The sequence below is a fragment of the Sphaeramia orbicularis genome, chromosome 7, assembly GCF_902148855.1.
Source record: "Sphaeramia orbicularis chromosome 7, fSphaOr1.1, whole genome shotgun sequence".
In the NCBI taxonomy this organism is placed as follows: Eukaryota; Metazoa; Chordata; class Actinopteri; order Kurtiformes; family Apogonidae; genus Sphaeramia; species Sphaeramia orbicularis.
In genome coordinates this window covers 34960241-35030792 of record NC_043963.1, presented here as the reverse complement: position 1 = coordinate 35030792, position 70552 = coordinate 34960241, and the positions used below count along the sequence as shown (strand labels likewise).

General features: G+C 40.2%; 4 protein-coding genes across 10 annotated transcripts; 2 read left to right on the top strand and 2 right to left on the bottom strand.

Annotated features, from left to right (window-relative positions):
• Positions 1-33310: 33310 nt before the first annotated feature.
• cbx5 (chromobox homolog 5 (HP1 alpha homolog, Drosophila)) lies at positions 33311-38873 on the bottom strand. 2 transcript variants are annotated; one of them, XM_030138087.1, is made up of 5 exons: positions 38728-38873; positions 38017-38197; positions 37145-37367; positions 36815-36915; positions 33311-35068 (listed from the first exon to the last, which is right to left on the bottom strand). In XM_030138087.1, the coding sequence occupies exons 2-5, from the start codon at positions 38145-38147 to the stop codon at positions 34927-34929; spliced, it is 597 nt and encodes a 198-aa protein (XP_029993947.1). In that variant the 5' UTR covers positions 38148-38197; positions 38728-38873; the 3' UTR covers positions 33311-34926. The 2 variants fall into 2 exon arrangements, with proteins under 2 accessions (XP_029993947.1, XP_029993948.1); XM_030138088.1 differs by having other exon boundaries at positions 38017-38223; positions 38728-38863.
• Positions 38874-39348: 475 nt separating this feature from the next.
• On the top strand, positions 39349-43184 carry hnrnpa1b (heterogeneous nuclear ribonucleoprotein A1b). Of its 4 annotated transcripts, XR_003935782.1 has the most exons (12): positions 39349-39483; positions 40029-40145; positions 40250-40396; positions 40489-40699; positions 40788-40883; positions 40967-41041; positions 41125-41178; positions 41275-41406; positions 41485-41610; positions 41693-41762; positions 42904-42957; positions 43029-43106. XR_003935782.1 is itself a non-coding variant. In XM_030138085.1 (11 exons), the coding sequence occupies exons 1-10, from the start codon at positions 39472-39474 to the stop codon at positions 41749-41751; spliced, it is 1029 nt and encodes a 342-aa protein (XP_029993945.1). In that variant the 5' UTR covers positions 39349-39471; the 3' UTR covers positions 41752-41762; positions 42904-43184. The 4 variants fall into 4 exon arrangements, 3 of the variants coding, with proteins under 3 accessions (XP_029993945.1, XP_029993946.1, XP_029993944.1); XM_030138085.1 differs by having other exon boundaries at positions 42904-43184; XM_030138086.1 differs by lacking the exons at positions 42904-42957; positions 43029-43106 and adding an exon at positions 41919-42220 and having other exon boundaries at positions 39350-39483; positions 40991-41041.
• Positions 42216-47777, bottom strand: nfe2 (nuclear factor, erythroid 2). 3 transcript variants are annotated; one of them, XM_030138081.1, is made up of 4 exons: positions 47580-47777; positions 45773-45851; positions 45510-45647; positions 42216-44622 (listed from the first exon to the last, which is right to left on the bottom strand). In XM_030138081.1, the coding sequence occupies exons 2-4, from the start codon at positions 45818-45820 to the stop codon at positions 43333-43335; spliced, it is 1476 nt and encodes a 491-aa protein (XP_029993941.1). In that variant the 5' UTR covers positions 45821-45851; positions 47580-47777; the 3' UTR covers positions 42216-43332. The 3 variants fall into 3 exon arrangements, with proteins under 3 accessions (XP_029993941.1, XP_029993940.1, XP_029993943.1); XM_030138080.1 differs by lacking the exon at positions 47580-47777 and adding an exon at positions 45942-46087; XM_030138083.1 differs by lacking the exon at positions 47580-47777 and adding an exon at positions 45971-46001.
• A 6515-nt stretch (positions 47778-54292) lies between these two features.
• copz1 (COPI coat complex subunit zeta 1) lies at positions 54293-59800 on the top strand. Its single transcript, XM_030139652.1, has 9 exons — positions 54293-54405; positions 54866-54934; positions 55572-55653; positions 55736-55827; positions 56539-56594; positions 56716-56793; positions 58423-58474; positions 58562-58600; positions 59220-59800. Exons 1-9 carry the CDS (start codon positions 54310-54312, stop codon positions 59265-59267), a joined length of 612 nt encoding a protein of 203 aa, XP_029995512.1. The 5' UTR covers positions 54293-54309; the 3' UTR covers positions 59268-59800.
• The last annotated feature ends 10752 nt before the right edge of the window (positions 59801-70552 follow it).

Here is a 70552-nt window from a genome sequence, read left to right as displayed (position 1 = left end):
CGTGCCTCACAGTAAGAAGGGTCGATGGGTGTGGAACCTTTCTGTGTGGAGTGTCTGCGTGGGTTCTCTCCGGGTACTCCGGCCTCCTCCCACCATCCAAAGACACACACTGATAGGTTAATCAGTTAATCTAAATTGCCCATTGGTGTGAATGTGAGAGTGATTGGTTGTTTTCTGGTTGTTTGACCTTAGTGAGGATAAAGCGGGTTCAGAAAATGAATGAATGAACCTGAAACCTCAAATCCAGGTGTAAAACCAGTGTGTGACCTACAGTGGAATGAGGTCAGCACAGAGACCTTTGGGAGATGGGTCCAAGTGGTGTTATGGCCAAATCCATGTAATGTCAATAATCAATCAATTAAATTTTATTTATACAGCATCACATCATAACAAAAGTTATCTGATGACTCTTTGCATTTAGAGCTGACATAACAACGACCCACAACACTTAAGACAATTTAAGTCTAGATCCTAACTTGTTGTTGCTCATGATCCACGGTGTCCACAGTTTGAGCAGAAACAATCGGCTTGTCCAAGTCATTTTTGCGTTGACTACGGTGGAGAGCGAAATTTTGTAAGATTGAAGGATGTGTGGACAGAGAAAGAAAGTATTTGTTTACAAAAAAAAACATGCTAGTGTGGACAGGACTTAAGTCTGAGTTTCTCCAAAATCCAGCTTCTATCATTTTTATATTTCTTCTCCAAAATATTGTAGGTTTGTTCTCGGTCCATGCCCCACCCCTCTAACCAAGTTTCATGAAATTTGGTGGAGAAGTTTTGCAAAATTCTGCAGACAGGCAAAAAATTGGAAGGTCACCTACCCTCCTTGGTGAAGATAAAAGTAAATTATGGACAAAAAGCACATGTCATAATTTGTGGTTTAATAATAATGAGAGGTGGACTATTGGCCTTGGTGGAGATCTGCACTCTCTGAATGTCATTCGAATTATCATGAAATTCATTTAGAGGGCTGTTTTTATTGTCCACATTGACTAATCATCATAAGGAAAACAAACATACAGATGTCTTTGCTCCTCACTGACCGTGGGCAGATGATGTAATGAACCTTTCAGCCAACCTGAGGACGGCTTGACAATGACAGGGAGAAAGGGTGAGAAGGAAAGGGAGGGAGACTGAGATGGTAAAGGGAGGATGGAGAGGTGGTGGGGGGGGTGAAGCGGCCATCAGGACTGGCCTTGCTGCTATAAAAACACATTTTTTCATCAGCCATTTTATGCAAAGGGGGAAGACCAGGTGCTCAATCAAACCTCACGCCTACTGTTTTATTTTTCATCTTCACCCCTCCCAGAGCTTCTCTCCACAAACCTTCTGCGTGCCTTCCCTCTACCCTCGCGCTATTCTTCTCCTCCTCTTCCTTCTCTTCATGTCATTCGTCTTCCCACCTGCCTCACCGCTGCCTGCTCTCCAACTGATATGAGAGAGTGACCCACAGGCCCTCAGGGGTCAAGTGATACAAGGTCATTGGCAGGTCATCTCTGCTGACTGGCTGACCTCTAAAAGGACTTCTGGAAGGAGCCAATCAGGTCTTACTCCTTCCCCCTAAGGCGGATCCCCCCTCCCCAACTCATCAGCAGCCTGTGTCACATGACCAGGGCGAGGCGTCAGAGGGAGGATGATTAATGATGCTTTTAGTACCTGTTTAGAATGAAGCTGTCCACACCGCACTGTAATTACCCACTCCCAGGCGGCAGCTGCCCAACATAATTGCTTTTTGTTTGTTGACCTGGTTTATTGCTGAGAAAGATGGCTTTGGCTTTGGGTAAGATGGTGTTACGTTCAGTCTACAGAGGTGAGGATGTATGTTTGATAAAAAATTTGCGTGACAGCGAGTGTTTGTAAACTACAAGGTGAGAAGACAGAAGACTTGTGCTCTGTGAACAAAAATAGAGAAGATACTGTACATAACAGGCACGAAGTTACTTAACTGTACTCAACTTTATTTATAGCACCATTCATACAAACATGCAGCCCACATGACATCACCTAATAGAATGGAAACATGCAGAAATGGATATGAAACAGACAACAGTAATTAAAATTCTGCAAGACTAAAACAATACAATGGTAGAAATAGACAAGTTTCAGCAAAGGTAAGGTTACTGTTAGGTGATGCATCTGCACAGCTCCATACTAAATCAAAAGATATTCAGTTATGGTATGTTGCCAAAAAAGTCCCTGTCTGGAAATACTGACACATCCAACCCTCCCACAAAAGGTCAAAGACAGCCACACCTGTATGCACATACCACTGAAATACACAATTCTTCAACATGCGCTGTTAAGGAGGGGTGTGTTTTGTCATGCATAATTTATATCAACATCTCTAAAGCATGAGAGCCGTGTTGCTCTGAAAATTCACAACTAAGTTCAGAAGGTCAATAGAATATTGTACCTAGAGATCCCCCTCCCCCTTCCCCTCCCCTCTCTGGCTACATGCCTAAGGCAAATATGAAAATTTCAGTACCTGCGGCGCAGTGCCACGAGGACAGTGACAATGAAACCCAGATAAACAGCCCCTCGTTTGACCTATGGAGAGCATAAATTTACCGCCCATAAATCCTTGAGTGTTTCAGCTCTGTTTGGCGCATTTGCTGTGCCTCTCTACCCAGACTGAGAGAGGCAAGTGTCGGGTATCAGTGCTGCTGTATGAGCAGCTTTCATCTTGCTCCTGGTTCTCACATAACTCAGTCCTGCAGCCTTTATCACCGCCTCATAAATAACTAGGCTATCGCCTGATAATGTCCGCTTAATGCTTAGTCAATAAAGCCCACAGTAAGAGGGGCCTTTTTTAGCCTCTCTCCTGTACATAAATATAAACAGTGCAGTAGATTGATGTGATGGGCAGGCTCTTTCTACACTGGGACAAAAAGAGGCAGCGTGTGGGCCCAGGAGCTGAAGGTGGGCTGTGGGGCTGCAGGTGTTTAGAGGAGATAGCGGGCTGTAATGAGGGGGCTGCAAGAGAAGGGCTGAGTGGATAGCCTTGACTGATCACCTGTGAAAGGCACATACACACTTATACACACAAATGATAGCACACAGACACTAAGGCGCACAGGCACATGCGCACATAGGCACACTCATTCACACACCCACACACACACTAATGCCATCATTAGTTAACCCATTGATGTCGATGGCTGGTGCACAAAAGCTCATCCTCCCTATTTGAAGGGCATTAGAGCATTATGATAAAGAGACTTCCAAATGGGCTGATTTTGTATCTTGTTAGCATCTTCCTTAATCTATTGACACATTTGCAAAACTGACCATACGTTGCTACCACAGAATTACATCCAAGGTTGTAGGTTTCATTGTCTTGCACATTGCAGGGACAGTTATCGACCATTCGCACAAGTCATCAGACCATCCAATTCCAGTGCGGCGCCAGGGGCAGCTGTAGTCAGTGTGATGGCTGGAATGGGATCAGACTGAGCCCTGGGGAGACAGAGGAGACTGACAGGGATGTTGCTGAGTTGAACGAGGGGGCTGATTGTGATCCATGAGTTAGTCAGCCCAGCGGCACCTGGGCTTGGAGCAGCAGCTGGGAGAGATGGGCAGGGTGACACGCAGTGGGTTCAAAATGAGAGGGATGATCCAATCAGCTTATATCCACATCATTTGCAAGCCATAGTTGGTGATTTTGTTTTTATTTGGCATATTTTGCCAGGCTACGTTTAGACAGTTCATCAAACATCAACTACATTTCTCATTTTAATTTTTGCTAAAAAAAAAAAGTTCCTGCAATCAGTTTTAGTTAGATTTGTTCTGGGGATCATCTGGGAACATGAGAGCTTCTCTAGCACTGGGCAACTATAATACAGCTACTGATAGTGACCTTTATGTCTGCTCACATTAGCTTAACTTACCAAAACCACACTGCTTGACCACATTAATTTCAGCAATGATTGTGAAGAATAAGTTGTATTGTAATATGAGAAGTCATGCATACCACGTGTTTACCTCAAGGAACCACCTTACTAAATGTTCACATTATCACTCTCTATATTCATGATTTTCTCCACATAATTTAAAATGTTACGATGCTTCATAATGTGAGGTAAGATTATAACAAATATTGAAAAGGTTAAATGAAACCATACCAATACAACATGCACAATATATTATGGTATTAAGTAGCCAGTGTCAATTATTGCCAACAGGTTAGAAGTTTTTTTTTTATAAAACAAGGCACATGATCCACAAAACCTTCGCATATGAAAGTAAAACATATGCAACACATGTCAAACACTTTGTGAGACTTTCTGGAACAATGGATTGATCTATCAGTGTAACCCTGTTGCCCTGCTCATTATAAACACTAACAAACATCTTTACTTGCAGTGCAGGAAATGTTAAACAGCGTGTTACATTTTAGCTATTTATTTATGTATGCAAAAGAGCAGAAGGATAACTTTAATTGATGTTTAAAATTTTTGACATTGAAATTCACAAGTAAGCTAAGCATCAAAAACAGCAACATCACTATGTCACAATCCAGAAAATATGACCTCACAATTAATGCACAGCATATAAGGATGTGTAACACAAATGACTCAACACCCAACCCTGAAGTAACTTTTTTCTCAGTATTGAAATGCTAGTTGCTCTTAGTGTAGCCCCCCTCTTAATATGCCACAGAGTTAGCAGCAGCAGCACAACAGCTATTTTTCAAAAGAATGCAGAGAGATGGGATTATTACAGATGAGTTTGTCTGACTCTGGATAAGTAATACAATAAACGTATTTGATAAAATACTGGGTGTACTTAAACGCATTAACCAGTATGTCTACAAAGGCATCACTGTCATCTGCCGCTTACACTGGACATCATTTATCAGTATTTGCTTTGCTGAACAAGACTAAAGACTGTAAGAAGAAAGACTGACCGTATAGGAAAATGTTTGTAGGTTCTCTCTTTATTCAGGTTGATGTGGGTTATGTAACAGTTTAGGAAGTGTGGTACTTGATTAAAACCTGATTTGAATCCCTCATAGGAGAAAGACCCAGTGTTGAGGTTGAGTAGGGGCCAGATTTAGGAGGAAGGTGAGCTCAGGGGTGCCCACAAACTACTGAAGGCACCGCTCTGAACACTGCGGCAAATGAATCTCCTGGGTAATGGAGACAGAACTATTGCAAAATTAGGAGAGACATTAACTGGGGTATCAATAAATAAACCTCTAATTAGGAAAAAAGAAGCGGAGCGGAGCAGGAGCAGCAGCACTGGGGGAGAATATCAATGGCACGCTCACATCTGTATGCAGGCACAGCTCTCTGGTGAGGGGCTGGGCCTCACGGGGGCTTCACCAATGGCATCGGCTCACCCATCCATTCTTGACCCGCCCTGGTGGAGAGTGTGCCCACTCTTTGACTGTGCAGTGAACCCAGATCATTGCACCCCCCCAGTCTCCCAGTGCAACTCCCAGTTTCTTCTCTTCTCTTCTCTTCTCTTCTCTTCTCTTCTCTTCTCTTCTCTTCTCTTCTCTTCTCTTCTCTTCTCTTCTCTTCTCTTCTCTTCTCTTCTCTTCTCTTCTCTTCTCTTCTCTTCTCTTCTCTTCTCTTCTCTTCTCCTCTCCTCTCCTCTCCTCTCCTCTCCTCTCCTCTCCTCTTCTCCCTTCTCCCTCTCTTAACCAGCTTATCTGAGTGCCCTGAGTGTGCTGCTGTGCTCTGTGACTTCGCCATGATTGATTGTGGTGGGGGTCCTCCACTCCCTTGGTGAGAGAGAAAATGGAGGAGGGAAAACAGAAGACAGGGAGAGAATGGAATGGGCAAAGCAGAGAAGCCTGGAGAGAGAGAGAGAGAGTGTATGATGGGTAAAATGAAACAGAGGCGGCATTTGTCTCTGCTCACATGCATGTGTCTCCATCTATTGGTGTACATACAATACCCTAAAATATGCTCATACTTGCAAACTGTGCATGTTTCTTTGAGTGTGCACATGCAGGTAAGCAGCCAGTTCTAATGTGTCAGGATTAGTTGGCTGTCTGACCAGCAGGGGGATGCGGTGGTACAACCTAGGTGTTGGTAGAGGCTGAGGGTGGAGGGTGGAGGATGGAGGGATGCGTGGCGCTGACCGCTCCCTGTCTCTCCCCCTCTGTTCCCTGGAGGGTAATAAAGACTGATGACACTGATGCTGTGCCATCCGGCTCCACAGTCTCCACTGCACAACCATTTGCGCCATCATTTATCCCGCTCCCCCCTCCCCGCTCTAATTCTGCTTTAATAACCGCCAGCTCCATTCATCAGTGTATTGACGGGCATGACAGGCGGTGCGGCACACACTAACTCCCTGCCCTTTACTCGCTCACAGCCGGGGTCAGCGTGAGGTCACACAGTCAATAATCACAACACACCTCACTGTCACCTTGGAGCGACTGCATGCCCTGCATATCTATCCTCACGCATGCTCCAGCTCCTCATTGACTTTACTGCTTAGTACCCAGCACTGTGCACATTTGTTATGGTCTCCAAGCTTTGGGCAGAGTTAGAGCAGCACCACAGGAAACATGCACAGAGGAAGTGTCAATGTTGCTCCACTGGTGATCCAAATATGTGTGGGCTCAGAGGACTCCGCTCCATTAACTGAGCTGGAATATTTAAGTCATGCAATGTCAAAACAATTTACTGCGTGACCCCAAAGTACGTATTCTTTTAACACAGCAAGAGTAAGTCTGTCAAATGCAACACCGTATTTACAATTTGCTCCCACCACTTGGGTTTTGAAGGGGAACGTTTTGGAGAGGGGGGGGCTACGGTCATTTGTTACAGGTGCAGCCTCTCTCTCTCTCTCTCTCTCTCTCTCTCTCTTGCTCTCTCTCTCTCTCTCCTTGGGCATTCACCTCTTCATATGCAAAACATGTCCTGCTGTCCTCCGACTCCAGCACAGTTTGCTGCCATGACACATTTTTTCTTCATTTCAGCTTGACAGTGACATTTATGTTCATTTGCTCTGTGCAATTGTGAGGCATCTGGAGAGGCTGTTTCCCTTTTTTTCCCTCCCCTCACCTCTTTTCCTTTTTTCTTTTCTGACAAAAATATTAATGCAGATTTACATGCCACAGTAACTAAGCCCTTGATGAACAGTTGGATTTTTGGGGAAAAACACCTCTGCAATTACACATGGTCTAAAGCCTGTGTAATGCAATGGAGTCTATAGTGTTTTCACATAGATTACACTGACTTAGGAAATAGCCAGGATCAGTGGCACTGGGAGCCTGCACCAGTTCATGAATCTTGTGATGCTGCTGAGTGTAGTGATGCTGGGAGTTGTGGTGCACTGGGGAGCTGAAAATACTGCACACTGCGCAGGGGCAGGTGGCACCCACCCTTCCTCTTCCCCGGTCACATGCTATAACCTCAAGTGCTCATACAATCCATAGTCCCCTTCCTGACCCCTTCACGCAGACGTACAAACACACCACAGGGACAAACACGGGCCTTGTGTGGCACATGCATATAAAAAAGAAGCGATGAATTGCATACAGTATGTCAGTACACACATACACACACAGCAAGCGCACCTCCCAACCCCCACCTAGCCCTCCTTCACCTATCCTGGCCAAGCAGCAGCCAGGGGTGTGGGTGCTGAGGGCGCTAATCCACGGTGCAGGTCCCATCGGCAAGGATCATTGAGCTAATTAATAACGTGGCACAGAGAGGGATGGCAGTCATTAAGGAGCCACTGCTGTGTGTGCTAAGATGCTAAGGGCTTCTTCTGCATGGGAGTGTGTGTGTGTGTGTGCGTGTGTGTGTGTGTGTGTGTGTGTGTGTATGTGTGTGTGTGTGTGTGTGTGTGTGTGTGTGTGTGTGTGTGTGTGTGTGTGTGTGTGTGTGTGTGTGTGTGGGGCAGACTCAAAGGCGGGTGGGAGTATGGACTCACTCTGGCATGCAACCCTATGAGTCATAATTCACAGAGGCCAAGCAAACAAGAAAGCACACCTTTATGTTGCCAGGTACACGTGCACTTAGTCAAATACAGCATTATTACCCACACATACACAGAGTTCACACATTGTACACAAATAAAAGTTTAAATAGTCTGTGGGTCAGCCAGAGTGCAGCCAAACAGGATTTCCCTTGCTTTTGTATCAATGGAGACAACTCTGCGTTACTCCAGTTAGACTATATTGTAACTCAGAGACAACTGGAGTAGCACAGTGCTCCACTGGGCTCAGTATAAAAGATTCTACTACACCAGAAGAGCCTATCATTTTCAGTCTGGAGCCATATGTTAGGAGGCACCGTATACATCGCCAATATTTACTATAGGCTAGGGGACCAGAAGGCTAAGAGCACTTAGTTGTGTGAGGCAGCCCAATAGCTCAGCCTGGGCTAATGAAAGGAAACAACAGGAGCAATTAGCAGTGTAAACAAACAGCTCGCTGAGGCCCCAGTCTCCAACCTCCCCCCTGACAGCAAAGGGACTGGCAGCCTGGAGAAGGAGGTAATTGGGGGAGCTGGGAGCCGAGACAAAATCAATGGCAATGCATGCACATACACAGCACGATTACTCACCACCCTGTGTCGCAGCCCCGGGGACTCAAACACGACGAGGTATTGTAGCAGGTTTGACCCCGCCGAGCTTACACTCATGGCAGAAAAAAGGCTCTTGACGGAATATCAGTTATGTTTATGTTTACTATAAGTTCTTCTCACACACTCATATAAGTAGAGTAACTGACATTCCAACCCATCAACAATTAGACACAGGAACACAACACACACAGGCACTTACACTGGCAGCAACACTATGTACGAGCCTCACACTTTGAGGGTTGTCCATACAGGGGCCTAACGACCTTCCTCTCAGTCTAATTGATCCCATCTTGGTGCCATTTATGTGTCTGCCTGTACACTAATGTCTCCTACTCACTCACTCATTGGGAAGCATCAGCATCTATGGTGCGACCATGTGGCTGCAGCCTGCAGACAGTGGCGAAGAAGCCCTGTCCGTATATGTCTCCTCCCTCTCCCTGAGTGGAGCCGCAGGGCAGAGGGGCATCACTAATGCAGGAGGCTGCTGGGACATCCACTCTGCAGGGCACATTCTGCTGCAGGCATGGGGCCTCTGCTGTTTGAGTGCTGGCCAGTGGACAACACTCAGCAAGACAGACATGCCAGCAGAGTTTTACAGAAGTGCATTATGCAGTGATGGAAAGCGACTAAGAGCATTTACTCAAGTGCAATTTTGACATACTTGTACCTCACTTGAGTGTTTGCATTTTGCAGCTTTATTTTGTAACCTTGATTTTTTTTTTTTTTTTTTTTTTTTCGGTCCAGTCTCTGTGGGCTGCGGGTGGTTTATCCTGCATTAGTCTTCTTTATTAAACACCAACATGGCAGGACAGTATACAGCAACTTTACTCTGTCCTTTTGACAGCATATGTTATTCAGAGGCTGTTGCAATCACATTTGTCATGTCATGAACAAAGGAAGGAACCAAAGTTAAACTCAGGTGAAGGGCTGCAGTTATATTACTAAAATGTTACACATACAATTTATATGGAAAATAATAGGATATGAAAACATGTGTAATGTATATGGAGAATTATAGCATCTTAAAATTCTCCAAAGTCTTAAAATAACATTACATGCCTTAATAAGAAACAGAAATGAGTGTTTTAAGTTTAGTCATAGCAATATAAAAAAGATGTACTGTTTTGTCCATTAGTTATGTATTTCAAACATGCAGAAAGAAGGAAAACACAAGAATTCAGTTATCAATCATTCTATAAAGACAATATAACACAAATAGAAAGATAGACATACAGTCTCTTTACATATTTGGGACCCACTAGAAAACAAAAAAATAAAATTAATTATTGATTAATTAAAAATCAATAATAAGAATAAGAATAAGAAAAAGAGAAATACAGTGGGGAAAAGTAAATACTTATTTAGGTCCAATCAAAAGCATCTTCTGTTTCATATTTTTAACAACTTTTCAACTATGAATCCTATCAATACATTTAAATAATATCAGGTAAAATGCAGTTTCTCAAGTTTACAGCATCATCAGCTTTCTTCGGTGTTCTCTGTTTTGATAAAAAATAACCTTTGAATTTACTCTGCGCTGTTATGAACATGTACATGATCAGTAAATTAAACATAGGAAAATACATGACTTTTGCTATAAAATGATATTATGATAATATTATAATAAACAGTGATAAATCACTTCGGAAAGGTTAAATGTAGAGAGAAATTCATTTGGAATTATTTCTAGGTCTTTAAAGGTTAAACTGCTTCATATTTGGACATCTTTGAACCCCACACTCTAGTCTTTCCATTGATCCACACACGTATACAAAAGCATTTCCTTGTTGAACATACTTTACTTTATAATTTTCCTTTCTTTATTAAACTTTTGTTGTTGTTTTTTTAATATTACCCAGTAACTGAACATTCTTTTATGTGAACATAATTTAGGCTTTTGAATATTTTATCTTGTCTGTGACTTCAAAATTTGTTACTATAAAAATAAATACTGTGTGTGATTCTAATACCCAGCGTTGTGAAGTAATCATATTGCAGTTATTGAACATAAAGTGTTTCTGCAGTTATGACCCCAAATCTTTGCACAGTAGTTTACATTTGGTAAAACCAATGAAGGTAACACTTTTTCTCCATTTCATATATTTGATAGCTTTGCTTATTTATTACTTTATACACAGTGGATAATATAACAAGCTTTTTAAATACAACATTGTTAAAGATTAAAACCTTTTTGTTTATGATTTCTTACACATTTCAAATATTTGATTCTCTACCAAACAATGAATTTTACCTCTAAATTGTTCATTTAGTTTAGTTTTTTTTTTTTTTTTTTTTTTTTTAATTATCCAATATGTCACCAAAAATCAAACAGTCGAGGAATATGTCCAACAGATGAAAACAGATTTGTGTATCAGAATTTTGTTTTTTTTTTTCTTCGTCCCTCTCCCATTATTCATGTGATGGGTGCTCAGATTTATCTGGTGCTCATGTTTAGAAAACTGAATATAAAGTAGCCGAAACAGCTCCACCTCCAGCCGCTACAGTAACACGCTGCTTACAGCTCATGCTTCAGTGTTAAGAATCTCATGATTTAATATATGATAATAAATCAGACATCTACTGCTACTACTTGTGCGCTTTTACTTAAGTCTGATTTTTCATGCAGGACTTTTACTTGTAATAGAATACTTTCAGCCAAGTAAGGAATCTGAGTATTTCTTAGACCTCTGATATTATGGGATGTTTTTCATACAGGTTTGGCCTGAACTGGGACATGTTGGCTCTTGTCCTGGGTAAGATGACATGTAAGGACGCACCTGCAATGAAAGAAATCTTTACATGTTTTACGTAAGTGTATGTATAGATGCATCACAATATAATGAAACCCTGTGTTTGAATTTCTGTGAAAATATTAAAATTCTATGTAGTATTTACTAAGATTTGAGGAATGCAAAGTGCAGTGGACCGTCTTTCACATATGGATCATGCATAACATATAAGCAGGAGTTGTAGGGGGTTAATAATATCACACTGAGTGTTCAGTAGGCAGAGAAAGTTCAACTATTAATTCTTTAAAACCTGACATGTCATCGCTGAGACACCCTGCACATATGCAGTTTGGATGGCTGTAACTCTTTCACTGTTTGTGTAACTGGAAAAATTCCAATGGTTTCTGAAGCCTGAGACATTGCGCTTTATAGGTTTTATTGGGTCATTACAGTAATTTCACTCACGTCTGTACTAGAAGCTGGGGAACAAGCCTTTTTAGCAGTATTATAACATGCAGTAAATTGTAAATAATTGCAAAATTTTGAAAGATCTGGAGAAAAAAAGTGCTCTTGAAACATGGGCAAATGGACTAACTCGCAGCATATTTTCTAACCTTTTTATTGTCAAAATAAGAAAAAAAAAGAAGTCCAGGTGGACCATTTTAGGCTGAGGGCTTAAAGGGTTAATAAGCATGTGTTGAAGAAGACGCTCCATAATATGCAAATTTAGTGAAGTACCTCAAAAATGTCCTCAAGCACTGTATGCAATGAATTTTTTTTCCATTGAAGAAGCTCACAGCAGAACACCTGGACCTAAGCTTTTTGTCAGTAAGCAGTGGACAAATAGAACACTGAATTAAAACAAGGGACACTGAACTGTTATACTTTTTCATCTATTTTCATTGTAACTGGAATGAGTAGCATCTGTTATTATCACTATTTCTCCTTTATATCAGCTATGCTAACATCTGGGGTACTGGTGTATTCTATTTTGCAACATTTGGTTCTATTTTCATCTCTCAGTAGCATCAGGAAATGCCAAAATGGTGACTCAGGCTGAATGAGTGGAGACTGTATTTCAACAGGGTTTCCACATGGATGTGAATTTTGAGCTCATAGTGTCGCTTAATCTGTATCTAAGAGACTTATTTCATCATTTATGATTCAAAATTGGGGGGGGGACACTACATTCATCACCTACTTCAGCTACGTTTCTGATTTACTGGTAAAATGGATGGATATGGCCTCTATTAGTCCTCATTATTACTGTAAATTCTGCAATACCGCCAGGTCGGCTCGGTAGGGATTATGGACCATTATGAGCAAAGTGGAGACAGAGATGTCTTCCCTATCAGATGCAAAGCAGGCAAAGTGGAGGGGCAGGGAAGAGGAATGCGACATGGCTCCATATAATGTTAATACAGGAGACAGAGCTCTGACTGGGGTGCAGCACAGTCCCGTTAAGCTACACTTATCAGCATTCTCCATAAGAGCATCCCTCGCTTTGTAGAGCCAAATGTCTGGGCACTGGACGCTGCACGCACACACACTCTCACATACACTGCCTGCCCTCCAAATACCAGTGCATTACTGCCCTGGCGCTCATTGACAGAGCCGCCACTCAACACGAAGATGGATGCAGCTCCTGGGACATTTCCAAATCTCCTTCATTGACTCATTTGTTTTGCTGATCTAACTACCTTTGAACACAATGCTGAAGTGAGTGAGAGCGTGTGCTCGTACAGTCAGGGCATCTTCTTCCTCTTCCTCTTGCTTATCCTTTTTTTCTGTTTGTCTTTTTCTGTGTATTTTTGTGAGGGGGGAAAAGTGACCACAGCTCCCTTTTACTCCACTGGCATTGGTAAAACACTCTCACGGGGCTGTTAACAGTCGGTACAGAATTAGAAAGCAAGCAACCAATCTTTTTTCCCTGTAACTTTAAACTACAAGTGATGCTCTCCCTCATGAGATGCTGTGCAAATAAGTCCTGTTGCTCATTTATGCACATTTCCCTCCAAGTTCCTTGATTAAAAACATGTAAATGACTGGTTTAAGATCCCAGCTTCCCTGAGCATTATATTAACCCAAACAAGCCTGTGAAATTTGCATTTTCATTCAACTCAAGGAGGCTCAGAGATCTTGGAGCCACCATTCTCCATTCCACCTCACACTTCCAATAACATCTTCATCTCCTATTGGAGTGTGTCACTACCATGGTCTGCACACACTTCGGCAGACAGCCATGCATTCATCACACACTCCCAGCCATGTCGATAGTTGCCAGACTGAGCAGGCTCATAATGAATTTGAGGAGTTGCACACCTATAGCAAAGTCATTTACTTTATCAGTCTGATAAAAGGAAGTGATAAGATAGTGGCTCGGCACTGTAAGACTATCAGCCTTACTCGCTATTCATCTCACCAAGATCTACAAATGGCAAAGCTCATCCCTCAAGGCAGTCGCACTGAGCCCTTATCTATAGAATTTAAAAAGGGGTTAATATCTCATCAGAATGTGTGCTTATGAAAACCATCATTTCCATATCATTATCAACCTGAATATCTGACTGCCATACTAAGAGCTTCTCTGGCTCTCTGTGTCTATTCTGCCTCTGGTTTAGGAACTGCTGGGAGAATACAGGTGCAAATATGATTTGGGCCTATTCCTCTTATGAAGTTGACCTCCTGTAATTGACACAGACACTCTGGCAATTTGATTAGCTCTTCCTGCTGCTTGAGGGCATCTGACCATGGCAACCTCACTGCCTGTTTCATGTACATAGCTCCACCTATTGGGGAAGGTGGAGAACAGCACATAGATGTGGCTGAAGTGAGTGAAGTGAGACTCACATAATGTTTGGCTTTATAACAGTGGGCCACATCTAAGGATATTTAACAAGCCAAGTGACCACACAGAGGACTCAAACACATTAATAACACCAGATAAGCTGTGCAGGAGGAAGGCCCCACCTGGAAACTAATTCAGTGTTTTACATTTTTTGATGTTGTTGATACACTGTTTAATAAGAAATAATTTTACACATCTTTCTCAAATTCCTAAACAACTCAGATTTATTTAGAAAATAAATTTAATCTTTGTATATAAACTTCAGTTTCTCTTCCAGTGTATGTATGGATGTGTACATTAATTAAGCAAGTGTGTGTGTGTGTGTGTGTGTGTGTGTGTGTGTGTGTGCAGCCGTCCTGTGGGCGAGTGTGCAAGCGTGCAACTCAAAGTAACTCAATGCATTATTACAAAGAAAACTGATAAGAACCTCTTGAAACACTTGAGATAAGGTCACTGACTTAAGAGCGCTGACATTGTCACCAAACATGCAAGGCGTAGGAATGCAAGTCAAGAAAAATGGGAAAACACACACACACACACACACACACATGCACTTCAATAGCAGTTTCATTCACAGCAGCGAACAAGAATGTGCCTAATAGCAAAACAGTGTGTCACATGAAGTGAAAATTACTGTACATCGATTCATCAAGATACATCATTAAAGCTGTCAAACATCAAAAGCTCTCTGATCACAGCTCATTCTTAAGAGAGACACCAATAGCCTCATTTATCATATTTGTTTGAGCAAGAAAGACAGACTGAGGCAAGACGAGAAAGAGAAAAGTAAAGCATTAGAAGAAGAGCCGCAAGAGTAAAAGTCAGGAAAAGTACAAGAAATGAATATTTAAGAGAAGGAAAACTGACAGAATAGAAGAAATGAAACAAGCAAAAGCACATGAAAAGAAGCTGAAATTGTGGTTAAACATACAGAAAGTTTGAATAAATTGAGACTTCTGTCAGATGAGAGATAATTAAGAACAAGCAGCAACAGAGTTTTCTAACGCCTCTGTTTGTAGCAGGACGCCACCTGGACTGAGGCCTAACGCCTGAGGCTCTCTGAGCTAAACATGCTGGTTCACAGCTTCACACACCTGCATGCACCAAAAAATGTGCACAAACCGCTATCTCTCCCACCCTAACCTCTCCTATCTTATTATTTTTATTATCTCCCGCACTCAATCTCACCTTTTTTTGACCTTGCGAGACTTTCAGCACATCAGTCACTTCAAGTCTAAATGTATTATCGTTTATCATCTTATTAACATGGGAAACATTTTGGGGGGAGAGTGTATAGCTCATTTCTATCCAAATAATGCTTGTAAGAGGACATCTTTAAAGTTTATGCGGCTCCTGATCAAATGTTTTTTATATATCCCCAGGCTCTTGTATTCTCCAAATTGCTTCAATAAATAACTTGTAAGTCTAATTATGCAGCAATTAATTGCAGCCAACATGGAATACCCATCAATCTTGTAACTTGAAAAAGTCTTCTCCAGAACAGCCTGGCAGGCCAAATAAGAAATTTGATTAGATTTTGCGAGCATGTGTGAGATTGTATGCATGTGTGCCAGTTTGTCATTATGTGTTCATGTGTGATTGAGTGTGCGTGCGTGTGTGAACATGTGTGTGTGCGCCCATGGAGGTTACAGCCAGATCACAGAAGAGAGAGCTCCATCCCAGCAGCTCTCCGCAGTCTGCTCTCTCTGCCGTCTCGTCCAGTTGCTATGGCAGCAGCAGTGAAGGCTGTATCCATGGCCAAAGGAGGAAGCTGGCATCCCCCAATAACAGACCTCCCACCCCTCCTCTCCCTGTCCCCCCGCCAGGCTCCTGACCCGCTGGTGAACCTTCCTGGGGGTCGGAGGTCAATGGCTCAGAGCTGCCGAGTGACAGTGAGGGATGATGAGGGAGAGAATGAGAAAGAGAGGAGTTACACCACACAGATGGGGAGGAGAGATGAGAAAATGAAAAGATGAGACCAAATTTGATTACTATCAAGAGGTGTGGGTGGGGTGGTGTTGGTGGTGGTGGGGGTGGGGTGGCTATTTCGCATTTTAGAAAATGGCTGCTGTTTTGTCGGGTGTCTTTAAAATGGAGGTGGAATGCGGATTGTGTTAACTGTTTTTGTTGTTCTGCAGTTTCAGTGAAGCGTCAGTTTGTTTATTTGGGTGTGTGGGTGTGTGCCAAGCAGAGAGGGTTAGGGGTAGGGGACAAGGGAAGGAGACAGAGATGTCAGGAGACGGATTATTAATCACTTCCACTTTTTTGTTTATTGATTCTGTGCGTGTGTGTAGGGCCCACAAAAAGAGAAAGTGTCTCTTCTGTGAACTGTGTAGTACAACCCGTGTGGGGAGAGTAAAGGTATGTGTGATGGGAGTTATCCGTGTGATTAGTATGTAGTCAAAGGGGTTGATATGGTCGAGGGGGGGGGTCAAGTGAGTTGACCCCTAACCTCTCTGCTACCAAGAGGTCAGACGGTCTTTGGGTTAGCTCTGAACACGACTTCCTCACCTTGAAGATTTGTATGCTTTCATACCTAGGGGCCTTTAAAAATATGCAGCAGTTCATCAGCATTTGTCAGTCGCAATTTCCCAAAGCAAAGATTTGCTGACATTCTTCCACATTTTTCCACTCAACAATGAAATGTGGTTTTAATTTAGCTGAGTTTACCTGTATTGCATGTGGGAGAATTATTATCAAATATCATTCCGATTCTCTGTGCATGGGTTTTTATTATAGACCCATTGCTTTTTCTTCTTCTTCTTTTTTTTTTTTTTTTGACAAACTGAATGAACAGGAAAGAAAAAGGAGCAGGGTGCAAAGAGGAGGCCAGAGGAGACGACCCCACCCACCCACCCCCTGCAGATGCACAGCCCCCCCCACCCCCCCAACACCACCATCATCACCACCACCTGCATTGTTACAACCTGTGGCAATACATTATCATCAACCCTGCTGCCAATATGGACCAGGAAATCACCCACTACAGCCTGAGATAAGCCCACAGTGAGCACAGTGGATTCTTTGAATACTGTGAGGATAACATTAGCCTACCCCCTAGTGGTTATTATTCATAACTGCAGCCTGAGACTCATGGGTATGACTGAATGTCAACAGCAACCCATCCAATCAATCTCCATTGGTAACACTCTGTGGTCTATACAGTAGCCATGGAAGAAAAGCTCTAACACTCTGTCTGTTCCATCTGATACAAGTCATACATCAGCACTATCACCCATTGCTGTATAATTTTGGTAGATCTCTGTCATTATCATTGGTCAGCATGAAGTGCAGGAGCCAGTCAGTTAGGACTGTCAACCAGACTCACACGGTAGCCCCACGGGCACGAGACAGCGCGCCTGTTTGCTTTCCACGCACAAACACAAACACTCACACGCACGCACGCACGCACGCACACACACACACACACACACACACACACACACGTACGCACATGCTCAGGGCTCTATGCAGACACTTTACGCAGTCCCTCTCTCTCACTGCTGCATTCTTTTTCTTCTGCGTGTTCTCCAGATGTCGTGTCCTCTTCGTCACCCCGTTCCTCCGCTCCGCTCCGCTCGGTTCCCCCCGCCCGGAGACTTGTCACAGCCCCTAACCGCATCAGGAGCACTGCTAGATTGGATATACATGATCTGTCCATCCATCAATGAGAAGAGGGAGAGAGGGAGGAAAAAAAAAAGAGAGAGAAATGGTAGTCTATCTGTGAAGAGTGAGATAGAGACACGGAGAGGAGAAAAATTGGGATGGAGTGTCATTTGCAAGCTTAAATAACACATGGCAAAGAGCATATTTCAAGAAAAACAGACACATATTTAAATGATATCCTCACCCAAGACACACAAGCATGCACATGCGCTTTGCAATCTTATAATTTGGTTCAACACAGGAAAGAAATAAAGAAATAAAAAAGTACTCCAGCTTTCTCATGTCAGGAATATGATTAGTGATGGTTTGTACCAATGGGGAAGTAGATCAGTGTTGATATCAGAAGTAGTGCAAACTCTTTCCAGGGAAGTGCGGGACAGTTTCAGGCTTCATGCGTCTCAGTCCCTCATCATCCGTCTCTCAGTGAAGGTTAGCCGGTAAGCGGTGAATCACCCCGCCACTTTTTTCCTCTTCCATTCTGTGAGCCGAATGAGCTGGAACATGTGTGTTATGGCCCCTGTAAAATGTGATACAACACCGACATACACTGTCCAAACCTCTGGGAGCTGAGATTACACTTTATGCGTTTTTATCTGCAGGTGTGTCATATACTAACCCCCCCCCCCCCCCCCCCCCCCCCCCCCCCACACACACACACACACACACACACACACACACACACACACTGTAACAGATCAGGTTAATAAAGTCAACTTATATTCTGCATAAAATGATGAGACAAACTGTGAGATGCAGGATTTGTCATGTTTCTACTCATGATCTGCATATATATATATATATATATATATATATATATATATATATATATATATATATATATATATATATATATACACATATATATATATACATATATACCAGTTGTAACCATATTATATTTAGTTCTTGGTAAGATAATAAAGGTGATTACACACACTATTAAGAGTTGTTTGACTTTTTAATACTAATCATCATGAGAGCAGTCATTCTGGAGATGCATCTATAAATATGTCATTTTCCTCCTTCTGCTGCCAAATGAATAAATCTAAATGCAAAACTCAACAGCTTCACAAAATAATAACAATAATACAAAACAATACAGCCCCTATTTCTACTTGTGGTATTGCTTCTCACATGCAGCCACAGACAATCCAGTGTCATGACTTTGTTTGATGTTGAATATACAGTATAAGAGGGTTCAATCTGGGGTTGCCCTAACACTCCATCGTTTTATCTTGTGATATTCATCTATGTCTGCTCCTCTATCTTTTCCATGCATTTCCAGGTGATGCTGTATCATGAGCACATCTGTTCCGTCTCCTCCTCTTCTCTTCTGTCTACGTCTCGCCGTCCTTCTTCTCTCAGTCTTCTTCCCTTCCTCTTTTTGTTTTTCCTCCCACCTTTACCTCTGCCTTTTCCTATCTTTCCTTCCATTTTCATACTGACGCCCCCCCCTTCCCCTCCCACGCCTCTCTCTCTCTCTCTCTCTCTCTCTCTCTCTCTCTCTCTCTCTCTCTCTCTCTCTCTCTCTCTCTCTCTCTCTCTCTCTCTCTCTCTCTCTCTCTCTCTCTGCGCTGATGAATTGCCTTCCCCTCCCGGTGAACTCGACCGATAATCCTGGGGAAGCAGTAAAAGACCATCGATCAGCCTTGCAGACAGGCCCACAAGCCACAGCACAGGAACAACACGCTAACAACAAGACATTGCACTTGGCTCTCAATGTATGTATATATGCTCATCTATGCACAACCATGCATGTGTGTGTGCACGAGCATGCGTTAGTATACATGCAACATGCACACTTAATGCACACACCTATTGGAGATGAGGAGGTGGCAACTGGAGAGGGGAGATGCTTTTGTCTTGTATGTCCAACACAATGGATGTTTTTGCACAGAGTGGAGCGCTGCTTTTTTGTGTTTCATGTACTATGTTTAGCTGCATTTGTCACCAGCATGCTTAGCATACATACACTGAAGAGTTCCCTCTGTGCTCATCCTGCTTCCTCACGTGATCAGCCCCCTGCTGTGTGTCATCCGCTCGGAATGTATGCATATATAGACTCCTTTAAATGTCTATGTGCACAAAAGTGTTGTGCGTGTGTAGCTGTGTCAATATCTGTGTGTTTTCCTCTTGAATGTGTACGGATGTCAGCATGTGTGTGTGTATACTATTTGTATATGTATGCAGCACACACAGGGGTCATAAATCATCAGGCATTCTCTTAGGCCCATCCTGGAGGAGAAGGGAAGAGAATGCACACGGTCTTGGGCAAAGCTTGATGGCTATGAAATTGACCAATTGATTGATTAATACAATTAATTTTGCACCATGCTTTTATGGCTGAGAAGCCAAGCGATCATTAGTTTGCAACAAGCAAGTGAAGACAGCTGGATTGTTCTATAATTTCCACCGAAACACAGCAAACGACTAGATTCTGCTACAGGCTTAAGGTAATGATAAGCTACTGGCTATTGGTTTAAGTTATATGACATGATATGATAGCTAAGATGGTGCAAAGTCATGTATGACATCCATTCATCTTCATTCTACATTTTGCACACAAAAATAAGCCAAGTTGAGCGATTCAAGCATAAGGCAGCCAATGGTCATTATTCTATCCCCTTAAATATGACAAATGGAGGAGTACTTCTATTGAATCCCATTCTTTACATGCCATATTACAACGCACTCCTCTTCGCCAGTGTAGAGGAGCTTGACCATAAAAAGCCAGTTGCTCAGAAAATAAATCTCCACTTTGACAACCGGTGAACTGCTTTTCATTGAGGAGGCTCACCATTCATACTTTATCTCCCTTTTTATTTTGGAACTGTTTGTGAGTTGTCCTTCAGTGCCTTTCTCTCTGCTGCCTTTGTTCCTAATGTACTGGCAAGGCTGACTTCATTAAGCCCTGTATGCGGCAAACACATTTATGTCCTATTTTCATTTTTCCTATTTCATTTTGCCGTGATACACCACAGCACTGCCACCAAAGCGGAAAATAAAGCCCTATCAGGCTCCGAGCCATGTACCGTTTGTGAGCAAGGTGACACCCTGTGGCCAAAGTGGAGAACTGCAACATCCACTGAAATCCAGCAAACACAAGAGGAGGACCAGCTGATGAACTGTACAATGCAGCTTATTCCCACCAAGGGAGGTAACCTACAATTACTGGCAATTTTCAACTGACAGTACAACGGCTGTGCAGCAACCCGCACCCCACAAACCTCAAAAGACACCTGCAACAGGTATCTGTGGTATTTTACAGGTATGAGGAGGCGTTTCAGGCCCTGATTCTTATAATACTTGAGGAATGACTTAATGTGAGGGCGTGTGAAGGTGCATGTGTCCCTGTGTGTTTTCCTGAGAGTGAAACGCCACTGCGGACATTGACAGATCGCAGGGGAATGTTCAATTGCAGGTTGTTGCGTCTTGCTGTCATTGGGCTCATCTGTCACAGGACAAGGCTAGCTGGGAGGCAGGAGGAGGCAGGAGTGAGGGGCGTCACTCCTACTGATGATGATCACGCCAGGGCTCCTGCCAAGCCGGCTGCTGGCCCTGTCTTGCTCCTGTGGTCCCCAGGAATTCTTCTCCTTCTTCCACAGTCAGCTCCAGAGCAATAATAATAATACAGCTTTGATAGAATACACTTAAGACTGCAAGCTGAAGCAGCGAGGGATTTTCCCACTTTCGCACAGTACAGCTTTGTGTCTCTATCTCTCCATCTTTTGGCTACATTGCTGTGTTGACTACACAGAATCTTTGTTAAGATTAATTTGGCAGCTTGAGGGATTGTTTTGGCTGGATGATGAGACATTTCTTGCTACAAATGCCACACACAGATGCACTGCCTGAGAGATGAGTCAATACCAAGCCCTAAGGAACAGAACTGATCTGACCTGCCCCCCCCCACCCCACCCCACCCCCACTCTCCACGTGTTCCTCTTATCAGCTTTGCTCTCCAATAACCTTTCTTGTGTCTTTCCAAGCTAACTCATTACTTCCTCACCCTTCCCTTCTCCTTTGTTTCTTCTTCCTGTACAGAATCTGTTGTTGTCATTCTGACACAGGGCTGCACTTTCACATGGGCACCCTCTACAGTCAAGGCTGGGAAGTGTCTTTGTTGTTACATGAGAAAGGATACAAACAGGAAGGCCAATTACAGCCCAGCAGTCATCTATCTGTCAACCATCTGACAGGAACATAGCACAGCCAAATATATGACTCCCTCATAAATCACAGCATCTCATTCTAACTAGCCTGTCTTGTGTGAGTAATTAGTAGTATCATGCAGAAGCATTTCAACGTCCCGAAATACTATTAGATCATTTTACTTTTGATTTTCAGTCACTTTTCTCCAAAACCCACACACTCAAATAGCCAAATGTTCCTGAAAATTATATGCATAAAACTGATTTAGGAGGCACTCAGGAAATCGATCATGCAACAGAATCGTTTAATGTTTAAGGAAGGGCCGTATGATTTGTGGATGTTGAAACAGAGTTCATATTCCACATTTAAAGATTAAAAAGAGGACCTTGTATTTTCATAGTGAGCACTAACCGCCTCATACCCCCTTGCAGCAGTCCCACCCTGAGAGCTCCATTGCTATTGCAGATGCTTTATGACGGGCAATTTAGCTTCAGCTGCTATCTGAGCCATCTCAGGAATGGACGCGCTTAGAATCAAGTGCAATAAAGCAGAGAGGGAAGAGGAGAAAAAGAAGGGGGCTGAGAGAAAATAAAAGGAGACAACAAGCTTGTCTGGACAAACCCTCTGGACAAAAGGCTTGGGGGTAGGGTGTCCTGTGGACCCACACACAAACACAAACATTGGTTTCCCAGGCATTCGGCTAGACTGGAGCAGCAAGACAGAGGCATGTCTGTTTGTCTTCCAAACAAGGCCAAGCGTGAAAATAAGCAACTTACTTTTTCTATATGTAAGCATGTTTTTTGTATGTTTATGGAAAAATTTTGTAGATATATATGAATGCATTGTGCCTATGTGTATACGTGTGTGTGCACGTGCATGTGCACGTGAAACATTTGGTCCTCCACACTGGCTAGGCTTTGTTGAGTCTGTTGAGCTCCAGGAAATCTCCAGAGACGGGGAGACAGATTTACACCCTTCCCCCTGAGAGGGCTTTAGAGCCTGGGACCCAGCAGAGCAAAGCAAGGGCCAAGAGCGCCAAGTGAAGAGCACGGTGATGAGACAGAAAGAGAGGAAGGGAAAGAAGGGAAGGATAAAGGGATAGCGAAGCGGATAAAATATGGCAGAGGAGAAGGAGGGGGTGGATTGTGATATCGATGGAATGCAACATGGTTGCTATTTGCTTGCCGCCCTTCGCCTCCACTTACATACTCTCTTCTCCTGTACCTTGTGTCTCTCACCCTCAATTTATCCCTCCAGCTCCTACACTCACAAACACACACATGCAAAGACACACATGCACAAAGAGAGATCGTAAATCTGCCAGTGAGTGCTGCTAGGATAGAGACACCTAAGACAGGCCTATGCTGTGTTTGGAGAGAATGCAGATGTACCTGCCTCCAGCACATCATCCTCTGTCCCTCTGTCTCTCCCACATTCTCCTCCTCTCTGGCCCTTCATTTTATCCTCTCGATCTGTCTCATATTCTTAACCCCTTTCAACCTTCCTCTGGCGTATCTATCTATCCACTCCACCCAACTCCCTTTTCTGCACCCATGCCTTTGGTCTCACTTTAAGGGCCGGCGCTCTCCCACTTAGAGGGAACAAAACACTCCAGCTGAGTCCCATGGTATTGTTGAGACCAAGCCAAAGGACGTACAATAGGACAAACAGAAGGAGAGACATGGCTCACACTATAGGCGGCACCTTGTGGAGAAGTAATGGTAACAAATATAGGGACTGTACAAGCTGTTTGCTGCAGTTCCTGTGTCTGAGAACCAGTATCCATCATCTGCTGACAGGTCTAACTACCTGCTGAGTGATACCTGATGTCCTCAGATGGGCTACATTCATAGCTATTTGCCTCTATATGATATGTCTATGATATATAAATAAGGACATCACAAAAGAAAGAGGTAAAGTCTTGAGATGGTTTCATGTTTGCCCATAATGTACAATGGCAATTGTTGCTGTAAGTATTGAGGGGATCTGTTTAAAACATCTTTGTGAACCAGACAGGTTAATAACCAGCGATAGCTAAGGTTTCATCCCATCTGTACCGGCTGTGATGGCCTCCAGACAAAACAGAGCTACAAACACATGTAGACAAAGCAGTAACACCTATGTCCTGACATTATCACCGAGCCAAGCATAGCCTTTTTGCAAACACAAGGTCTAAAACAGAGGCACACACACGTAAACACATCCAGTCTAAACAGACGTGGCCTGTATGACCTGATTTACAGCGATGTAAACGGTTTAAGCCGCACATCTCACTCCAACACCTAAACACCTGACAGGCCTCTCATAAATAAGGCTGGCCAGAGACTCCCACATAATTTACACCTTGGCTATCTCCTAAGCTAACATGTAACAGGTCTCCACTCCATATTTCACCACTCTGAGCCCACCACTCACTGGGAAAAGATAGAAGTGCAAAAGTAAGTCCAGAGGAAGGGGGTAGGGAAACTTCAAAAGCTTACAAGAAAGGTTTGGATTTTAGGATGTGGTGTTGGGATTGAAGGTCCGCGGGCCTGGAGTAATGTGTGTGCATGTGTGTGTGTGTGTGTGTGGGTGCAGGAGAGTCACCGTGGCCCGGGGCGTAGCCTAGCTAAGCCTAGCCACGCCCCTCCTCAGATCAAGGCCTACAGCCAGGAGTTCCACTTCTACGTCTGCCATAAATCGTCCTGCCTTTGTCTGTTCTCTCTTTCTCTGGCTGAAACTTATCCTCTTCCATTAAGAGTGATGGATCAGTAGCTCTCAGGGCGTAAGAGACTTTGAGGCTCAGGTCCTTACAAATATTGTACTTCACACTGCAAATGTGAAATAAAAACACATACAAACATCCACATATGTCCATGTAAACAGACAACATCTCTAGGTAAAATAAAATGACAACAGTACTTTAAGCAATACACATTTTTTATGGTTATTCTAATGTCTATTTGCAATAGTAATTATTTATAGCACGTGTAAAAACATCAGTATATATTTTTAATGCTTTCATTTACAGCGTAATGGTTTGTAATTGTCAGTATCACTTGGATTCAACAGCATCTGTGCTCCCTCTGGTGGCTGTTTCCTGAAACTGCATGATGACATTCTCAGATTTACTGTAGGTCTGTTCAGCTGTTGCTGCTGACATTACTAAATGTAAATTAATCACAGCATAACTTCATGTGTCACTCACACCTGTAATATAATATAGTTTAATTAATGTACAAATAATTAACACCTTCAATTACGACAACAGTAAAAATATTGTTGTAAATAAAAATAAATATAACGAGTCCGTGTTGTTTTTCAGCCAGAGGCGTTGGCTGAACACATAAGGCTGTTTTTCCCACAGCAAGACAGAGATAATATTTTGGCAAGAGATGTTACAAAACTTCTCCACATGTTACGACAACGACCTCAGATCAGCAGCTGGGGGTGGGCGTGTGCGTGTCTGTGGCTCACTCTATTTACTTTAAACCTCTGCGGCAAAAACATGAAATATGTTTTGCTATCCTTGTAAGTGTTAAAATAAGGGTAATTAAAAAGATTAATAAGTGTGATGGTATCGCAGTCTATTTTAAATGTCGAAAATCCTTAATAAAACTATTTTATCGTGACAGCAAACTAAACCTAGACCTGAGGATTCTGCAAAAACTGCCTGAAGTGGAGTTTGTGGGAGATCGAGATATATCTGACACGTGACATGTAAAGAATCTGATGGGAAGTCAGTAGCTAGCACAGTCAACACAACACAGTCTAGTCTCATACGTAACTTCTTGGCATTTTAGGTTTGGTTTTAGTTGCATGCATGTGGCGGTGGCTGGAGGCCAGATGAGTGATGCTGCCCTCCGGCGGTGAGAGTGGGACATAACACGAGTGGATGTGGAGTCCATCAGCCCCCTGAAAGATTCACTACTGCTGCTTTCATCTGCTCGCTTGTATAGTACCCCATTTGTGTTTGAATGAATCGTGTTTTTGATTTAGATTGCGCGTGTGTGTGTGTATGAGTGTGTGCGGGTGTGTGTGTTGCACGCATGCGTAGTGATCGGCTGAGTAGTGGCCTTTGTCTTGAATGTTGGCCTGTGCGCTTGCGCGTTTCTCCGCCGGACAGCGGAGGCACATAAAGCCTGGTAAATTGCACCAGGGCAATAAAATGGCAATAAAATGACAACAACAGTGCATTAATCCATCACCAGGGAGCGCTGAAGGTACTGTAAAGAGCTCTGGCTGGACTCCGGAATGATTTCTAGGGTTTATCAGCTCAGGGGCTGCAGAGACTATTCAACATGCCAGGGGGCAGTGAGGAGCCAAGAAGGGCTGAGATTCTGTTTCCCACTGGGCTCTGACTGTATTAATATCAGACATTTAGGAAATAAGATGCAGCAACTTTATATTGAATGGTCCAGCTTCTTTTAATTAGATGAAAGGAATAATGAAATGACGGAGCTGAGTTTTGAAGAGGCAGGGGGTTGATTTCAGTCCCCAGTCTGTCTCTTTGAGCTCAGCCTTCTTAGGAGGAGTATTTTCCATTATAGCCCGCTCTCACAAGGAGGCAGTGCTTCACTCTAGTACTCTAGCAGTGGTACATCCCCTCTTCTCCCCCCCTCCCATACACCCCTCCCCGGCTCCCCGTGGCTCCTGGAGAAAGAGAGCTTTATTCAGGAGCACCTGGATTTATGTGGGGGGAACCAGAAGCAGCAGGTGATGGAAACTGCTGGCCCAGTAGGTTGGCTGTGGCCAGGGGGGTTCTGGCAAGGTAGTAAGTGGGCCCTGCGGGTCACACTGTCATTTCCTGTTTCTTTACCCCTTCACTCTCTTTTTACCGTCCTTCTATCCCGGCCTGCCCCTGCCTTCCTGCCAGAATCACTTCCTCCAATAAGAAACAGATGAGCAGCTCTGAGTCTGAGGTGGCCGTGCTTTGCCCTTCCCATCATCAAGGCAACACATCTGACATGCATTTTCACATAGTTGGAGCTAAAAGATGCCTTTTAAAGTTGTCATTTTGAAGTAACACAGCCTTGCTAACAAATACAACCAATAGTTATTTGTCCTGTTTCCTGTTACATGAAACATTCTTGCTTTTGCCTGAAGGTGAAACCGTGTGCTTCAGGTTTCAGCTGGGATACTTCAGCACTGTTTTCCCTAAACAATAGATATTTGATTTTTTGCTTGCATCTTAGTGTAGTATTTTAACGCTGACAGGACAACCGATTTACAGAACACACGCACAGGATAACCTTAGAAAAGAGGCTCTGTGGTAAAACCATGCAGACCTCTGTTTCCCAGATGAAACCACTCGCCGGTTTGCCGTCAGCTATTCCACAGGAACGGCTTTCTAAACTGAACCAGGTGTGTACATGCCACAGAGGAGAGGTCAAAAGTGGAAACACATGATCCACTCTTTCTTCTTCTTCCTGCTCTTCTGCTGCCTTCTTTAAAAAAAAAAACAACAACAAAAAAACTCTGTGCTAAAATGGCTCATTAAACCTTCCAATAATGCTTATGTAATATGTAGCTTGGTACATGGGGAACACATTTCAAAGCAGGACAACACAAGCACAGTGAAATTAGAAGGATGGGATAAGAGGAAAAGAAGACAAGCAGACAGCCAGGTAAAGTAGAGGACAGACAGCAGAAATCAGGAGGGATAGTAGGAGTAGGAGGTGTCTATGTTGTGGAAAGACATCTGTTTGGTTTGGTCTGCTCTGCTTCCCAGATTCTCTCACGTTTACTGGACCCCTGCCACACTGCTTTGCCTAGGTTTATTTCTGGCCAGCAGTTGAGATGAAGGACTCAGTGTTTAGACATGAGCTGTTTGGATAAATTGGCTCGTATGTGTTACAGATCCTGAAAGCAGAGCCCTGTATCACTCCAGCGCCCTCAGAAGTATGACACCGAAGACACATTATATTTCACTAAGATTCTACCATGAATCAATGTGTAGACCATCTTCCTCCATTTCACTAAGTTTTATTACAAATGTGTTTACTGCTAATCAGTGTAATGGACTCGACTGTGAGCACTTGAATGTGTGTTTAACGAATATATCCTGTGGGCCTCCGGAGATGACAGGCCCCCAACGTAGATGGTGGTTGTAATATTGAATTATAAAACCTATTCAAGAACCTGTCAAGAGCCCCTTTATCCTGGTGGAGTAACATCTATACCTTCTTTTATGTGTTAGATTTGTTATGCAATGTGGCTTTATAAAGTATTTATCAAGGTTTTATAAGACACTAAAATTCTAATCAGTCTAGGAGCCACCTTCAGCACCAGGAGACCATCCCATGTTGCTGAAAGCTCTCTTTTCTAAAGCAGGGGCAAGCCTCGCTGCATTTTAACTTCTGCCAGCGCTATTCCTTGTGGATCATTTAATATGAACTTCAACATCTCCTGCTGAAATAAATACCCCTACAGAAAATCCTAGGGATTTCATGGTCTCTGTGAACTTTAATCCTAGATGGAAATAGAAAGGACTGAAACTTTATGTTCATTTGGCACCCTACGATTAAAATGTAAGATGTGTAGAGTTGTACAATAGACAGATGTGATTTTTTTCCCTTCTCTGCTGAAATGAGGCTGTCACAGCTGGACTTTTCTCACTCGGTCATAAGCCTTGCATATTGGACCTCAAGCGTATAATACTTCACATTCTTATACAGTGTAACATTAGATAGTTTATGGCGCTGTATTATGTGAAGGCAGGCTATGGCTGGGAGCAGAGGCAGGAGAATGTTGTGGTCAGCAGTGGGTCAAAGACTGTCAGGGCTCTGTAAGCCAGCCTCTGTACGTGTCTGCTCTGAATGTTAATGGATTAACGCTCACCACACATACAGCTACACTGGGAAACTTAAGATGACTTTTAACGTGAAAGGCCGCCAATAAGTCGCCATCATAAATTCAGGGACACATGCTGTCTGTAGCAGCGCAGGCAGTCAGACGTGTTCCCTCTGGGAGGCCAGGGCTGAGGGACAGTGTGATGGAGAATGGGGGAGCAGGTGGGCTCTGCATTGGCTGACCTTGCCTCTCAAGCCCCACAAGATATGATCAGCGTATGCTGGCAGCTGTGGCCTTGCTCAGTAACACCCAAGGTATCATGTAGAGCAGGTATATCAACGGCCTGTTGTGCACCAATAGGCTGCTTTACTGTCACTTTACCCCAACTCACTTTAGAAACAGCTTTGGGCAGTAATCAGATATATGCAATGACATTACATAACTAAGTTACTGAGTAAAAGTCATTGTAATGTGTTATATGTTGATTTTATTTTATTTTTTACTTTGTTGTTTGTTATCTGCTCAATTGTGATTTGTTCTGATGGCTATGCTTTATATATATATATATAAATCCAATCAATAATCAAATTATATGAAAGAACTTATTTAAAGTGTGACAGTAACCAGTGCTGGGTACTGTTGTGATTTACACTGACTGATTTAAGTTTATTTCCAGCTTTACTGGTCAGGTTAAACAAGTCTTATAATAAATATATGTAAGAAGTTATACCACTGTGATGAGGTAATTAACATACATTATTCTTTACATATTTCCAACCTTTCCAACTCTTTAGTTCATGTTATGATTCCTATTCAGTGTTTTAAACTGAGAACCTGCTGATTCTGTATTTCTCACAACTAGTAAAGTCCTTTCTGTTGTTTTATTTTCTCTTAATTGCTTTAAGCGAGTAACATGAGCTTGTCTAATGTGAATTTCCACATGGCAAACAGAAGTGCAGTTGTGGAGCTCAGACACTGCAACGACGCCTCAAATCGCTATGTGTAATTTAGCAGCAGGGGACAATGAGCTAATCTTGCAGGAGAGCATATAATGAGCTAATCTTGTAGGGAAGTATATACTCCAATTTAAAATCAATCAAGATGTATTTGGTTTTTTAAGACTTCCACATGAGCTGTGCTGTAAATAAGACCCGGTTTGGAGCACAATTGTTGTCTGGCTGCGTGGGGGGTCATTTTACATCCACTGATGGATTCACAGCACATTTCACTGCAAAGTTTCACACACATTTTGACGCTAATATACCCCATCTTTCCTAATCATTTTGCTGCTGCACTGCCAGTAATTAGGTGTAATTATGTCAGTGAATGATTTCTAGCTTCTTATTGAGGAACTGACTTACAAGCAATCATTAGCAGCAGCATGGTTTTGAACACTTGAAAGAAAAACAAGTGGCACATGAAGGATCAGAAGTTATGGTGTTGGAATTTGTAATCCAATTATTTTACAACAGTGAATAAAACACTGTGCTGTGGTTTCTGTCTGATTTTCTATCTCCAATCAGGGAGGACTTACTTAATGCCTTCAGTCTTTTCTGCTCTCTCTCTCTTCTCTACAAATTAATTTATGGTCTAATTACAGGACAAGCCTCCAGATATGAAGGAACACAAATCACTGGTCCTTACCAGATGGCAGAAAAACAGCACAGGATAATTGAAAATCTAGAAGTGGATCAATATTTAGAAGCCCAAGGTTACAAGAAGTATGACATTACTATTAACATAGAAATATGATGCATTACATCTGCAGGCAAATTGGCTTCTGTTATTTGATGGTGAATGAGAACTGACTGAAATGCTTCAACTGTTTGCTTCTCAATAACAAAAGATACTAAACCAACCAGGACAACTTCTCCCATAAAGTCTTCAGAACCTGCAGCTGCAGTTGAACCCTGCACACATCCAGCCATATGTGCACATTTACACGCATGTACAGGTACAGGCCAGTAGTGTGAGAACAAGGTCTGCAGATCCTCTTTTCGACAGAATGTACCATGAAGGCTCACCATGTCACAGACTACCTCTGACCCACCCCACCCTTCTCTAGCATTTACCTCTGGCCTGTTAAAAATGATATCAGCTCATGGAGGGCAAGCATTAGCATTTGCATTTTATTGGAAGCACAGAGATTTAGAGCAGAGGATATATCAGCTCTGAGCAGACAGAATTAGTTAACAATGCATTACCTGCCTTTTATGGCAGCTATAACTCTTTTCCCTGGTGGGGAGAGGAGATGAAGGGTGGAGTGGGGTGGTGGTGAAGGGGAAACACAGCCAGCAGAGGGCTGGTGGTGAGGGCTGCGGTGCAGTGGAGGGAAGGAGGGGGGATTCAGAACGAAGGGAGCTTTGTCTATGGTGCTTTACTGCACATTAAGTGTGATAGCCACCCAAATTAGTGCATCACATCGCAATCACCTTCACACAGATCAGTGCACAATGTTCAGCAATGATGCACCAGTCATCACTGCAGACCTTTATATCTGGTTGCCACAAGTGAATGGATACACAGCTGTTGGGCAGCTGTGCCGACATGATCACAGCATGTGAAGGGCCACATCAAATTACACAAGCCTCTGTGATATTAAACACTTAGAGGAATTTTTCAAGAATGTCCAACTCAACTTTTATGTTATGTTTCTTTCATAAACAATGTGAGGATGCATCGTTTCTGTGCCCATGCTGTTGTATAAGTACGCGCTGTTTGTTTGTTGTTTTGCTGTATCCTTGAACTAGCAGTGTAACGCTGATGAGGCCCACTGCAGCAGTCCCTTCCTATATGTGACTCCTCGACACAGCTGCACAGTAGCTCCCCCGACACTCATTTGTTGTAATGTGCTGCAAGACGACCCAACCTCTGCCGTGGGCAATACCCTATGGAACTCATTTATGCTAGAAGTTACTGGTACAGAAGGGAGTATGTTTGAAGTGCAGTGAGGAAATAATAAATAAATAAATCAACACCAAAACTCCAACACGGGATCTCAGTGAGACAAAAACTTGCTTAAAAAGTAGGGTCATTAAATTAAGAAAGCTACAGAAATTAAACCAAAAATGTATGTGTATTTAAAAGGTTTAAACAAGCTAAACAAGACACAGGCAGATTTTCCTCATTTAGATTTTTAGCTCCATCGAAGCTTCACTCTGTATGCCCGCTGACCAGAACTGCCTCTACATCTGTATTTGCCAGACTCATCACATGCAGAGCTCCCATGAGTACCACTGTGGCTTTCCCAACCAAACCTACTGGCCGTGGTTTGTCAGCAGACAGCTCCAGGCTCCATAAAACAGCCTGCTGCTCGCTCCCTTTGCCCAGTTTAATGGTCCCAGGGGCTGGAAATTTACTAGTGACCTTTGCATTCCATTTGGAGTGTAAAAGCCTTTTTGCTAGGAAAATTCCATCACTTTAGACGTAGCTGAGCAGCACTTTGTGTGTGTGTGCATGTGTGTGTGCTGAGAGAGAGAGAAACCATGCATGGCAGCATTAAAGAAAAAAGACGGTGGTAAGAAAAGAACAAGGATTAGACTTCAGTGCAGCTCATTAGTCCACTGGTAGTGGAGTATGTAAACTGCAGAGGAACCAGCACTGACACTCACACTATTTATCACATTACAGATTTTGGCCATTATTCAGTTATAGTTGTTCAGTGTCATTACTTTTGTACTCTGGCTTTAACTGACTAAACCTGGAAATTGATATTTTTGTAGTTACTTTGAATTGGTTTAATGATATGGTAATAGTTTATGGTAATACTATTGATTTATATGATATATAAATCCTATAATTATCCTTCTTAAAAAAATATTATATATGTTTGTTTGTTATGTATATACTGCTCTACTATATGCACATTGTGCAATGCTTATGCCCAATATATGTGAAATCAAACTATAGATTTGGCAATTTCAAAGTTTCACCACAATATCACAATTCTAAATATTCCATGTCTCTTGGGTGTAATCTCTTAACACATCTGTGGAGGCTTTTGCCTGTCACGCTGCATGTGTTGTCTTAGCAAAATAACACTATTATGCAAACTGCGTGTTTGGATAAATATTCACTGGATTAACATTAGTTTACAGTTTAATCTGTAGACAAATACCCCTAAGACACATGTACCATTATACATAAATGCCCTGCAGGAATAAACATATATTATTAAGAAACAACAGTGTTTCAGGTTTGAATTATGGGAACTGAATTGTCAGGACTTGTGCGTCGGGATTGTTTGACAGCGCCATCTGCTGGCTCAAAGCAGCAGGTACTTTTGAAAAAAATTTTTCTTCAACAAAGAGCATATAAAAAATGGCCTCATTTCGACAGAGGCCACATTAAACAGTATTGTTCTCATACTATTTGTGACTTGTAGGTTTTTATTCTTCCCCTGGGGAATAGTCATTTTTTTCCTGCTCTCCTTGTGTTAGGATGAGGTTTAGCGCAGACTGCTACTGATTTCAACCTGGAACTGTTTCCATGGAGTTCTGTGCCAATTCATCCTGGGATAATTAACATCTGGTCATAACTTCACACTAGAAACTCTATTCACGCCCTCAAATAAAAGCCGACCAACAGCAATGTAAACATTATAAATGTTTATTAAAGGGTGCTACTTTACACACATCTGTAACATTTGATCACACAGGTAATACTCTACTTTTAAAAAATTCTGTGCTGGCAAAAATTGGACAAAATTCAAGGGGATGGAAGGAAAAATCATGTTTAATGAAAGGAAATAACATCAAAATCATAACAGAGGGGAGGTATAAATGTACTATATGTATGAAAGGAGAAGGTAAGAGCCTTCATTTACAATGCACACAAAGCCAAATATGTATAAAAAAAAATAAAAATGCACACTGCAGACATCACCTATTTGGTCCTAAAGTGTCCACATTGGAGCATAAGAGATCAGACTACAAACTCAAAACCCTTGTGGCAGAGAGAGCACACCCAAAGGAAACAAATTATTCACCAAGAAACAGGGCTCTCAGTTTTAGATCAAGAAGTTTTATACCTCAGGTACATTTGAGTGATAAAGGAAAAGTATTTCAACTGCTGGGTGACTTTACACTGTTAAAAAAAATATATAAAATCATCAATAAGGAAGGAACACATTTAAAATGAGTCACACCCTTCAGGACACTGCAAAGTGTTACATCTTTCAGCCACAAGGTGGCAGATATCAATAGTTGCATATAGTCACCTTCCTGTATAAATTGCCCGTGTCATTCTTTCAGATTTATCAGTAAACACAAAAACCCCTAACCAGAAATTGAGGATTTGATTTCATCAAAAAGGTCTTTTTTTTTTTTTTTTTTTAACAAAAATGACATAGGCAACTATTTCAGGAAGGTGATGATATGGATGCTTTTTTTGAATGAGTACAGATTGTCTAGTCTGTCAACAGAAAAAACAAAAACACCTACAGTCAAAAAAGGGTACAAATCTGGGCAAAATGTGTTTTATTGGTCTTTTTAGAACTGCTGATATCATAAAAGAAAAACACAGAATTCATTCATGTTAAAACTTGCAAATGAGGAGGTACAATTTTAACAAAACAAGGATCACAACATTAAAAACACAATTGGCCGGTGTCCCCTGCAAAATGAGTAGTCATATGCTGGTAAAAAGGACAAATCCACAACAGATAAAAAGTTTCAAAAAAAGAAAGTCAGGAGAGTATCGTGGTTGCTGCTTCCTGCACATCACTTCTACTGTTTTAAACAGAGTTAGAGGATTCTTGTAGCAAAGAGGTGCATTTTTTAATTCTGATTTTTGGATGGGGACTGTGCACCTACTTTGCACCAATTCTGGCTGTAAAAACTATACAATATTACAGTGTTGTAACAAGTGGGCACCAGTGTGTGTAGATGCAAAATTGTATCTTGTATGCACTAAAACATTATGTTAAGACATTTTAAAAAGGTAAATAATACAAAGAGAAACACTAGAACCCTCAACTCCAGTCAAATATCACCATGTCTGCCACAGCCTCTCACCCTGTCAGTGGATTCTTCTCTGCAGTCGGGGCCCTTGTGCTCCAGAGGGGAATGGATGGAGAAAAAATTGACTGTCTGCTTTCTTTGTTGGACATGTAATAGACACATGATGGGAGGACTGGGTGTGAAAAATATCTGCCTCAAGGTTGTCCCTGCAGTGGAGGAGGTCCTGTTTACCTCCTGAGGTGATGCACTCACGCACTGACAGCATCTTTCTCTTTCTTGTCACCATCTTCGTGCCAGGTGAGACGCTCTTCGTAGAAGGCTATGACAATCTGTGGGCACTTTTGATTGGCCTCCTTTGCAAGCACGAGATCAGCTTCATCAGAGTCTTTCCTGTCAGAGGCAAGAGCAAACGGGTTTTCAGGAGCAAGATAAAAATATCAGCCGCGCTGCACAGAGATAATGATAAAAATCACCCCGAGTCACAGAAAAAACATGCACCAACAAAAGCTCTAAGAAGACGTTTTTGCTGTATAAAATGTTTAGTGTATTCTGATAAATGGATGTCATGGGAGTCCAAAGTCAAACTGGAATTTAAAGTAAATGGCATTTAACTTATCCTGAATGTAGGGGACTAATTATGCAGAAAGCCCAATGCTTTCTTGGTAAAGAAAACATAAGGTTCTGATCACTTCTGCTGATTAAAGGAGATTTGCATTTACAAAATGTTATCATCACATCACCTGCCAAATAGTCTGACTCACAGAACGTATTCAACTAGTGTAAGGGTGACTGTTTTAGTCATCCAGGGGTAGGACTCCTTCCTTTTGTTATATGGGTGTTAATGTTTGTGAAAGTCACCCTCATTAAAACAGAAGAGCAAGAACCTCACCACTTGCACTTTGTTTCTGACTACTAGGTCTGTGAAGAAACACTTGTAATTTTAAGTCCAGATTAAAAAACAAAACAAAAACAAAAACCTGGGTTTGGGTCTTTAAGAGGATCTTTCACACATTCAGGCAGAGTCATGAACGATCCATCACAAAACTTGGTGAAAGTCCAAGTTCAGCCAAGAAAGGCAGTATGACGTCAAGCTTGTAATTCATGTGTCTGATCTGTTTATGTTATGTACTGGAGTAAGTACTGGATTGATGAGTAGTATTGATAGAAGTGGTAGTATTAATAAAATCTTAATGATAACCATGCCTACTTATTTGCAAAGGTACCATTAATACAGCCCAGGCTCAGAACCACCCAACACAAGAGTGAATCAATTATAGAAACACAAAGAGCCAAACACTCCAGAGAGGGTTTACTCCTATTCCACTCTTTGACAGTGGATGGTGCTAAACCTAGGTTCAGCACTGGCACAGAGTTAGGCTCTGTACACACCAATTCAATTTTTTTTTTTCTTAATTAAAAAAAAAAAAAAAAATTCTGTTGAAAATTAAAATAAAAACTACTGCAAACAATGGTGCAATGCTCAAACCATTTTTTCTGTTGAACATCAAACTGTGGACATTGCTGATAACACTGCAAACAGCAGGAGAGACATTAGTCTGTCATGAAGCTGAGCAGGAACAGACTAAAAACTGAAGCTACCTGAGGTGGTAGCTCAATATCCAGCTAAATTCTTTATAATATACAGATTTTGTCATAACACCAGTACATATGTGGTCCACCTCCAAAGTGTGCCAGTGCTGATGCTTATCTACTACAGGTGACTGACTACTGCACTGACTTATTCATCAAAATAATCTGCACTTAATGACTGAGGTGTCTGTTCATTATACAAATCAACAATAGACATGAGTTGGGGTGGGATTCCATTATTATCTAAACTTTGTTTTAAATAAATCTCAATAAATCTCAGTCTTGGCAATCAAATCCATCGTTTGTGTATATACAAGAAGCCCAAATATAAAGAACAATATCCATTCTGCTAAATTCCAGCATTACTGTCATTAGTGTCAAAAGATCAAAAGTGTGGTGACATGTCTGTTTATAGGGGACTACATGAAGAGTAAATATCCCAAAATTCTTTCAACAAAACTCATCTTTCCAATATATGATTTTACCTTCGAATAAAATGAATGTGGTGTATGCAATTAGATACATATACATAAGAGCAAAACTTACCACTTCATGAGAAACATTAGATCTCCACATGAGTCAGTAGCTCCAATGATCTTTTCTGGTTCAAGTCCTCTTTCAAATCCACGCGCTACCAGAATATCATCCTGAAAGACAAAAATGAAAAATATTTGCAAATAAATCAAGTTCATCTTGCCAACAACAGTTAAATGTATCCTCTATTTAAAAGTACAGTAGTATGCAGTTATAAAAGTGACAGATACATGGACGTTTTCAGCATCTCTACATTTCCACCATCAACATCACAATCAAAATTTTTATTTATTTTTTTTAACTTTATCATTCCAATAAATAAGTTACAACTCAATAACTTACTTCTTTTTTCTTTTTGGGCTTACTGCCACCCTCCTCATCATCAGAACTCTTCTTCTTTGAGCTACTGGAGTCTTTGGAGCGTCCCACGGAGCCTGTGCTTGATTTGCTGGCCCCACTGCTTGGTGTCGAGCTTCCACCACTGCTCTTCTTGTACGTCTTCATGAACTCTGCAATAAGCTCAGGGCAGTCTAGATTCTTCTCTGGCTCCCATGTGTTGTGCTTACTGTGGAGAATTACGATGCAACAATTGCCATTAAGCAAAATCATGTCTTACACACACACACACACACTGATCAGAGCCTTAGTTTCGAAAATATTTTTAGGTTGTGATATTAAATATATATGTATATCTTAAATGTTGTTGTCCTATTGGTAAAACACAGGTATAGATGCAGGGTTAGGGTTAGTTGACCAACTGAATTATCAAAACTCTTCTTTGTGACAATTTCATGGTTTATATAATTCTTCCCTCTGAAAAGACTTATCACTTTTCCAATGCAAGGATTTACTTCCATTTTATCAAGCATTCCAATTAAAATAAAAACATCAATAATAAAATTTAAAACTATTTCCAACCACAACACCCAAAAGAGTGTGAATGTGGAATAACTAATTACTGTAAACAATTTCAAATAGTATACTCAGAAGTTGCAATCCATTAAAATTTGATTATTTGTTTTTTTCAGTCTACAGCCATCTCCATCATCAGTTTCTGCCCCTTTTCAGGGTCTTCTCTCTATTGAGACGTCCAAAAACAGGAAAAAGAAACGTAAACAACTATTGTGGAGTCCAGTAACTTTTTGATACTGTATCTTTAAACAGCGGTTGTGCAAATGGCAATACTTGTTAGCACAACAGTATTAGAAACTTACTCTGAGTATCCCTTCCACTTCAGGAAGAACTCAACTCTGCCTTTCACCACCCTCCTGTCCAGCACCTTCTCCACGACATATTCTTCCTCGTCTGAGGATGAGGAGTCCTCTTCACGAGACTTCTTGCCCATCGCAAAGTTTGCAGAGGAACACTATGCTGTCGAGGGCCAACTACACTTTACTGCACAGGAAGACAAATGAAAGCAGCTGTGAGGGAAAAAACATGTAATGATTTAACCGACGTAGTCGGCACACGATACACAGAAAGCAGACGTTGGACATAACACACAAATGCACATCAAATACACACTCGTCGGCATAACGATACATTAACATTTGCTAATGCTAACTAACATTAGCTACCACCGTATAGGGCATTATTTCATTGTGAGCTCTTCGGTGAACACGGGGAACGAACCAAGCATTAGGAAAACTGTGCGGCTAGTCAAAAAGAAAAAAGACACAGTCAAAACTGTCTGCTTGTTGAAATAATAACAGATTCCCCACTAAACTTTGACTAATGCGGCCATAGCAATTGAGATTCGATGTTTGCTAAGGTACTACCTATTAGCTAAATGCAATAACGCTAAAGGCAGTAGCTAACAAGCTAACACAGAGAGGAGATTGCATTAGCTAGGTGTAACAGACAAGCAAATGTAAAATTATACGTGCAACAGAATGAAGTGTTATAGCGTGTAAGCAATTTCCTACCTTAAATGTGCAGGCGCAGGGTATTTGACACGTTTATTTCTGGAATAATGCGTGTGTCTTCAGAGAACCTGCACTCAGTGGGCCAACGCTGAAGCTAATTTAGCAACTAGCTTGAGCCACAAAAAGCCCTGTGCGTAAAAAGCGCGCGTTAGAAGCGCACAATAAATGGACCCGCCCCTTAGTCAGCTGACAATCTCACAGATAAAGGGAATTGTACTTAAAATAAGTGCAGTTATCAGTGAAACGAAATAGATGACTGGTTACACACTTCAGTTTGTTTTTAAACAACGTAAAAGTTATTAATGTAGAAGAAATTTTGCATCACTGACCATTACGCAGTCAGTCGCAAAAATATAATTTATTTGAGATTTGTGACTCATCGTTGTGGTGTATTATTTTAACTATCGTAACTGCTTTTTAAGGACATAACAGTACTGAGCAGAAAATGCATTGTATATGAATTGTTGTATCTACAACTCCAATTGCCCTATTTTTTGTCGTTCTTGTGAATTTTACACATGCTGCAAGATTATTGGACAATATTTGTGATTGATTGACTTTAAACCAATCGGGACTCTATCAACAGTGACCTCAGACTGCAGCGGGAACTGTTAACCAATCAGAGAATAAAAGAGGTGTACCCTTTCACACATACCCTACTCTTCACCAGCGGGCTAGTCTCGTTTGACGCACATCACCTCGGTCTGGTCAGCCCACACGGTTTCATCAAGGATTTTCATCAAAATGTCGAATGACGTGAGTACTCTATTGAAAACGCATGTTACATTTTTAGCAGCAGTTGGATGGGTAATAAGGGTAGTATTAAATCAACGATAATAGGCGACGCTCGGTGCAGACTGAGTGTTCGTGAGATCTGCCGCAGCTGCCGAGCATTGTGAATCCGCCATTTTGTAGCAGCTGGGCCTCATGGCCTTTGTTCACACCGGCGGATATTTAGCAGTTGCAAGAGATGTTTTCATTGCCGACCGTATATAAACAGTGTCAGAATATAGTAAACATTGCGTACACCACCACGCGCGTTGAGTGGTTCAGAGTAAGAATAGTAAAATCGGGGTGTTGGTTTGGCCGGTTCGCTAACAGTAATGGCGGCGATGTCTTCTCCACCCTGCCCCGGCGTGTTTTTTTTTTTTTAATGACGCAGAGCACATAATGCACCCTAAGGAAGCATATCAGACATAATGGCGTTGCGTTGAGACTCCTTTTGTGGGCCGACTAACAATCCATGTGCTATCACAACAAATGATTCCTGACCTGGTCGTGTTGCTTTGTCTATTGTGTAGGTGCCTCGTGAGCCGGAGCAGCTCCGTAAGCTGTTCATTGGGGGTTTGAGCTTCGAGACCACAGACGAAAGCCTGAGGGCTCACTTTGAGCAATGGGGGAGCCTTACAGATTGTGTGGTAAGTAGGCTTCATTTACTTCTATAGCATCTCCTTTCACTCTCTGCACTCATGCATAGACATCCTTGGTGCACAAGTTGTAGCTAAATAATTCCATCTCTTAGGTCATGAGGGACCCCACCAGCAAACGATCCAGGGGCTTTGGCTTTGTTACCTATTCATCAGTGAATGAGGTTGATGCTGCCATGTCTGCCCGTCCCCATAAGGTTGATGGCAGGGTGGTGGAGCCCAAACGTGCAGTTTCCAGAGAGGTATGTTGAACTCGCGCATCCCAGGGGAAACCCTATTTAATGTATTTGTATGTATGGGTTATAAGTTTAATAATAAATGTCTTTGAACACAGGACTCCAACAAACCAGGTGCCCACATAACAGTGAAAAAGATCTTTGTTGGCGGTATTAAAGAAGATACAGAGGAGTCTCATCTGAGGGATTACTTCCAGCAATTCGGAAAAATTGAGGTCATTGACATCATGACCGACCGTAGCACTGGAAAGAAGAGGGGCTTTGCATTTGTGACCTTTGATGACCACGATTCAGTCGACAGGATTGTCAGTAAGTACACTTAGATTAAGTTGCCAGATTTAACAGGGTATTTTAATGAATAGTTACTTATACTATTTCTGTCTTTACATCCTTGCAGTCCAGAAATACCACACCATCAACTGTCACAATTGTGAAGTTAGGAAGGCCCTTACAAAACAGGAAATGCAGACCGCAGGCATGGGAATGAGAGGAGGTGAGGGATGATCAATATTCAATTCGTGTCGATGCATGAGCTGTGGTAATTATTCACATGTATATATCCACTCTATTCCTGAGGTCATGACACTGGTCATGTTTCAGGTCGCAACACCAGTGGAAGACCTTACGACTACGACAGAGGCTTCAACCAGGGTGAGTCTGTTAAGTGTTCATTCTAGGTTTTATAGAGTGATTATGTGACTTGGCCCTGATGCCTAAATTTTTGATCTTCTCAGGTGGCAGGGGACGATATGGTGATGGGCCATACAACTGCAATGGAGGAGATGGTGGTAAGTGGTCTATTGTCTTGTGTGTGTTTTTTTTTTTTTTTTTTTTTCCCTCACTCAATGTTTGCATTGCATACTAAATATTTATTTGTTGTGTAGGCTATGGAGGTGGTCCTGGGGGTCCTGGAGGATATAATAATGGTGGTGGCAACCGGGGTTACAACCAGGGATACAATCAGGGAGGTGGTGGAGGTGGCTATGGAGGAAATGGTTATGACAGCAATGGCTATGGTAAGTGTCTTGGGTCTTTTTGATTATTATGTTTATGAAGATTTGGTCAGAAAATGATGTGAAGTTCTCATTTTACAGGCAACTGTGGAGGAGGCGGAGGTGGCAACAGCTACAACCAAATGGGCCACTATGACCCCCAGGCCTCCAACTTTGGCCCAATGAAAAACAACTTTGGTGGTGGCGGCGGTGGCAGCAGGAACTTCGGTAAGTGTGTGATGGGACAGTGATTGGCAGGCCAGTTGCTGTATGGAGTGTATATGCTGAGTTCACCTGCTTTTGTTTTCAGGTGGATATGGTGGTGGCTCCAACGGTGGTGGCTATGGTGGACGTCAAGGACGATTTTGAAATGTGAAGCGGTAAGAACTGGAGGCACGTTGCACCTTGAAACCAGAGTTTGTAGTTGTGCAGGGATTCGTCGTTAAGTGCAGATACGACTATTAAACAATTCTCTGGATGTCAGGTCATACAAAGTCAGTGCACAGTTAACGATGTTGTTCCGTATTGTTCAACAGGACTGAGTACTTAGGAGAGGAGAGCAAGGAGAGGAGAGCAAGCGAAGTGACAGGGCAGCTGCAGGTTTACCTCCTAAATCTGCTCAGCCAAACAGTTGTGGCAGGTTACAGCTGCTGCAAGAAGAGATGTACAGTAGATAAATCATGGAGGGTCTTCATTTAAACGTCTTTTGTGTTATTTCATCAAGCTGTTTTTGGAAATTAAGCATTCCAATAAGGATTTGTGTAGATTTTTTTCTTAAAGTCTGGTTTTATTTGTAACTGCACCTAATCAAGCTGAAATAAACCATCTTTCAGTTTTTTTTTTAAAGTTGTGTTAGCTTTCTTGGGAAAGGGAGGGTTCATTTTAGCTGCTGCACTAACTTGGGGATGAGGGCCATATTTCCTGTGTTGGTATGAGGAGTTTGGAAACAGCACTGTGTGTGAAGGTCTGCATTAGTCATGTCATACTTCATGAGTCATGAACAACACTAAATAAAAGTTGGTTGAGGAAACAAAGGTGGTGCGCAAATGCATTCATCATAAAGAGCCCATCACATGGGACAGACTCTACCCTGAGTTCTGGAAAGATCATCTGGAGGATGCTAGCTTACATGCAAAGTCTTTGAGGCTAGCCATGGAAGCCAGCTGAGGGAGAGAAGTAGCAAAACCATCGCCAGGATCATTGAAGCAGGGGAGAGTGAGAGCAGAAGCCTGAGGCTAGCAGGCAGCAGCTACCAAAAGACTTAAATGCTGTCTGTAGGTAAGACCAGACTTCTCAACTATGATAGTATTTATTTTTATCTTGTAGCTCATAGTGAGTTGTGTTTAGCCCAGTAATGTAAGTTATCTGCAAAGAAGATTTTGTTAAGTCTTACACCAATGTTGACTGGTAAATGGGCCTCTATTGTCTTTAGTGGTCCTACAGTATTTTGCATGCTGTGAAGAGCAATGAACACATTTGTAAAAGTTTACCCTTTACTTATATTAGTTTTTGCCTTTTTAGGAAACTCATGGACCCAAACCCGGACTTGCATTCCAGTGACAATGTCTTAATCAAGTAAGTTGCAAATGAGAAATCACCTTTGTTGACACATTTTATTATGGCTCATTTAATTTCTCTTGTTGCAGTTTTGCACAACGACCTGGAGCTGAGGAGTTTTATACCTTTTTAGTTTTTTTTTTTTTTTTTTTTTTAAGGAAAGAAAACACTGAAGACTGCTGTGCAGCAGGGCTGTCTTTTATATGTTTTATACAAAGTTTTTATAATAAAGATCTTTTTATGGACATCTGTCATTGTGTCACTCAATTGAAGAGCAATAATAGAAGCATGAGTCTTAGAAATGTTAAGACATAATCACATGAAGTACTCAAAGTCCTCACATGGCATAGTCCAGCATCATAATCTTAAAATAACGAAAGGTCTCATTCCCTCTTAGCATGGCTCACATTTTTGCATATTTGTCTGAGGTACTAGATAGATTTTGCCATCTGGTGTCTGCTGTAGGCAGTATTCATCTATTGAATATGGTTGTCCATCCTCATCTCGCAAGTGAGAAAATACTTCTGCGTAGAGTTCTGTAAGATGACATTTAATGAAATCCAGGCTGCGCTGGAACTCCAGTCTTTCCTGTGCCAGGTGCTCTCTCTGGGCTTGCAGCTGGTTCAGTTCTCGTTCCAGGTGAATTATGCTCTCCAGCTTCCTCTTCCTGCAGTTCTGAGCAGCCACTTTGTTCTTCCCCCTCCTTCTAATGTCCCTGACCAGTGCTAGTTGCGTATCTGTCAGAGTATACTGGGTCAGGAGCTCATTGAAGTCATCCACTGGCAGGTTGATAATCTTATCCATAGGGAAGGGGATCTTCAAAGCCAGGGCCCGTCTCTCATCTCTACTCAGTGGGGCAGGAGTGGAGATGCTGTCTTGTGGTTTTGTGTAAATGCTGTGCTGTGAGCTCCCTCTGCTGGACATCCCCAAGTCATAAAGGTCACTCAGAGCAGTGACTTGTCCCTGCTGTTTAACTGACCGAGGAGTCGGAACGTTAGGTTGCGCATGAGATAAATTGGGTTGGGGGGGATAATAAGATTGATGTGCTCCTGAGTGTAAATATGAGTGAGGTTGGTTTTGATAATTCATAGAGTAATGGATGCTGGCTCTTCTGGCTTGTTCAGTCATTCTGTCTGGTTCACCATCACTGTATGTCAAGCCTACATCAACACTTTGGTAACCTGGTACACTGCCAACTGCATTATCAGGAGAGGCCAAAGGTGGAGTAGAACCTAAAGACAACCCAGAGTCTGACTCCAGATCATCAGCTGAGCGAGTGTGTGAACTTTGTCCAGGTGTAGTCCACAACATGTGTCGACTCAGACCCTGAGAGAGGCAGGCGTTGGCCCTCCTGTGCCCTTGACTGGTACATGACATGTTCATCTGCCCTCTCAGAGCCATCAATGAGGGCTGACAAGACGGGCTGGAGATAGGGAGCATCCTTTGGTTGAGCTGAGAGTCAGAGTGTCCATACAGCGACTCGTTATTGGTGCCCAGACGATGACAGACTGGCACTTCTTCAGAGTAACATCCATCAAAGGTGTCGGCGGTGCTGAGTTCACAGGCAGCAGGAGGAGGCTCAGGGTGGTTCTGAGGCATACCGTACGATCCCATTGGCACCATGGGCTCCATGGCTTGGTACTGGGGTGTTTCATAAGAGCCTTCAGCTGAGACTTCAAACTCCTGTCACAGAAATAAAGGGATCTCACTGAGTTATGTCTGACAATCACACTGACACAAATGTCACATTAATAGCAATAAAATGATTCATGACAATTCTTCACTTTACTAGAACAGTAAGTCACAGGATCTTTTCCACAAGTCATCTTGTGGGCTACAGAACACAGTTTGCCCCCACTTCAGCATGCCACCCATAGCCTATGAAGGGCTCTCATAGATATGATCGGGTTTCACCTGGAAACAGATGGCTATTGTGCAGTGCAGGGGGCCGCTAGCAACATACAGCACTTGCCCCTCTCCCAATCTCTTCATTCAGCCATCACTCAAACAGGCCTTTGTTGCCCATACATCTCATCTTAATGTGTATTTTATTTTTTTGCATCCAGCATCACATGAAAATTGTTTAACCTAATTATTGCATATTTACTACATTTTAATTATTAGCTTCACCAAGTGTGTAGCTTTTAAATCCTTTACATCCAAAAATAGAGTAATGATAAAATATCTACATGAGCCCACTTTTGTTTGTAGAAACTGCTCTACACCAGTAAACCACTTAAATTTTCCCACTCATCATTATTACAAAATAAAGGCTGCTGATTAGAAATGATGCAACTTGAAGTATTGTGATGGCTATCTACGATAAGAAATACATGTCATGGTGCATTTTTGGTGTCAATGACAGCTTGTAATTACTGCTTAATTCTCCATATTTCATATTATATTTTATATTTTACTTTAAGTATATTGTATGTATACTTTATTTTCTATGCTAAGCACAGTTTGCACAGGGGTGCTTGTTGCAATTTAATTTCACTGTGAGTGTGCCTGTACACCCACATGTGACAAATACAAGTCTTGAATGTGCCAGTGTTGCAGTTAAAGTGTACCTGCAGCTCTGTGATGGCCATCAGCTCCTGCCAAGCCATGTCCATCTCTGTGTCCTGAGGAGCTCCATGAGACTTGCCTCCTGGGAAATTAGCTGGCATGGATACTCCCCCACACAGCCTGCCTGGAGTGGCTAATACCTTGTATTCAAGAGATATTACAGTTACTACATGGTTGGACTAAAAACAACATTATGTATTATTTTGAATGGCTTACATGTTTAATTTTTCTTATTTAAAAATTTGTAACTATTAAACTGACCTACCTCACACGTTCTCCTCAATGGGAGAACATAGTTGGCTGTTGAACACATTCAGGACAGGCTCTTGTAGCAATGAGTCAACCTGGAGAAGGAACAGAACAGGACAGTTATTTGCATTTCAGCCTCTCAACTTTGTCATAACGGTAAAAAAACACATACAAAAAAAGCATACATTTGGTCAGCTTGTCTCCAAACACATACTGTGTACAAATCCATCCAGGATATGGCATATTTGTAGGCCTGTCGATACAAAATAAGTGACTGGTTTGGTGTTCTGCTGCTCATTTGGAGCACATGAGGTTCAAATGAGTTGACTCCTCCCATCAGCTGTCCCGGGTGCAGCTATGCCAACCCCTGATAAGACAATCTACGGGAAAACACTGCTTTCTGTACGACACACTATAGGGCCTGATCGCTGCTTTGGAAAACTTAGTACACGGCTGACACATTTGTAGTTCTTGTTGTTCATTAAACTCCTGGTGTAGATATGACAGCTGTTATGATATAGACTGTATTTTCAGCTTTTCCATTTATATTATACCAAATTATACGCCTCAGCAGAATTGCCCAAATCATATTATTGGCCAAACTGTGATATCTATGTAACATTATCCTCCTAACACTGCTGATTCATGTTAAGGCGATATCACAATTTGGCCAAAAAATATGACTTAGACAATTCTGCTTTGAGGTGAACGAAATGATATTGTAATTGTGTCATTTGACTAAAAGAAACTCACGGATCACTGAAGGATTTAATTCTCATAATAAAACCTAAACCACCAATGTCCTTTTCTGTCAGTCGCATGTTGACATAATAATTAATAAATAATATTATTATTTGTGCAAAAGTGACACCGGATTACTCCACTTAATGTAAAACAAAAACTACTTAAGGTTTTAACACTGTCTCCAATAAGTCTCTACAGATGTAAATGGCATACATGTATATGAACCTTTCATATATATATATATATATACGTATACAGTAATGATATTAGAGTCACTTTGGACTCAAAAGATTATCTTGACTTTTTGTATATTCAAAAGAAAGAAAAGAAAAAGGAATACTACAGTGTAACAAATGGTTAAACCAAAAGTTTTACTATATTTTGGTCTCAGTGCCTGGACCAAAAATATGTTAGATTAAAAAAATGTTCATCAAAGACAGACTGCTGTAATAAAGTGTCATTTAGTGAAGTTTACCGTTTTGTCTAAATGAGTCAAAATAAATAGATACAGTGAACAACATAAGAAATAATCATCAAGTATGTATTTTTATTTAGTTAAGACCAGCTACTTAAAAACAGGTTTATACTATTTCATATTAGTAAGATATAGTGTCATATTATTCTCATAACATGAGGAATACTGACTGTCAAGTAATCAAACATGTACTTTTATTCACAAGAGAATGATTTTGTCGTGCAAGACTTATTAATATAGACTTATAACTGTCTAATTGACACTGTTTTCTGCATGAGTAAAGAGGAATAGGTTATCATTTAATACTTAGATTAAACCACAAGGTGAAATGTATAATAAAATGACTCTAATTTGTTCAAATCATGTTAAATCATAAAGCATATCTATATTATAATGTGTCCATAACAAATTGAACAAGAATAAACTTAAGCAGGAATACCGTTACACTGTTTAATCGTTGGAAATATGACCATTTGTAATGTCATACTATCTGAAGTCTTACTCTAAGTTAATTCAGTGCAACTGATTTCATTCAAGTGGAAAAGTTTTAGCCTTTCAGTGTAAAAAAACAGAAAATGATCAGATAAATAAAGGAGATACATACCTGAGCAACATTCTCTGCGTCTTCAGCAGGTGATTGAATCAGATGTGAAACAGAATCCTGGTTGTAAGAAGAACAGTAAAGTGAGCTCTATTCTGTTTGATATGTATGCTGCTGAATACTTTTGACTGATCACTAGAAATGAAACACATGAGGCCTCTCGTTCTATCTCTTATTCACTCTGTCTGTCTCTCTCTGTTCAGCTTCACATACAGCCACCGGCATAAATGGGATGGCTCTGTGAAGACAAACGCAACCTTCCTGTAAAGCACCCACACCACAGTTTTTTGCACTCTTGTATCCTTAATAGCACACTTGCACCCCAACCTCCAAATTTCCCTTTTGCCCACATGACAAACCACAAACCAACAGTCTGGCATACACTACAGCAATCATTCTGTCAGTGCACTCTGAAGTAGGTAGATGTTTACAAATTCAACAAAACGCTGTAAGCTATTCTCATTCTAATGATGTACTGACAAGGTAAAATAATCTGAAAGGATCAGGTTAAACAGCTAAGAGTGAGTGAAAACTAGCCGGATGGTTGTCTCTGTCCTGGCCAAACCCGTACAAGAACAGTGTCCTTTCAAATCCTCCCAAACGAAAGGTATGAGGAGTGTGATGTGGAGCACCTGGAGTCAGTGCTGGCGTTGCAGCGAGGGCCCTGTTCAAGCAGGGGTTGGAGGCTAGATTGAGACTTAGTTTAGTAGAGATGGAATGTACACCCTCCGACAGGTAAGAAAGACTACATTGTTCCACTATCTGGCAGAGCAACCGCCAAGGGAGAGAGAGGAGCAGGGGGAGAATGGAGGGGAGCGTGTCTTACATAGCAAGTGACCATTAAAATCCTTCACAAAAAAATCCCCTCATTGCCCTGATCTGAAGCACTGTGAACAGTGAACTCACAAAGGCTGTGTGTTATGGAGAACTGCCCTGTTGTGCAATAGCTTTCATGCAGCAACTGATGGTGAAGACGATGCCTGTTTATTGTTTCTTGCAAAGCACTGTGATAGATTGCAGTAATGGTGACAAAATAACTAAACATCATCATAGAGATTTAAATACGTGTCATACATTCTATTCTGTACATAGTGGATGATACAGTGAATATATTACATTTATAAAAATCATGTATTCATAGCAGAAACGACCTGATAAATGTACTAAAATATGCATCTGTTAATCCCGCACCATGTTACAGTCTTTTATTTATTAAAAAAATAAACAGGAACTTCTGAGGGACCTAATGCAAATGCAAAATGGAAGAATTAACTTTATTAAAATAATGTTTGTGGTTATTCACACGTTCAGTAAAACAACCTCATAGTGCAACAAATGTGAGTATTTCCGATGAAAGCAACATTTGCGTATGCATAGATGTGGAACTACATTGCCTTTCTGTTTCTCAGAAAGGTAGAGCTGCAAACAGATGTCCTTACCACCTCCTGTCTTGAATGCATGCTCTTCTCAATTTATTTGTTTGTTTGTTGTTGTTTTTTTTACAGTAATAAAAATGTATGATATTCTATATTATTCTTCACTAATTGCTATAAATACTCTTAAATGTAAGCAAAACACATGATAATTCCTTGTATTTTCACGTATTTATGTAAAGCACTGGATCTTTGTTGAATTTATTTTGCAAGTTATACCTGCAACAGAAAAGTGAAAAACATGAATACAGAAAACATGTCCAGAGAAGATTTATTCACTGTCTACCCATGGGCATATGAAAATACTTAGGTTAGATTGTGTTATCCACAGCAGCATAGCATTTGTGACAACAACAACAACAAAAATACAGTTATAAACAAAAAATGGTTTTGGAGATTTTAGCCTAGAAAACTCACAAAACCCTGAGAACATAACGGTTTTGTCTGGCCCATTACAATATCATATCCCACTGAGGCGTAAATCACAATGTTTTCTCTGTCATTGTTCTAAGATGGAAAAAAGTAGGTGGCTGACAGAGTCAAGAAGGTGAATGTCTACCAGGAATCAAAGAAGGGACTTCCCAACCCAAGTTCCTAGCACCCAGCCCCTGACTCAACCACTGCCACAGCATGCCAAAGAGAAGCCTGTTATTACTGCGACCACAGTGGTTTTGAATCTGGACACAGTTCCCAGGTCAACGCCCACGTTCCCTGTTTGTGTTTGTTTGCTTCAATTAGCCGTTGACATCTCTGCTTTCCAGCCTGTCTCAACCTCTCAGGCTGTCAAACTTTCCTCGCTGTTCACCTCAGCACTACGAGTTACCCATGTTTGAGAACTAGACTACCCACAGTTCATTCACAGGGCTTAAAATCCTTTACAGACCAGACAGATGATTAGTTTAACATGTTTGCCGTTTTCTTCTCCCCTAACTTTTATATGTGTGCAGACGTTTCCGTAGCATTTGTCTATTAAGGATGGAGAAATGTGGCATCATTGGTCTTGTTTTAACATCCACAAAGCTGTATCAGACATGAGTGGAAAAACCACCTCACTACTAAACAAAATGAGTGTATGCCTTGGGTTGTGGTATCAAGAGGGGAATATTTTTGGAGTCAGCTTCTGGGAAAGGGAAAAATAAATAGAAAGAGCAGATGGAAGAGGATACTTTTTTTGCCTCTGGTATACGTTGATTTTTAAGTGTGACATAATCTTAATGAAAAATAAACCAGAGAGACATGAAACATGAACAGGAGTTAATTCTGGTAAAATACAGGCTCTTGATTTGGAATTTGTAAATTTGATCCACAATGTTGCCTATTGTTTGTCAGTAGTGTCTACATTTTTCTTTAAAAAATTATCTGCCACAGAGATCAAATGTACTAAATCTTGTGTATTTGTATAGGATGAACTGGAAAACAAATAACAAAAGTGTTGATTAGTAGATGTTTCCAATGTATATTGGTTTATCTACATTTATGGTTGTTTTAAAGTGCTTCATAAATAAAGTAGAGGGAGAGAGAGAGAGAGAGAGAGAGAGAGAGAGAGAGAGAGAGAGAGAGAATTGTTAATTGTTAATCTTCCCCTTGTAACTCGCTTTGGAAAAAAACGTCTGCCAAATGCATAAATGTAAATGTAAATGTAAATTTATACAATTGGTTTGGTAGCTCTGAGACAAACATTCCATTTGAGTAAAACCTATTCTCGCATTAATTCTCGCAATTTCATGTTTTGACCCAAGACTGTATCTTGAAAACTGCAGCCAACCAACATTTTTGACTGAATACTTTTTTATTAGTGACTCAAACATGGTAAAAATTTCATTGCTTTTATTCTCGAGGCATTTTAATCATAGATCAGCATTAGATATCATGGATATTGACATAAACTTTAGATATAAAGTTACATATTTGGATGCATTCCGTTATGAACTATTTTTAATGTATATGCATCAAATAACTCTTGTGCACAGTTCGGGTTGAAGTAACTGTAAAGGATGACGATTGGATCAACAGATAAGGTTCCATTTTGTTCCTTAAAATGACCATCATCATAGCCACACATTATCACTACCTGAGAAGAAATGAGGAACCTAAACATGCAGCATCATTGTGTTGTCTCAGTATGGCCTCACTTATCTTAACCTTCGTATAGATGAAGATCATCTTTTGCAACATCTGAATTATATTTCCCAATCATTTTTTTTTTTAACCCTTTCATGCATAGTGGTCACTACAGTGAACCGCTATTCTACAGCTGTTCTCTTGTATATTCATGGATTTTGTTGTTCCCAGTTCCATATCAGCTGATACAGTGGACACTCATGCATCATCCCACACATTGCAATTCATACTGTTACTGTAACTTTACTGTTCGTGATAAACCTGATCTGCAGTAAGATGTTTGAGTGTAAATCAATGGCTTGTTATTGTTATTAGACTGTAATTAACAGGGGTTTTTTTTGTTGTTTTTTTTAAAGAAAAAGTTTTTTTTTTTTGCATATTAGCTCCACAAAGTGAGTAATGACTAGTATTAGAGTATGTTAAAATGTGAGAAAACATCAGATTAGCTGTGTTAAAATGTTTTTATTTCATAGTTTTCATACAATATATCAGTAAATACGTTTCTTTGCTTCAGAATTAAATGCACAGTGTCCAGCTGAGTAGACATTCTTGCAACTCCATGAAAAATAGGTTCATAATAAAAATTTCAGTCGCTTTGTTTTTTTTTTTTTTATGCCTAGAGGAATAAACACACTCAGGAAAAAAAAAATCTTGATTAAGGCTCTTACAATTCATGCATGAAAGGGTTAATGTTTTCTAGCAGCTCCTAATTTTTCTGTTGTTACACATAAACATACTGTACAACCGTTAGAAAAACTGATCATAAATAAGAAATAGTTGTATTTGCCACACCTGTTCATGTTAGTGTATGTGTGTACATTAACATGAGGAGTTATGTACATGATATGCGTCCATTTCTCTCAGGGCTGGTTGGCTATTATGAGGAAGAGAGTGAAGGCAGGGAAAGGAGGATGTTGGTTGGCGGAAGCTCTGCTTAATGCTGATAAAAAGGGTGCTTGGTTCTTAGGAAGGGAACTGCTAACTGCTGTGGTTGCTGGCATAAGCTGAGGAGTGGGGAGCAGCCCCGACTATCACATTACTTCATTCTCACTATCGAAGGCTTTGTGCAAATATTTTTTTACATAATAATCCCTTTGAGAAGTATAATAATAGGTACATAGAGAATGGACAGTGTGATGAACTTAAACAGTAATCTGTGCCAGAATTGAGTATTAATTCAACATTATTCAACTTTATTATGACCTATCCTTCAACCATAAAATAGTTATACTGGCACCGGCAACAAAAAGTATCTACTGATCTAGATAGATAACGATCTTTAGTAAATTTTGGACCCATAATGATAATGATAATAACACAGGTAATGCAACAGTACTTCTAAATAATTCAGGTTAAATGCAGTTACTCTGCTTTTTTGGACATTTAGAGGCTCAATAGTGAATGTAGAAACAACATCATCCTTTTCAACAGTGATAAAAACAAACAAACAAAAAACATATACACTGTTGCCCATAAAGTTGGAATAAAACATTTTTAGCTCTTCTCAAAAAATAGTTGGGGCAATGAGATTTAGTTTTAATAGATAAACTAGAACTGGGACTCTGTATGTCATCACTGTACAAGGTCAAAGGTGATTTCTGATGTGTATAAATAGGAATAATAAGAGGAATGTGTCTGAAAACAAAATTATTCCTATTTTATGGGCAACAGTGTAGTGTGATAAATGACAGTAGTTCTAGGCACTATTTTTTTTACATTCAGTTAATTATATATTTTGCCGAAAAAGTAACTTTTCCTCTTTTTATATAACCGTCTTTGACTTCACTCTGAGCTTTAATGAATATCTACATAATCAGTGAATTAAATATAAGAAAATATCTGATTATTACAGAAAAATGCAAAATGCAGCATGTACTATTTTTAATAAATAACTTAGAGATGGTTAGATGAATATGAAAATCAATTTAGAAATCACCACAATTTCTTTTTTTCCACTGCTAACCTCTGACTGATCATCAGCTCTGCGAGTCATCGTCCTGTTTTGCTGATATAAATTACACCTGATTTTGATTGAAAAATGTATTTAGCTTCAAAGATGAGTTGGCACGACAATGACATCTTTAACCTTTAATCATGAGCTGCTCCGGTAAAAGGCAGAGTACAGTTTCCTCTACAGTCAGTGTAATTTTGAAATCTTAGTGGCTGAATTGAGTAAACATTGTGCAGCATTGCAACATTTCATACCCACGGTGCTTTTATGAATGCACATGAAAACAGAATATATGTTACCTATCATATTTGCATAGGTTTCCTTTAGAGACATCTATATGTTTGAATTATATTACTCTTTAGGCCATATGTGTTTAAAACATTGCATATTCCAGTTTTATTTAAAACTCAAGCTCCAAAATACTTTACAGTAAGACCAAAGAGTGATGTCATTTATGGAGTGAGATAGAGGGAAATCCCCATCATCCTAGTTTTCCAAGTGCTTCCCAGAAGTGGGAACTAAGATAATTGGAGTTGGTTAAATGTAGGAGGATCCCGAAAAAAGATGTTGATGAGTACAAGTAAGCTAAAATGGCACGTAAAAGAGAGATTTTTTATAGTGTAGTCTGACAAAAAATACACTCCCTTAATTCACTGGGCATAAAAGGCCACAACTAGACTGAAAATATGTTTTAAGACAGGGACATTAACAAGGGGTCAGCTTTTAAAAAAACAAGAAAAAGTATGAGGAGCAGAGGTAATTGATGAAAAGAACCAACAGAAAATTTATGAGAAACTAAACTACTCTGATATTGCTTAGGTGTTTAAGTTAGCCAATTAAACTCAACAGCCTTATGTCCAAACACATCAAACAGATAATAAGCAAAATAAACTGTCAATTTGTAACCACAGACAATGATGGGAGAAAAGAAAATTAGTTGCAGTATTCATTATAATGTTTTGAGTGAAAACCAGAGAAAAGAGGATGGTGCAAAACTTTGGCATTGACTTCCTCTACAATTTTTTGTCTTTATATTTCCTTATCTAGTTCAGTTAAGGGCAAATCTGCAGCAGATGAAGTTAATTTTAAATAGAAGGTACTTAAAGCGCTGAATGTCCAGTTACAGCACAAAATTCGGTATTTCCTGCATATCATATTGCTTTTTGACGCCCTGTAGTGGGAACTGCCCTTTGCACCATACATGCAACACGTCACACAATGTCAGCCAATGAGAACACGCCTCATTCACTGTACGTCTTACGTCACTAATGGTAGCCTGCTAGCTGCATTGCTAACAAGAAAGAAGATGGACTCTCCCATACTGGTAAAGTTGGCATATGTAACTAATTCATTTAATGTCTGCACTATTTGGGCATCCGGTTAAACGGATTCATAGAATAACATATTGACAGCAGTTTTCGACACGGTCCTAAAACCAATGATTTCTTTGTACCCGGAGTAAATGTTGGCAGTGGCTAACAGCTAGCTACGTAAAGTTAGCTTCGTGTAAATGTATCTGTGGGTGATGTGGAAGTAGTATGTCCACCTATTGACTTTAGTAATAAACAGTCACTTTAAACGCGGTTTCAGTTACAGTCATCATTGGAATTTCATTTTTAACTTCATTAGTGGATACCTGAACACTGACCTTGTCGTGTTGTTTCCGACTGTGTGTTACAAATTACGTGTTTTAAAACTAGACCTAACTAGCTGAAGCGTACAACCAACACAGCTGTTATTCATAATTCATGCGTGATATTTTCTGTTTGTCTGCCTCTTTATAGGAACCATCCTTGTACACTGTTAAAGCAGTCCTCATTCTGGACAATGACGGGGACAGGCTTTATGCCAAGGTATGATAGTCTAAAATTATAAAGTTTATCAGAGTTCAGGTACATGATTTCAACAGCAAGAATATGTAGACCTGCTTTTTAATGTGCTGTATGAGAGTGTTGTTATTTTTTCTGAAGCAATAGATACAGAATACTACCCTCTTTTGAAAAATGTAAGGGATAAATTTCAAATTTCATAACCTTCATAAACTAAGTCCTTAATGCATACTTTTAAACCAGGTAATGCAAATCTCAAAACAATATTACAGCATTATTCCTGTCAAACCTTCATTAAAAGTTCCTGAATATATTATTAGCACGGTTGAAGTGATATTTATAAAGTACAAACTTCAAAATACCTCAAAAGTATGTGTTACAATCAAACTTGGCATGCAGAAATGGAAAATTATAATTAAAACAATGCATTTGAATTTAGTGTCTGTGTACTCACCAATACTTTTATTTTGCATATTACATATTTACGTATATTTAAAGGATGACAGTCATTTTTAATATTGTTGTGTAAAATTTAAAGTTGTTACATTTAACCAACAGCTTTCATAACACTAGGTGTGGAGAAATGCATAAGTATATAATGATTTTCCTTGTTTTATATTTTATTTTAATCAATTGTGTTGTTTTATTTTTCATTTTACAGTATTATGACGATACATACCCGACAGTGAAGGAACAGAAGGCCTTTGAGAAGAACATATTCAACAAAACTCACAGGACAGACAGTAAGGAAGAACACAGTTACCACATTAGAGAATTACTTTGTTGGCACACGCATGCATGACTTTGTGTTTTCTGTGCCGTTAGGTGAAATAGCATTATTGGAGGGTCTCACAGTTGTCTACAAGAGCAACATAGACCTCTTCTTTTATGTGATCGGGAGCTCGCATGAAAATGAGGTAAGAATAATTTTATAAACGCATTATTAATGATTTAGTTTAAATCGAGTGAAAACAAAAAAATACAAGACAAATCTAAGTCTCTCATCGTATTATGCCTCATGACAGGTGAAATGATAAGAAATGATAACATGTCATTGTAATCTCATGATATCTCTTCTTATTGTATCATGTTGATATAATCTGTATATTAATTTAAATTACTGTACATGTTATATTTCCTCATTAAAATCAATATTATACAATTATATTAGTCTTTTTATTTATCGTGATGTAAAAATGTGTTGGATTTTTTTGGTCATTCAGTTTGTTAAAAGTAGTGCAATCATTTAAATTCCATTCTGATTATTATCAGTTGAAACCGATCTGTTCTGTCAGAATATTAGAAATTTAAAGTTTTAAGAGAAAGAAATGATGAAAAATTCTGGAATTAACCAGTTTATTTCATCCATCTTCACATTTGGTGTATTTTTAAGCCTTCCTCAATGTACCTTTTTTTTTTTTTTTTTGCAAATAGTTTAGAGAGTTTAGCAAAGAAAAACAAATGGAGGAAATTGAGCAACACAAGGCTGCATAGAGGTTGTTTTTTTTTTTTTTTTGATAAAAATTATTTTTATTACTTGTTTTTAGAAATAATGGATAGATGATAGAACAACACTGTGTTGTCATTAGATATGAACAGATTCTTATCTTTTATTTTATTCCCAACAGCTAATGCTTATGGCTGTGCTAAATTGTCTGTTTGATTCGCTCAGTCAGATGTTGAGGTATGTACAACAGTTTTGACGTCTGTTCTTAATTTTAAAATTTTTATCAAACTACCACAGTGGTTTTTGTTACATCTTTGTAAGCTATAAAAATACACTTGTCATGTATGTCACATCGTAGGAAAAATGTCGAGAGGCGGGCTTTGTTGGAGAATATGGAAGGCCTCTTCCTCGCCGTGGATGAAATTGTAGATGGAGGGTAAGTAGAAATGATGTTTTATTATTTATTTTTTCTTTTATCGCACATGATACAAGTAAAAAAGGTATTGGTTAAAAACTCTATTTTAAGGCAGCTCAACAAAAGAAGCAGAATACTTACGTAATGCATATAAATACATTTCCGTCTTTAGTTCTCTTCCTAAAAAAGAAGAAAAAAATAATATGTTTTCACTCTTTTACCCCTCAAAAACAGATAAAGAAGTAGATAGGGGATTAGATATTATTAATTTATATTTCCGTTGTTCAATAATTTAATGACAATAGTGGAAGTATATGTCCTTTTAATCCCCCTCTACTTTTTTGTAAAATAAAATCCCTCTTAGTTCATATTTCCCATATTTGCATGTTGGAAAAAAATGTTTGTATGCCGTTTGTGGTTGAATTTAACAAATTGTAATATTGTTGGCACTATAATTTACTAAATAATTCAGTAGAAACAATTAGTCCGACAGTTAAATGCTTATAAGATAAGGAAAACCTTGTTAATCCTGCAAGAAAACAAGTCAGTACAACAGATAAATAGGGAATGTGAGAAACCCTCTACTGTGGATTAGGGATGTAACGATTACCGGTATAACGATAAACTGCGGTAAAATTGCAGACGGTTAGTATTACCGTTTAAATTGTAATTATCATGATAACCATGTTTGATTACCGCACTTAAAGGGGAAAAAAACCCTATGTAAAGATCTGCTTTTATGTCAAATATTTGAGTATAGTTTTATTTATTACAATTTTGATTTTATCTACCTAATATTTGGAACCAATATTCACTTTTAAAGTCTTTGAAAAGGTTCGTTAAGGATCTGTGTGTTATTTATGCAATAAAGTATATACATTTTTCAAATCAGATTTTATATATATTTTTTGTGTTTTCTGGCCTTTTATGTTTTTATAGTAGGTTAAAGTAAAAAAATAATAGGCAGATGAGATAGATGAAGTTGTGCTGAAAAAAAAGATACCAAACGTGGGTATAGTAAACATTTGTTTATATAGTATATAAAGGCAAAATCACAAGTACTGAAAAATGGACAAAATAGGCTCAGACCACTAAGGGTTAATATTTGAATGTTTCTGCCAACAGAAGGTACATTGTGCCTATTATTTTATTTTATTTATTCATGTATTTTTTAATACAACTTGGTTAAATTATTTCAGTATGTGTATATAAGTACTTTTTGAACATTTTGAGCACAGTTTCAATAATACCACGATAATAATGATAACCGTAATAATTTTGGTCACAATAACCATGATATGAAATTTTCATATCGTTACATCCCTACTGTGGATGTGTGTCTTAATTTATTTTTTGAAGGGACTGTATATAATTGACAAAAGAGAAAAGTACTGAAATGAAACAAAACACTTTTTTTTGCTTGTCTCCTTGAGGAATTAATGCTGAAAACCTTTTCTAATTAACTGTATCTGTCTATGACCTGATGTTCTCTGTCCGATATTTGTTTGCTCTAAAAGTGAAATTAGATTTAACAAAAAAAGCATGAATAAACTTTAAATTTCTACAGAAAAGTGATCGTATGTTGTACACAACAGCAGCATCTTCTCTGTTGCTACAATTCCTTGAGTGTCTCTCTGCTGCCTCCTGCAGGGTGATCCTAGAGAGTGATCCTCAACAAGTTGTGCACCGTGTGGCTCTCAGAGTGAGCTCCTCTTCTTTTCATCTCTCAACACAATGTGATTTTAGTTGCATGTGTGTAAACAGCTTATTAACATAATTGTTTCTTTAGGGAGATGATGTGCCTTTGACAGAGCAGACAGTCACCCAGGTAAGAAAAACACTCGTGCCTTGAGCCTCTGCCTGCTGTAAAGTTTAAAAGCTCCATTAGTTTATTAACTGTTGAAACTCATTACTTCATAAACTATGAATACAAGGGCAATGTTATATCGTCATTCTCCTCTACTTCTACTCCGTCATCCCCTTTAACTTGTCATATATTACATTCTGTTCTGCGTTCGACAGTGTACGTGATTGCTAATTATTCAGTGGTTAGGTGGTGGCTAGTTGAAGGTGTTCCCTGTCTTTTAGTTCTGACTGGAGTCTGCCTCATGTGTGAGCTCCTCCTTGATTAATATTGTCGTTTAAGAGGCATGTGACTGGCTACCGCCATCCCTCCTATAGCCGTGATTAATGGCCGTCCCCAGTCTCCATGCTTTATGGTTATGATTCAGAGTCGTTCAATGAATTAACATGATTAATTAGATCTCGTCTATTTCTAGATATGCACATTACTCGTTCACCTGTCTTAGGACAATGTCTTTTAACAAATATTTAACACTTGTGAACTTTTAACTCGCTCCTTTTAATATCCTCCACTAAATAAATCACACCTGCCTAGTACAGTTTATTTTGTTGTTGGAATGACTTTACATGCTTTTTCACTTCAGGTTCTTCAGTCTGCCAAAGAACAGATCAAGTGGTCGCTTCTACGATAGAATCACCCCTGCACCAGTCTTCTACCAGTGAGCCACAGCTCCGTCTTCATCGCACTGATCCATATATTCCTCTTCTTCCTCAACATCATGAGGACTACCGTTGGCTGATTCAGTCACACTCCCAGGACTACTGCTCACATTTGTTCTTTCTCCTCTCCAGAGTTGAGTTTGTATTTACGTGAAAAAGGAAATTCTAAGATACGGTGTACATTCCAATACGAACGCACCTCTTTTATTCTTTTTTTTTTTTTTCATTTTGGATGAATAATGTTTTATTTAACCCATGTGTGACCAGTGAAACATTGATAAACCTCATCAAAGCATGTGAGAACATTCCATATGTTTCTGTGAGTCCAATCCCAGGTTCCATTATTTTCAGACTACTGTACAAAGCACCTCCTCTGTCTCCTCATTTACACAGATATTGTGATCAAATATGTAGAACTGTAATCATCATAAACACAGATTGCTGAGGTATGTTTGGAAATCATCCATTATCAGATACTTTGAATAAAGATTTGTTGACACTGCTGTGTGAACAGTCTGAAGATATTTGAAACAGCAAGAGCCAAAATTGGGGTAAAAACCCCAGACTTTGTCAATATTCACCGTCCTTTTGCAGCTTTTGTCTTCCAGTCCAAACTAGAAGACTAAATATTAGACAAACCTGGTGTCATTTTATGCTGTAACAGAAAAGTGAAGCCATGTTTCCAAGCTTCTGCACTGAAACAGTTAAGAGGAGTCACATCCAAGTTGCATGTGACAGAATTTGCGCAGCGATTGGTAATTTCTGCTGTCAATTGCACATTTAAACCTGCCCTCATTTGCCTGAAAACTTCTGAGATTATTCAAAATCACAGGTTAGATTTTCTACACTCTAAAAACACAGGCAGAGAGTAGATTCAAAACTTTAATTTCCTCTAAAACCACTTGAATTACAACCTCCTGAAAGGGAATTATGGGATTTTTGCCCCACTAGAAAACTATAAATCACTGAAGCTTTAATACTGTGTGCAAGGTTTTAGTCGCCACTGGTCTGGCTGTAAATATTATTTAAATTAACAGAATATACTTAAGGGTTGCGAAAACCAATCTTTGTGACATTGTGAAGGTCTGTGTTTATTCTAGAGGTGGTGGGCTACATGCTGCTCTTTGTTCTGTCTGACCTAAACAGGAGCCACTAAACCTGAAGCAAGAGCTCCATCTGCTGGCCTCAGCTGCAAAGTGCGAGGCTGAGCAGCACCAACAGAATAGAGGCGAGGAGATGTTTATTCATGCAGCTATGATCAGGAGCTTACTGTGACATGAAGATAAGTTTTATGGAGTCATACTTGATTCATTTCAATTCTGTAGAGAGCCACTGTGTGCATCGTGAATTGTGTGCGTCCATGTATGCACCCCCACCTGCACATGCTAACCTTATACGCTCATTTTAATGCAAATGAAGGATACCCTCCAGAGAGGATGGATGTGAGAATAGGCACTAGATCTTGATGGTATCTGATGCATATTACAGGAGAAGGAATGATCTATCTGCATTGTGCCAATAAGTCTGTTCTCATGCTAATCACTTGAGCGTATGTTTTGCACCTGAGAGCTTTGTGATGGTTGTGCAACAAACAGATCCAACTATGCTTTATTTAAATCAGGGTAGCACATAACATCTCCATCCATTTGTCCTTACAAGCTGCCATGCTATCTCTTTGACATGACTGTTGGCTTCAGTTGAAAGCACACAATCTGATGTTTGTATCATTATTGGAATTGGCATGTGTGAAAAGATTGGTGGTATTTTCTGCTTTTGTTGTCTTGTTGTTTGGCTTGGGCTTCAAAGTGAGAGGCAGATTGGGTTACACTTTATGCAAAATTGTCTGTGGCTGCAGGCAGTCAGGTGAATGAATCTCACAGTAGTGGTAACACAAGAAATTTTCATCCCTCTTTCACTGGCAAATAATCAGTTATATCTTGCAGTCATTGCCCTTCAGTAAAATTAATCATGTCAGATAATAGCTGCTTATGTCAATCACAAGGATAGACAAGTACGGAAAGAATGTTTGCAATTCTCACCTTCTTGCACTGTAAAACAAAATATACTATACATTTTATTTGCCTCAGTGAAGTCAATTTGGAATTTAAAAAAAAACTGAAAAATGTGCAGAACTGTGTAAAAGCCATCGGCCATCATTACTTTGGTTATTTAAGCAAGTTATAAGCATCATACCAATGTATTTATCTGTATCAAGCTACAACAGGAATACACAGAAAATTTTTATTAAAATCATTTTAAAAGCTTGCAGGGACAAAAATGTCAAGTAATTAGTGTAATCTCCTTTTGTACTTGAAGTTTTGTGCAGAAAATGTGATTTACTGCACTAATCTTACGGTCTTTTGCCAGGCTTCAGTCAAAACACCAAACAAAAGTAGTACAGTGCAACATGGTTTTGTTTACATCTCTGTAAAATGCCCAGTATATTTAAAAAAAAAAAAAAAAAAGTAACAATGTACAATTCTAAATAGAAGGGAACTAATGGTAGTAAATGTGCAGTATTGATAAAAATATGAAATACAAATATGACAATAAATATGACAATGTACAAAAATATGGCTGTGGCCATGTGTGCCTTTTAGCTCAGATTCTTGTTTGTTCACATATTTTGACACATATTTCCTGTATTTCCTTATTACATAATAAACTGCCTGATAAATACAGTTAGTTATTTATAACCCTTCAACCCAGCAAAGCTAAAGAGGGTGAAAGACTTTTAGACACTTCTGTACAATATGAAGCTCAAAGTTGGATCAAACAGAAGTGGGTGCTTGCCTGTGTGTCAGGGTTTTCTTAGCTGTGAAAAAATAATTTGGGTTTTAATTTATAAAATTATGATGGAAAATAGAAGAATGGAAAATAGAACAAACAACATCTAAAGCTATCTTTGTTTATGTCCCCTAGTGTTAATGATTCAAGGTGGACAGAAATGAAATGGTTTTGCATAATACAAGACTTTTAATAACTTGTGATTTAGTAAATCATATTTGATGTCATGCATTCTTGAATCCCACCTTTTTCTGCTTCTATGAGTAAAAGCTTTGAAGAACTAAAATGAACACTAAGAAAAAAATATGGTAAAACGTAAATTCTTCAAATAAAACTACTTATGCACTCATAAAACTAAACTAAAAGACTAAACAGAAATAAAAATTAATGAACATTTAAAGACGGTAATAACTCTAGTGTGTGTGTGTGTGTTTTCCTGGATGCATGCATGTGGGTTGATGTTGCCACATAACAAAGAGTAGTGAGTCAATGAAACTGTTATTGGCTCTGACCTATGGGCCTGTTGTCTTGGCTTTGTTCCAGTTTGATTCAGCCTCTGAGTCTGTGGCTCTTTATCGCCGCAGACGTTGCATGAATGGGGTCTATGTTGTTGCCACTTCCTAAGCGTTTTACTGTAGGAAGAGCAGTAGGAAGGAGAAGGTAATCATTATAAATGGACTCTCATTATTGCACTGGTTTACTGTTATTGTGCCAGTTTCCTACAAATGAGGATGGCTTCTTGCCTTGGTGTGTGGCTTGAGCTGTGGTGTGGAAGACATGAAGGTTAAGGAGGACGAGGTTAGCAGAAGTAGACGGCAATAAATGTGATTAGATGAGATCCTGGCGAGGGCACAGTGGGGAAGAGAGGGTTAAAATAGATCCCACCCAAGGTGCTTGTCCAGACCCTCTTTTTTCATCTAGATAGCCCCGCAGCACCGTGGAGACTGCTGTGACTTGCTTTCATCCACTAATTACAGTTGCACCATCATAAAAAACCAGCGAGGTAATTTATATTAATTATACAGGAATGAGTATAACAGTTTGAAACGCCATGGCTTGACATGCTGTACATAACATGCAGTAAAATTGTCAGAGACGTGTGGGCTAGAGCCTTGTAATTGATCGATGCATACAGTGAAAGAGTCTCTCTTTCTGTTGTTGTGTGTGTGAGTGGACCGTGTGAATTAGAGTCAATAAATTATCATCATCTGTAAGCTTACAGAGTCTTTATGTCATAGTCAATGGGCCTGAGCACCCATCCAATGGCTTGCCCTGCTAAAGAGAAACAACACTGGGGAAAACAATGACAGCATGTTGGATCCAATACAGTAAACATATTAAAGGAAGTGCCATTACATTGTCTGAGCAGGACAAAGGGCGAGACCAGCATGATATTTAATGACCCACTGTATTAAAATTAACAATGCTATTTTACCACCGCAGTTTTCTCATTTCCATTTATCAGACCATGCTAGACAAAGAGATGAATATGTTTTTTTGGATGGAGACCTCAGTGGTGAGTGAATCCTGCTCTTCATTGTGCAGTGTTATGATGACTCCTTTTGAAAATGTAATAGGATACAGATTACTTCTTACATTAATTTATGCAGTAATATTGAAACCCTGTTTTCATTTCAGAAGGAAAATATTGCTGAATATTTAGCCTTTAAAGGTGTTTGTGTCCAAACACATGGTCGTCTGCCTTATATTTGACAAGCATTTTATTCAAAGACCCTCATCTGATTGAACTTCTTTGGAATCACTAATATTTTTCAATTAGTCACTGTAACTTAATTACACAAGTTATTTAATAAACGTTAGCGATTACATTGACATTTATTTTTTAATGTAATTATATAACTGTTACATGTAACCAGTCACTCCTCATCACTGATTATGTATTTCTCATCTGCATTTACTCAGTTTCCAAATTAATTTTAACGGTCCTCAACTACGGTGCATCATTGCAGTCATATTGTATTTGTTAAATAGGTCATCAAAGGCTGCTCAAGTATGTGTGTGTGTGTTTGTGTGTGTGTATTTGTGTGTGTTTGTGTGCAGTGGAGGACAGGAGGTATGGGCCCAGGCCTGCTCCCTGTGCTTCGGCAGCATCTCGGCAGCCTGACGTGGTTTATAGCCCCAGTTGCCCTCTCTGGGTCTGTTTATGGATTCCCATAGAATAGAGAATCATGGCCACTCCAGGAAAAGCCAGCCAAAAACAACACCACCACCGCTGCACTGTTGCCTGCTTCTGCTGCCTTTGTCATAACTCAACATGCTGTTTCTGCAGGAAAAAAAGTGTTCATAGTAATGACATAAGATGACTGTAAATTCTGATGCTAATGTTTAATTTTTTTTGTTGATTTAAGATAAAAATGTCACCACAAATGTGGCTGGTTTATTGGATGCTGTTATAGGTTGGTGAAAAAATTGTGGGCTTTGTTAAGGGAAAGCTTTTTTCTATGGGTTGGAACAGCATTGCCTTTGCTGGAGTGGTTATTTTATGATACCTGTAAGATTTATTACATGAAAATGCTCAACTTTGATAGGATAATGAAAGTGCAACACCAAGGGCATTGTTAATCGAGGAAATATTCTGCATGATGTGTTTTTCCTGTTACTTTCCCTACAGTTCTCTGGAGCAGTGCAGTTCATTACTCTTTAGAAGAGTGATTATAGATGCACTTTGGATGTGAAAACAGTCTCTGTAGTTGGCGCTGTTGAGATGGAGCACAGCCATGTTGTGTTTTCTTTGTGGTCTGATGGTAAAACCAAACCCTCAGTCCAAGTTTGCTCAGTTGCGCTGTGCCACAGGGGCAAGTCCATCATCCACTGAAGCTGCTCAGCAGGGGAACATCTGGTTAGTGGATGGTCTTGACTGGACCCCGGCCTACCCCTCCTTCAGAGCTTCACAGACTGTGATCCTGAGGCCAGAGTTTCACTGGGCGCCTCGTTCTGCTACTGCCGCTGCTGTGTCATGACAGCAGAGGTTACTGGGTTATTACTGTTATCAAACAGTCAACACTAAGTTTAGGTCTTGCAATGATGCAAAAGAGCACTAAAAAAGGGCCATCAGTCATTTTCACTGTAGACAGTCAGCATCAGACACAGCCATGCTGGCCGTAAACCTTTATGACTGTTTCTCCTGGTGTTATTCAACTCCCTGTGCATCCATCAGCACAACATACAGAATCTTTCCCCATTACTCTAGCCATGTTTATTCTTGTTTTTCTCAAAAATAAACAAAAAATTCCCCCCACATGCCCTGCACTCTTGTACCAGAGTATGTGTGTACGTATTTTTGCAGCCGAGCCAAAGAATGTAAGGAAAAGCATTTTCTGTGGCATACCTCTGAACCCTCAGTTTGTTCCCTCCTCACTCTGTCATCTACTCTCTCACTTTCTCCCCTCCCTCACTGTGGATTCCCCAACCACACCACAACACCGTTAACAGACGCAGCCCTGACAGATTTACTGCCATCGTCTTTCCATTGGCCGCCAGCCTGACAGCCAAGATTTAATGCTGCCTCCTCATTGGCCAAGACCTGACAGGCAAATATATGGGCGCACTGTGATTTGATGCCTCCTGCCTTTGAAGTGAGTTACAGCTCTGTCGCTTATAGGACACAGAAACGGTGTCAGGTTGCAATCGTAAAACCTTATCCCTGAAGGGAGGCGGCGCTGGAGTATAATAGTCCTGACGTCAGGAGGGGAGAAGAGACCTTCTTTTGAGAGTAGAGGAAGAATAGACAAATGTGTGCTGGGTGTCTATTTAGAAATACTCTGAAGTGACAATTATTGTGCAGGTTTCAACATCTGCTTGCCTCTGTTTTGACATATTTCAACCAGAATGTGATCGTGCACTAATCATAATTTCTTATGGTCTTCTGAAACCAGATATTCTTACATATAATCATGCTGTCTTGTATGAAGCAAAATATTTAATTCTAGAATAAGTCCTGCTACTGAAAGATGATGACGGGCCTTAAAACCAGAAATCAGATGCATGCACATGTGTTTTTTTTTCCTTTCCTGAAATTCTGTTTTTACAGTGTTGGGGTAAGAGGAGCCTAAATGACTCAGTAAATCATTCTATCACATAACTGATCAACAGCAGTGAGACGCCAAAGCCACTCTGTCATCTGACTACTGTATCTGGTATCTGGTCACTGCAGCTCCAGCGTTCGTGCAACGGCGTCATCTATCTGCAGCTATCTATCTCTTCATCAGCCTAACAGTCTATCCTGACAAGATCAAGAAGAGCGGGAATGCAGGCCCGGAACTGCCTTGACCCATGGAAATCTCTGAGGGTAAATAGCACGGCTGCCCCTGCCCCGGCTATCAACCCCGAGTAAATTCATGCACTGCTTCCCTTGGATATCAAATCTCTCTCTTTACTCTTTCACTTCGCACTTGAGGTCATCTGCTCAGGTGGAAAATTGTCAGAAAGTAAAGAGACAGAGGAAAGCCCTGGACTTGCCTTGTCAAGTGAAATTGCATAATTTCATGAGAGACCTTCTTGTGAACTTGATATCTCGGGGTTACATGGTTTGCCCTCTGACAATGTGCCATGTAAGAGAAAGAAAACAGGTTTTACATCTTCAAGCGACGTGATCCCCCTGAACTCTGAAGAATGATGGATAGTTAGTCAATGCATTACAGGAACTTGTACACACGCCTACGGTGCATTTAAGTGCTTTTGCTTTTGAGGAAAAGCTGCTTCTGTTTTGTTTTTAGCTGGTGGTTTGCAGCACATTTCTCTAAAAACACCCCCATGTTTTTTGCATTATAGATGGACACAGAAAAAAGATCCACTAAATAGATATTCTAATACACTTTACATAGAGATGAATCACTGTCTGTGTCTTTTCATACACATAACATATATACCTTTAGTATAATATGGATAGAATAGAATAGAATAGAATAGAATAGAATAGAATAGAATAGAATAGAATAGAATAGAATAGAATAGAATAGAATAGAATAGAATAGAATAGAAGCAGCAAAAACAATTAGTGGGAAAAAAGGACTGTATCAAAAATATCACACAAAATACTGAAAAATGTAGGCAATGTACAAAAGCTACAAGATAAAATATTAAATATACATGTACTGCTAAAGTACCACTATAACTACTGAAATACACAAAAGCTAACTCTAAACTACAAATGAGAAATATGTACAACAAATATGAATATATACAGGCAGTGAAAGATATAGACAAGGTAAAATTAACCCATAAAGACCCAGTGCTGTAATTGTGTCAGTTCTCAAATGAATTTTTCTTTATATTTAACCATTTATGATATTATCATCCTTTGTGTTTTGCATTTTTCAGTGTAAATCATGTATTTTCCTATATTTAATTCACTGATTATGTAGGCTTTTTCAACAAAATATATCATTAAATGAATGTAAAAACAAGTGTCTCCATCCGCTGCCATTGAATCAGCTCCATGGGTTTTACTGGTGAATCAATGTTGTAGAAGATGACGGTGTTTCCATGTTCACTACGGAGCCTCTGAACATCCAAATGGGTCATATCTGATGACCATGAAAAGATGACAAACTGCATTTGACACCAATTATTTACATGTATTAATAGAATTAGTGGATCAACTGGTATTAAACAGTTTAGATCAGTAGATGGTTCTGGTCACTGGTGGCTGTGTGGGTCTTTATGGGTTAAACCACATATACCTTTACTGACTTGGCACATGAACAGAATTTTCCAGAGTTCATAGAGTATCTAGCACCTCTAATTACCCTTTACCATTACCAGTACCTGTACTTGTACCTGTACCTGTACCTTTACCTTTACCATTACTATAACCATTACCTTTACCTTTACCATTATCATTACATTTACCATTACCTATACCTATACCTGTACCCTTACCTGTACTTGTACCTGTAACTTTACCTTTACCTTTACCCTGCATAGCTTAGCTGCAGATTTTTGAAGTTCCAACCTGACAGGGCCTGTGTAATCCTGCAGCTGATGATTCATAATGAAACATCCCTAAACTATTCAGTCTATTTGCCCTACATAAATAATTAGAAATGCATTCTTATCTTCTCCTCTGCAGTGTGTTTCATCATCACTGGATTATTAGATGCCAGATAATGTCAAAAGATTAGAGGAAAGAAAAGTGGTTTGCAGAGTTCAAGTCTGAGGTGCCCCATGGCGTGGCTGGTTCCCTGGAGAACAAGTTCAGTCCAAACATGTCCCAACAAGCTGCAGATTAATAGGGTGGCGTAAGGCCATGGCATGTTAATGTATCTGTGGAGGCAAAACACACCTCTTCTACAAAGTGATTTTTACACAGTCGGCAGGGCGCCGCAGTGTCCATCCTGTCAAAGGGGAATGTGGATTACTCTCGGGCCAAATAAATCTTAACAACAAGGTCCTGAACAACTGAGCTTGATCTTTGTAAATACATCTACATACTAGATACTCCTAAGTATAGATGGAAGAGCAGGCAGTCTCAGCAGTGTTTAGGCCACTAATTTCCCCTTCTTTTGTTATCCATAAACTGAAAGAGATCATAACCTCCAATTTCTTGAAAATACATCCAATTCAAATCAACATTTACTACAACCGCCACACTTTTCTTCATTGCATCTGTCCACATTCTTGCCCTGCATCTTAGAAACAGTAAATTCATCGTCTTCATTCATTGGTTGTTTGGGTTCCCCTGCTCCCTGTTCTCCGTTTATCTGTCTGTGCAAACATGTGAGCTTAAGTATTTTCACCACAATGCGACTTATTCACTGGGGGTAAAGTATGAATATTCATGATTTCACTCATCAAATGATCAAAACACGCAACTGGGCCGTGTTCAAACTTCACTTTTCCCTTGTTACCATGCAGACGGGTGACAGCTTTCTCTTTGCATCTCTTCTGTGTTGTGTTTTGAGGACTGGGAATGACACCCAGAGGCCAATTAATCTTCTTGAGTTGCACTAATTAGAAAAGTAGTGGCAGAAATCTGAATGTGGGACAATTTGAAGTGTCAAATGACAGAACGTACCCCATCAGAGACATTTTGTGAGGCAGGTGGTGTGAAAACACCCCCTTGATAACAATCAGAGGCAGACATTTTGATACCAGCAACACAGAATATTCTGCATACTTCCACTTTTGTGTATTTTTTTAAGGTCGTTCTGTTCATTTGATGTCACAGTAGTCCAAAATGGCTGCTCTCCATTAGAAATCTCTTACCTAAAGTAGCTCATCTTTAATTTTGTTTCATAAAGTTCTCTTTCTGGTGCATGATGCCTTTTGGTTATAATGTAGACCAGGATCCAACCACATACATAATTTATTTCTGAATAATAGCCCCCAGTATTGGAGAATATTACAATATTTGGTAATCATTAATAAGTAATGCATTCACACTGTTTCTGCTCATGGTTTGACGAGAACTTTAGATTTATGGCTAATTTTTTCATGCAATTTTAAGTAATTATCGTGCAAGTGTGATAAGTCAAATTGATGTTTTTACATTAAAGCTGACACTGTTGGTTTAATATGAAAATGCACTCGAAAAGACAATGACTGCATGATCATATTAACAATAATCATAGTCACACAGGTCATTTTAGCAAGTAAATTCAGATTCCACTGAAATCTTCTTACATTTGTGTTTTTTGTTGCAGTTTGCTTGAGTACCATTTGAAGTACACTCTACATAGGTTTGAGGATTTGTTGACTGAGGTTTTCTGGAAAATAGGAGCAACCCAGACAGAGGAATTAAAATTTTAATGATGAGCAGCACCACCATGCTGACGGCCATGGAACATCTCTCGGACAGCTTAAATATCACCGCTAATTAACACAGAGAGGTGGGCTGTCATGGACATGATGAATGTTCGAAGGGGGCAGATCGCTGCTTTCAACCAACCAGTGATTCCTTTATTAATCAAAGCCTGAGATGAAAAGGCTCTCCCACACCTCAGGGAGAGGGAGATAGCAGGAGCTATTGTTGGGAGGGTTTCAATCATTCGCAGTAAGCCTGTGATGTATTTGATCAGGGGGCATCCAAACATTTGTAGGAGACAGAATGTTTCTGGTGCTGGGAGCTTGTTTTTGTAAACCTCTGAACCACCCAAATGTTGACAGAGCCACAGTGAGAGCAGTCAGCTGAGATTTACACGTTGTTGAGGAGATTTCTGTTTGGAGGACCTATTTTTTTAATCCGCCTGACAGGAGAGGTGAGGATGTGGAGAGCTGGCAATCAGTCTTAAAGAGAGCCCTCCTCCCTGATAGAGTGAGCCAGAGCGTGCACGAGGCAGCACTCCCACACTTTACCTCTGGACTGACTCCATGATCAGTCTGTCTCGCAGAGATGATTTCGAACCTAGATGATTTCAGCACTTTGTGTATGAAGATGGAGTGTTATCTCCCCCTCTCTGATCTCCTCCCCATCTACCTCACTTAAGGAGGTCCATTGTTAAGTGCCGGG

Excerpts from the sequence above, each read along its gene's own strand:
- cbx5 (XM_030138087.1), bottom strand. The coding sequence starts at position 38,147 with ATGGGCAAGAAGTCTCGTGAAGAGGACTCCTCATCCTCAGACGAGGAA. Across the intron at positions 37,368-38,016 it reads AAGTGGAAGGGATACTCAGA|TAAGCACAACACATGGGAGC; the intron begins GTAAGTTTCTAA and ends AATTCTCCACAG. Across the intron at positions 35,069-36,814 it reads CTAATGTTTCTCATGAAGTG|GAAAGACTCTGATGAAGCTG; the intron begins GTAAGTTTTGCT and ends TGCCTCTGACAG.
- hnrnpa1b (XM_030138085.1), top strand. Across the intron at positions 40,700-40,787 it reads TTCAGTCGACAGGATTGTCA|TCCAGAAATACCACACCATC; the intron begins GTAAGTACACTT and ends ACATCCTTGCAG. Across the intron at positions 41,042-41,124 it reads CGACAGAGGCTTCAACCAGG|GTGGCAGGGGACGATATGGT; the intron begins GTGAGTCTGTTA and ends TGATCTTCTCAG.
- nfe2 (XM_030138081.1), bottom strand. The coding sequence starts at position 45,820 with ATGTGTTCAACAGCCAACTATGTTCTCCCATTGAGGAGAACGTGTGAG. Across the intron at positions 45,648-45,772 it reads CATTGAGGAGAACGTGTGAG|GTATTAGCCACTCCAGGCAG; the intron begins GTAGGTCAGTTT and ends CTTGAATACAAG. Across the intron at positions 44,623-45,509 it reads TGGCCATCACAGAGCTGCAG|GAGTTTGAAGTCTCAGCTGA; the intron begins GTACACTTTAAC and ends TTTCTGTGACAG.
- copz1 (XM_030139652.1), top strand. The coding sequence starts at position 54,310 with ATGAGAACACGCCTCATTCACTGTACGTCTTACGTCACTAATGGTAGC. Across the intron at positions 56,794-58,422 it reads GATGAAATTGTAGATGGAGG|GGTGATCCTAGAGAGTGATC; the intron begins GTAAGTAGAAAT and ends TGCCTCCTGCAG. Across the intron at positions 58,601-59,219 it reads CAGAGCAGACAGTCACCCAG|GTTCTTCAGTCTGCCAAAGA; the intron begins GTAAGAAAAACA and ends TTTTCACTTCAG.